The 70,482-nt window shown below is 47.9% G+C and overlaps 3 protein-coding genes across 4 annotated transcripts in view; all 3 read right to left on the bottom strand.

The window, feature by feature from the left end:
• Positions 1-399: 399 nt before the first annotated feature.
• SERPINE1 (serpin family E member 1) lies at positions 400-6,200 on the bottom strand. The gene is made up of 9 exons (XM_066382311.1): positions 6,083-6,200; positions 5,489-5,760; positions 4,626-4,859; positions 3,906-4,100; positions 2,909-3,107; positions 1,859-1,959; positions 1,667-1,753; positions 1,006-1,089; positions 400-723 (listed from the first exon to the last, which is right to left on the bottom strand). Exons 2-9 carry the CDS (start codon positions 5,757-5,759, stop codon positions 686-688), a joined length of 1,209 nt encoding a protein of 402 aa, XP_066238408.1. The 5' UTR covers position 5,760; positions 6,083-6,200; the 3' UTR covers positions 400-685.
• A 21,925-nt stretch (positions 6,201-28,125) lies between these two features.
• TRIM56 (tripartite motif containing 56) lies at positions 28,126-36,429 on the bottom strand. Of its 2 annotated transcripts, none has more exons than XM_066382309.1 (2): positions 36,304-36,429; positions 28,126-35,245 (listed from the first exon to the last, which is right to left on the bottom strand). In XM_066382309.1, exon 2 carries the CDS (start codon positions 35,242-35,244, stop codon positions 32,953-32,955), a length of 2,292 nt encoding a protein of 763 aa, XP_066238406.1. In that variant the 5' UTR covers position 35,245; positions 36,304-36,429; the 3' UTR covers positions 28,126-32,952. The 2 variants fall into 2 exon arrangements, with proteins under 2 accessions (XP_066238406.1, XP_066238407.1); XM_066382310.1 differs by having other exon boundaries at positions 36,319-36,409.
• Positions 36,430-65,519: 29,090 nt separating this feature from the next.
• MUC17 (mucin 17, cell surface associated) overlaps positions 65,520-70,482 on the bottom strand; it is a 14,481-nt gene continuing 9,518 nt past the window's right edge. The window contains exons 10-11 of the mRNA XM_066382308.1: positions 68,161-68,240; positions 65,520-66,003 (exon numbers count right to left, since the gene is read on the bottom strand). Coding sequence (XP_066238405.1) covers positions 65,962-66,003; positions 68,161-68,240 — 122 coding nt within the window. The 3' untranslated portion in view covers positions 65,520-65,961. The remainder of the gene's footprint in view (positions 66,004-68,160; positions 68,241-70,482) is intronic.

The following is a 70,482-nucleotide window of genomic DNA, read 5'->3' as shown; positions in this document are numbered from 1 at the left end:
CAAAATAAAGTTTGTGGGAAGCAGAAACCTGCTTCTATGAGTAAACAAGTCACCTACACTCTGAAATAATATATGCTCACTGCTCCTGGGGAAGGAGATGGCCAGGCCAGGGTGCTCTCCGCACTGGGTGGGCAGTTGCTCTGCCACTCCATGGCACCTCTGAGCTGGGAAGGACGGATCTTACAACGACAGGGTGTTTCCTCCGTTGGTCTTCTCCGGCCTGTCGCCAGCCTCAACAGCGGCAGACAGTGCGAGAGCGACGGCAACGTGACTGGAACACGAGTAGTTTCTACGAAGTACACGAAAGCCCCTGTGAGCCCTGCGGTGCCACTCTGCCAGGGCCTCAGTGGGATCCAGATCTGAACACCCGAACAGGTAGAGCAACGGGCAGGAACCGCTGTACAAGTGGCTCTGAGAGCTTTAGAGTCTGGTTTGAGAGCTTCAGGGAGCTGTGCTTCGGAGGCCCTCCCAGGGCCTCCACTGGCGAGTCTTACTGAAAGGGCCTCTTTTCCTCCTTGGAAGAGGCTGAGATCTAAAAGGCAGATTTACCATTTAAAAAAAAAAAAAAGAAAAGAAGTGTTTTCTCTTTCTCCAAAAAGAGTAATTAGAAGTTATTTTCTTTGTAGTTTCTTCTTCTCTGATCTATCTCCAGTTCTGTCCCAGATGAGGGCTTCTTTGTTCATGGTCAGGGTTCCATCACTTGGCCCATGAAAAGGACCGTCCCTGAGGATAGAAGAATCACAGAGATGAGAACTGGGAGGAATGGCACAGCCCGCCGACCCTGAAGGTCATGGACGCTCTAGGGTGTGAAAAGATGAGTGAGATGTTTGCGGTCACAGCTGCCGTAGTGGCTAAGCTAGGACTGGGGTCCTGACACAGCAGTCTGTCTATGACAGAGCCCTGTCTCTGGGGAGAAGAGGGACAGAGTTACGGATTCCTTGCCTAGAGTGTTGGGGTCAGACGCGTGTTTCCACCTGTCTGACCTGGTGCCCCAGACCGGCTCACCTGTGGGGTTGTGCCGCACCACGAAGAGGAAAGGTCTGTCCATGATGATCTCCTCGGGGGCCATTCGGGCGGAGGCGGTAATGGCTGGAAGAGAAAGGACAGTGTCTCAGAACAGAGGGACAGTGGCACTGCTTCTGGATTCATCACAAGTGATCCATTGACATCAGCCTTCTGTCTAGCAGCAATACTCAGAGGAGGAGTGATTTTTAGAAGACTCGTTCTGTTGGATATGAACCTTAAAAGTTGAGAGGTGCTCTCTGAGGCCTGGTTTTCTCCAGGAGTTTGGTAGAGATCTATCAGCTACTCTTTTACCAACAGACATTCATCTAAAACCCTTGGAGGGCATATTGATAAGCAAGTTCCTTAAGTTGACTAGCCACTGTGAGAACAACCCAGGCTTTCCTTTGGGAGGCCTTTCACATTCAAAGGACCTCAAGAGCCATTGGGTAAGGGGACAGGGTCACAGAGAAAGCAGACCCATTTTCTAGCCTGAGAAATTCTGGTGAGGAAAGGGCAATACTCCCCGCACAGGAAGAGCTGCTCTTTGAGGAGACCTGGTGGAGCAGGACAGAGGGGGATCGTCCCGGGTGTGGGTGCCGTAGCAGCCCCTCCTATAAGCCTTGGGCTGAGACTTGCCAGGCCTCCCCTGAGCCTGACTCACCTGTGGAAGAGGACGCCACCGTGCCTCTCTCATTCACCTTGATCTTCACTTTTTGCAGTGCCTGTGATACGTAAAGAGGCTCTTGATCTGAAACAGGTAGATACAAGAAAGATCAGCCATAGTTTTCAGGGAAAAGCTCCTTTGGGGCCGCACAGTCCACTAGGATGAGAAAGTGAAAGGAAAAAATTTTACCTGAAAAACTTGAGAAGTCCGCTTGGCTTGGACTGAACATGTTGGTCATCCCCAAGTTCTCCAAGGGCCTCCTGAGGTCAACTGCACTCTCCAGGGAGAACCTGTGACAGGATAGGAAACGGCTCAAGCTCGGGCTACCTCCCGCCACTCCTCCCAATCTTGCTGTCACCCTGGCAGCCATACAGGAGTGGGACCAATGTGAAAGTTAAAGAGGCAGGCCTGTTATTACAAATCGTTTTGCAAAGTCCATCTGCTTGCTAGAGGTTCTAATATCAGTAAACATTCTTCTGCAATCTTCTAAACCCCCTAAAACTTATGACTAATTGCTTTTCTCAAGTAAGGTAGTATTTTCTTCAGTCTGGCTGGGAGACCAGGGGCAAATTCTCCTGCAAGGCTATTTGAACAAAACTGTGGTCAGTAGATTGTGTTTCTGAGAGCTAACCCTGAGGAGGACTCAAGCAGTACATGAGTATGAGGGCTTACGGGTGCCCTCCGCTTTCCATCAGGGCCCAGCTAATTACCTCAATTCTGGAATTACCCAGCCTCACCCTTCTCTACCCTCTTTACTTCTGCAGAAGGACTTAAAAAAAAATCTGCTTTGTTGGAAGCCAGCTAGAAGCTGTGGTTCCAACAGCTCCATCTGCAGAAGTAATTCCTTCTGTCCCCTGTGTTTGGATATTGTCTTGAAGAGATGGGGGTGGGAGTAAGGGGCATTCATAAAAAGGTGAAGGCAGATTTAGCCTCCGACCTCTATCATTTCTCTGGCTCTTCCTTTGGTTGGCTTTCACTGGCTATTTTGAGGGGGTATATGCGAAGGCATAGTCTATAAAACTCCTTGCCCTCCAGTAGAAACGGAGGGAGGGATGACAAGAGGAATCTTAATTAAGCCCAGGCCAGAGTATTTCCCATCAGCCTCCCACACATGTCCCTGCCCTGCAAACATCCCATCTGGAAATTCAGCATGGGGGCAGTGCTTTCAGGAGGGCGGGGAAGTGGAAGACAGAGGAAATTAGGGCATTGGCAAGTGTGGCGAGAGCAAGGGTGGCTTACTTGGGCAGAACCAGGAGGCGGGGCAGACAGGTCATATTCCCTTTCCACTGGCTGATGAGCTGGGCATCCAGAATGTTGGTGAGGGCCGAGAGAGGCACCTCTTTTTCATAGGGAGCAGCAATGAACATGCTGAGAGTGTCCCCGTGGTAGGGCAATTCCAGGATGTCATAATAATGGCCATCAGGTGTGGAAAACTCAGCTGGGAAGACAGAAAGATGGCACACTGAAATTGGCTCCAGCTCTGCCTGGCCTGTGGTGCTGGATAGAGCCTCGACCTGGAGTGCTGAGGTTGCTGGTTCGAGGCCCTGGGCTTGCCTGGTCAAGGCACATACGATAAGCAATCAATGAACAACTGAAGTTCAGCAACTGAGTTGAGACTTCTCATTTCCCACCCACCCACCTTCACCTCTCTCTGTAAAATCAATAAATGACATCTTTAGAAAAAGAAAGAAAATAGCCCCAGCTCTTGTTGATTCTCACCCAGCACTGGGTTTTCAACTAGTTCTGCTGTCTCCTCCACTCTTTTTGGAAGCCTGCTTTCCATTCTGGCTTTTGAGGTTTCCACACCCACTGCTTCCCTATCCAGTGTTTTCGTTTCCATTTTCCTCCTAGTCTGCCAATTCAGGGTCTTCTGGTTTCTCTGTCTCTTTCTAGCTTTCTTTATATTCACTCCCCTCTCTCCCATACCCAGTCACTAATTCATTCCAATCTTTATCTCCTGAATCTCAACTTACACATAGCCCCTTCCCCAGCAGGATTTGTGAGCCCCAGGTAATCACATAGCAATACATGAGTATGAGGGACCACAGTCAAGTGGCAAAATGTGGGCCTGAGAGAATTGCTGGATATCAGCTACTTTCTGCTGCTCCAGTTATCCTAGTGTCTCCTATTTGGGCAGTCTTTTTTAAAGTTGGGCTGTATTCTAGGATTTCTCCTCCCTTAGAGGCAAACACCCAGGGATGAGGTCTAATAGGTGGGAAGGGAGTCTTGCACTTACTATAGTTGAATTTGTTGGTCTGAGCCATCATGGGCACTGAGACGGTACTGCCATCAGACTTGTGGAAGAGGCGGTGATGGGTGTGCGACTCTGGGAAGGGCGTCTTCCAGTGGCCATTGAAGTACAAAGCATTCACCAGCACCAGGCGTGTCAGCTGGTCCACGGCCCCTTCACCAAGTAAGTCACTAATCATGCCTATGGGAAAACCAGGTGGTCAGGAGCTAGGTATTTTTTAATCCTCTTAGATAGTTCCCTTCAGCTCCCAGGCCTAGTGGATGTGTGTCTGTTAAAGCAATCCATTCAGAAGATAGCCTGGGGATTTAGGTGAACCACTCTAGCTACTTTCAACCTGTTCTATCTTCTTAACAGTCTCAGAAAGCCTCCCAGCTCACCACACTTTCTTGGGCCTGGGATCCTATCCAGTATCAGAGCTGGAAACTTAAGTCTTCCCTTACTTCGCTCCCTTGTAGTCTTGAAGGGTTGTGTGTGCTCCTCATCGTGGTTATTGCCATTTTAATGAAATCTTACAGCACTTTTTAGGGATGCCTTTAGTGTTGGTTCATGAGAAGGCCTAATTATGAAAAGTATGACACTAATTCTTAAAGCACTTGCATACAAAGATGAGAACCGGAGAGGGAGAGTTTGGGATATTTGGGGTTGTTTCCAAACCCCCTTTCTCAGTAGGCCCTTGAGACCAGCCTCCTTCCTCTGCCTGCTCACCTTTCGTGTGTCTCTTCACCCAGTCATTGACGATGAACCTGGCTCTCTCCACCTCTGAGAAGTCCACTTGCTTGACTGTGGTCCGGAACAGCTTGAAGAAGTAAGGCATGAAGCCTGGGACCAGCTCCAGGTCCCGCTGGACAAAGATGGCATCGGCGATGCTGATCTCATCCTTGTTCCATGGCCCCATGAGTTCCTTGTATAGTTGGCGGAGGGCAGGGGCCATGCCCTTCTCTGTGCCAGAGGAAGGAAAGGACCCATCAGGCTCATGTTCAGCCAAAGGGCCCCATCTAGGCTGGGCCAACTTTCCCCATGAGAAACCTCACCCAGTCCGCATGGATGGGGCTCTTCTGCTCCCCTACGTGTCTCTGGAGGGATATTTTATTCCAAACCTAATCTCTTCTGCATCTCCTTCTTTTTCTCAAAAATCTCAGGTCCTAACCCTTTCTTTGGGTTAGAATATTTTCCTGTTTTTAAGTTACAAGCCCTAAATTTTTTCTCATAATAATAATAATAATAATAATAGCTGGACAAAGCATTTCATATGCACAATTCTACTTAATCCTTGCAGCAGCCCTCTGTGCTAGGTACTTTTATTATTCCTGTTTTGTGCCTCAGGGGGTTAAGGTTATGCAGCTAATACATTGTGATACAAGGTTGTTTTACACCAAATCCACAGGCCTGTAAACTCTGCAACTGGTCAAGGGCCAAGTGACAAAGGGTATGGTAGTCCCAGTGACATGGCAGTACAGGTGTTGGCTCAGCTGAGCTGGAGTCAGCCTTTCCTCCGCTTCTGGTTGGCTCCACCCCAGTTCTGTGATGGCTTTGTGAGTGCCTACCTCCTACTTGACCCCATCTCTCACCTTCAATCTCGAATTGCATTGCTGCTTGGATCTGCTGCCTGGTTTCCCCTCTCGTTGTCAGCTGCAGCATGGCCAGGACCGAGGTCACCCCATAGGGAGAAAAAACCACGTTGCGGTCCTTGGAAGCCTGTGCCACCTGCTGAAACACCTTTACTCCAAAGTCTGTGGCCAGTTGGGCGGCTTTTGACTGGCGATGATATGAGGCAGATCCTTCACCAAAGATGAGGCCCATGCCCAGAGCTAGGCAGGCAAAGACTGGAGACGTTCGCATCCTAGGGCAAGTGGGTAAGAATCTGATGAGGGAATAGTTCTAAAAGGATGGTGAATGGGGAGGGGAGACGGCCTCCCAGCCATGCCAGGCTTCCCATGTTTGGTGCTGACAGGCGGTAAATGAACATGAGGGCAAGGTTCACTCAGAAGCTATGACAGGTTCAGATTCTGCAGTCACTGCAATGGCAGGGCAACTCAAGGCTGCAGGTGTGGGGAGGGGATGAACAGAGGCGAAGTGGGAATCTTGGATGGAGAGGTTCTGTGGAGGGGCATTCTCTACCTTAACCTAAAGAAGGAGATGGAGAAAGTTTGTTTTTCTCTTACCTGAAGATATCAAAGTTTCTCGTGACTGGCAGTTTGTCCCGCTGCTGCTGCTGCTGCTGATGATTGTGGTGATTCTGCTGCTGACGAGTGGGTGTGTCTCTCTTGACAGTGCCCTTGGTCCTGCAGCCAGGCACAGCTGTGCTGTTAAGGAGACAACTGCCTCACTTTATACCAGAAGTGGGCAGGAAATAGATGAACTCATGGTTCAGCCCCACCCACTTTCTGGCTCTGGAAGACTTGCTGAGGCATGTGCGTGCGTGCTGCTGTGTGTGTGTGTACGTGTGTGAGAGGGGTCAGGAACGATTGAGCAAACCTCGACAGCCTTGGCCCAAGGGCCTCCCTTGATTTTGCTGCCCTCCTGTATCCCTCTCTCTCTGAATGTTCTGCCAGCCTGTCCCCTGGCCGTGCCAGAGAGCTCCACATGCCCAGTGTTTGAGATTACTTGCCCCAGTGCTCAGCTTGGGGGAAGACTGTTTGCATTTCCTCCTTTTCCTTTGGGGAAATGGGTCAGCACAGGGTTATCAAAGAAGCTAACGATCCTGTGGACTTCTGTCTGCCTGCATCGTCCACACCACACACCAGCCAACCATGGGAGAATGCTCCTCCCTCCTCTTGGCCACATCCCAGCAGCCACAAGGCACGGAGCGTGCCATGTGATTGTCTGGGTTTTGACTGTCTAAGACATGAGCCTGGCGGAGGACACCCTCCCGTCTTCCCCTCCTCCCTTTCAAGTGTCCGGTGATGCATGGCTGACTCTCCCACGTGTCCAGACTCTTGAGGTGCCCTGAGGGCTCTCTTTTGTGTTAACAGCCCTGTCTGGCGGGGGTTTGAGGTGTGCTGGGTGGGGTGGTAGAGGGACCAGGGATTACGAGGGCAAAGTCTTGCTAAGGAATTAGGAGCCCAACTTGTAAATTTTGTTTCTGTGATCTTCCTGCTGTGACTGGGGAGAAGTAAGCCTTATCCTCTTCCTCCAGATGCAGACACTTGGAGGGCTGGAGCAGCACAAGGAGGGAGGGACGCAAGGGCATCAATTCCTGGCTGGTTTGTGGGGTGTGCTCCTAGCCATTGAGTTAGAAGTGAAAGAGACCCAAGAATTCTATAGAGGGTGGAAATTAGCTAGGGACGATTGTGTGGGACTGGACTAGTGCATTTGGGGGTCTGGCAGGTTAGGTACACTTGGCTGTATGGCCTGCGTGTTGTGGGCACGAGGGCAGGGTGCCCCGGGGTCCTGAGGCATGGATATGGTGCACTTGACCTGGGGTCCACACAGTGTCATGATCTGTGTAGGTGGTAGGTTCGAGTGGGAGTATCCATGGAAACAACCGATAGCAGATTCACAGGAAGTGTAAGTGGGTGGAAGTGTGGGGATATTTGTTTTGGATCTTTTCAGTAAACAGATACCAAGGGCAACCACAGCTGGATGGCTTTCCCAAGTTTACTCTGACTCCGCCTTTGTTTTCTCCGTTGCCCCTGGGAGTCAGGTGCTGCTGTGGGATGGCGGGGGAAAGGGGCAACCTCGTCCCTTTGGAAAGTTACGATCACCAACCAGTTACACGACTGTTCCCATGTGGCTGCTGCTTGTTTATTCCTTTCCTTTTCTTAGTTATGGTTTGGAGTCCCTGAGAGAATGGTTAGCCACGAGGAGGAAGCAGTCACCTCTGACTTCTCTCAGGTGGAGAGGACAGAAGTCTAGCCCCCCACCCATCTGCTATCCCCAGAAATGTCCCCAGTGCCTTGCCCGCACCCTTGGGGGTCAGAGGGAGACAGGGACTTGGGAATCTGGGTTGGGTGTGCCAAGTCCCAAGCTGGAAAAGCAGTGGGTCGAGACTCGGCCAGAATTGCTGCCTCTTAGCGCCTCACTGCCTGGTCCCTCCAGCCTCACTGCCTGGCCCCTCCAGCCACTTCAGCTGAGCCTCTTAGCGCCTCACTGCCTGGGCCCTCCAGCCTCACTGCCTGGCCCCTCCAGCCACTTCAGCTGAGCCTCTTAGCGCCTCACTGCCTGGCCCCTCCAGCCACTTCAGCTGAGCCTCTTAGCGCCTCACTGCCTGGCCCCTCCAGCCACTTCAGCTGAGCCTCTTAGCGCCTCACTGCCTGGTCCCTCCAGCCTCACTGCCTGGCCCCTCCAGCCACTTCAGCTGAGCCTCTTAGCGCCTCACTGCCTGGCCCCTCCAGCCACTTCAGCTGAGCCTCTTAGCGCCTCACTGCCTGGCCCCTCCAGCCACTTCAGCTGAGCCTCTTAGCGCCTCACTGCCTGGGCCCTCCAGCCTCACTGCCTGGCCCCTCCAGCCTCACTGCCTGGCCCCTCCAGCCACTTCAGCTGAGCCTCCTTCCCTTGTTCCATTGTTATTCCGGCAGCCCTTTGTCCATTGCCTTGCCAGGCCTCAGCTGTGAAAGCCCCCACTATTTGCTATGGATGGCCTGGGCCCTGCGAGGGCTGTGATCACTTCTGTACCCACTCCTGGACCTGAGGGATGATCTTGATGCCACTCCAGAAAAGACACTCCGTTCTCAGGCACAGGAGCCCAGGAGCAGCTCTGTGTCCTGTTGTAGAGAAGGGGGTCACTATACATTAGACACAGAAAGGGCTGACATGCTAAGGGGTCTTTTCCTAAACTAAAAGGGACTTACAGGCATCTGGTGGGCGTGTATTAGAAAATGAGGCAAAACCTAGTGTAACCAAGTCCCATGCCAGAGTTTCTGATGAGCTAGGGCAGCGGTTCTCAACCTGTGGGTCGCGACCCCGGCAGGGTCGCCTAAAGCCATCAGAAAATACATAATGCATATCAGGTATTTACATTCCAAATCATAACTGTAGCAAAATTACAATTATGAAGTAGCCACCAAAATTATTTTGGTTTGGGGTCACCGCAACATGAGGAACTGTATTGCGGGGTCACGGCATTAGAAAGGTTGAGAACCACTGAGCTAGGGCCACTAGATGATCTAAACCCAGACTTGACCATGGTCCCTGCCGCTTCTGTCTGTGAAGTGGCCTAGCTTCCACCCTGTCTGTCCTCTGGAGACCTTCCATACATCATGGTGCTGCTCAACCACCACTGCCCCCCCCCCCCGAAGGCCTCCCTGACCCTGAGGAGATCTCCCTGCAATGCCTTTCTCAGAATCTAGCCTGACTCAAAGGGCCATCACTTTCTCTCCTTTTCCTAAATCCAAACTACAGCCTTAACCCAATCACCTCTTTCAAGCCTTGGCTTTTTTGTAAGGGGTCAAATGGACAGAAAGAGAAAAGTCCCTGCTGTTGAAATAGCTGGATCTCTGATTTTCAGAGTCAGAGATAAGAGAGTGAGTTACAGGGCTGTGGGATTTTGGGGGAAGTTCCAGTTCCAGCCAACCGGGAAAAGATGTTCCCATCTGTCCTTCAGCAGGTGGTTTGTGACTAGACCACAGTCACACTTTCCATGACTGACGCCCCCCCCACACACCCATGCCCCAGGAGCCCTGGTTCAGTGGGGCCTCAGGGCCGCTGGTGTCAACCTCCGATCCTTCACCTCTTGCCCTCCAGCTGCCCTCTGTGTGCGCTGGGCTCTTCCCCTTTGCTTTTCCGTTGCTCTCCCAACACCAGCCATCTGCCTCTTTTTCACTTTCCCTTTCTTGACCTCTTCTGTTCAGCCCTCCATCTATTCTACGGGGTTAGCGCCTATTTCTTCCCTAGCTCTTCAGGCCCCAGCCCTGTAGGCTCTCTCCCCATTTTCCCACTCTTTCCTTTCCACGCTGTATGACTCAACCCCTCTTTCCCTCTCCTCTCCTCTTCCAGAATCCCTTTTACAGTCAAATGCTCTGTCCCAAGCCTTCCTGTAAGGAGGAGAGTGCTGCCTTCTATCAGTTACACAGGCTCCCTGGAATGTCGCAGCAGGCCTCCTGATTCTTGGTGATTTCACTGGGAGATCCGGGGGTGGCAGAAGAACAGGGTCCGACTAATTCACAGCACTATTTCTGGCCTGGTCATTCTCCAAACAACACAGCACCAAAAATAGCCTGTGTTTGGGCTGGGCTACTCATTTGCCTCTCTGGTAGGAGTGAGCTGGGTGAGAGCAATATGTCTCAGCCCCTTAAGATCATGGCCTTGAGACAGCCTGACAGAAACAGGGACCCCTTGGCCTGTCCAGGGCTCTTCCTCACACTGCTGCCATGTCTGACTTCCCCCTCTTCTGCCTCCATAGCCCCTCCCCTTTCTGTGTTCTCCAGCCCCACCAGCCATGTCTCCTAAAACTTCTGTAAAGCTAAAACCTGTGTCTCCACAATGTAGCCCTTGCTTTCGGCGATTGCTTTTTTCTCCATGTATATCTAGAGTTCAGGGGCAGAGAGGACTCTAACAACCACTCAATCTAGTCTTTTGAATTTGCAGGTGAGGGCTCTGAGGTCCAGAGAGGCTGAGTGATGTGTTTGAGGCCAGACAGTGACATTCCACAAATGGTAGAACAGTGCTCACTGGAGCAGACAGACCCAGCCTGCTCAGAGGCCTGACACTTAGCTCATTATGTGTCTGTAGGCAAAACCTTGGTGGGACTTAGTTTCTTATTTGTGGATAGGTGTGTAAATAGGGATTTATAGATAGGTAGATAATGATTTCCATCCTTCGGGGCTGTTGTGAGGAGTGAATGAAATATTGTTTGTCAGTGTCCAGCACAGTCTAGACTCTCACCGAGTGGCAGCCACTCTTGGTTCGGGCAGAGCCAGGACGGGAACCTGGACAGGCTGAGCTGTTTTGTACAACACAAGCTCCTTATTTTAGACACTCTGTTTTACTTCCCCCGGCAATGAGCGGAGTAGATTAAATGCCTGTGAAGTGGATTGACTGGTTACCGAGAGAATGGCCGCCAGCCCCTCTTGTCCATTTCAGGCCGGAGCTTCCTGCTTCCGCCCTGGTGCTGACACACTCCCACGGGCCTCCTTTGCAGGTTTTAGATCCCGAGAAGATTTTCCTCTCTGGCTGCCGGGTCACAGGGGGATTCCCACTGACATTTGACACGTGTCCTGATCCCTTCAGGGTGCTAGAAAGTTGGGGGGCGCTTGTTTTACCAACAGGGGAAACTAGAGCTGAGCTTGGCCTGCTCTCTGGTCTCGGCCCTCTTGACCCACTCACTGCCACTGTCTGCTCTCTCTGGTTGGTTCCTCTATTACATCTCAACCGTTTAACCACTTTTATGCACACCGTCCTGTCTTACACTAATTTCTTGACTTGTTCTTAAACTTACCATGGCCATTGCCATGTCTCATTTATCTTTATTTCCAAGGTTATGGGGCAGTATCCTCTTGAGGGGCCTCTCATAATGTCAGTGTTTGATGAGCACTAGAGACCCACACACGGCCTTCCACCCCCTACCCCACCTCAGCAGAAATGAGCCTCCTTTCTTGGGGGAAAGAGAGAGAGGGAACACATGGGGCCCTGTAGAGCCACAGGGGGAAGTCTGGGGCAGGGAGGGTGGAGTGTGCGATGTATGGGTAGATATGACCACAGAGCCCGATGGTATCAGCCAGAATGAGGCAACGCAGGCTTCAGGGTCCCCCGCGCCACCCCCGCCTCATCAGATTCCGTCTGTCTCTCATTCCACTTCTCTTTACCTATGTGTCTGATTCCAACTCTGATTCACTTCTTTCCTCTTGACCAGAACTTGTTCCTCATTCTCTATATTTCTGAATCTCCCTTTTTAACTCTCTCCGGACACATCTTGTTTTATTTTACCCTGGCTATTGTATGAATCTTGGCTTCCCCAAAATGACCAAATATTTATTGGCAATCAACGCTCAGTGGTATGATTCAGAGAAATATAAACTTCTCCCTTTCTTGAGTGTATATTCTTACCAGGACAGAGATGACATACATGCAATAACTATATAAAGATGTAAAACTGTCTATATGCTACACTGTAAGACTTAGGCTTCAGGATGAAGACTTCTCAGAGGAAGAGGTCTGATGCTGGATTAGGAGGAAGAGGCAGAGTGGCCTCAGCAGGGAAGCAGAGGGCAATATGGCGGGGCGGATGGCAGAGCACAGAGCCCAGCAGGGGAAGGGAAGAAAATGTTCCTAGCCTCATTCCCCCTGTCTTCCTCTCTAGGGAGCAATCTTTGTCTTTCTGCCTGGGGCATCCGATCTTCATCTTGGTCTCTTTGTGGGCTTTTGTGTCAGAGGTCTCTTTTTGCGCCCTCCTCCCATCTTTTTGAAATAGGTTTTCTTATTCTCGTCTGGATCCTGGCTCTGGACACATCAGTGTACTGAGCTGGGCAGACGCCCAGAGAGATGATGACCCTGGGTCAGTGGGGAACCTGTGGGCGGCGGAGGTCCCAGGAATGAGGCAGCCCGGTGATGCTGCTCAGATGGAATTTGCCACTGGAGAGCCGGGGCCGTCCCTGACTCTTCCTCCTCTCTCCTTCCTCGCCATGTGGAAGCGGGCCCTTTCTCCACATCTCTTCATCTGAGTCACCCTGAGTTACCTCCGCTGGCTTGTCCAGCAGCAATGCAGTTGGGCTGCTAGCTTGTTTGCACCAACTTGGGCACAGAACCCTTCTCATGCCCCTGGTGGTTTGGGGCTGTAAGACCTGGGGAATTGCGTATAGGTGTGAAGGAGAGGGAACAGGAGGACCTAAGCCAGGTCAGGGAGGTCAGGGGTCAGCAGCCTTCCCCTGGTCTTCCAGCACAGCTGTCCTGGAGCAGCTCTGTGGATCTCTTCTGGTCCACATTTGATGTGACCTTCATAGATGTGAAGGTGGGCATGTCCTACCTTCAAGGAGCTTGCTCTGTCCTAAGCAGACCCTCTAGCCCAGGGGTCCCCAAACTTTTTACACAGGGGGCCAGTTCACTGTCCCTCAGACTGTTGGAGGGCCAGACTATAAAAAAAATATGAACAAATCCCTATGCACACTGCACATATCTTATTTTAAAGTAAAAAAACAAAACGGGAACAAATACAATATTTAAAATAAAGAACAAGTAAATTTAAATCAACAAACTGACCAGTATTTCAATGGGAACTATGCTCCTCTCACTGACCACCAATGAAAGAAGTGCTCCTTCTGGAAGTGCGGTGGGGGCCGGATAAATGGCCTCAGGGGGCCGCATGTGGCCGCTGGCCGTAGTTTGGGGACCCCTGCTCTAGCCCCAGGCAGGCTGGAGGCCTCATGAAAGGACCTTCCCACTCTTCCCACTCGCACTTTCTCGTCTCCTGTTTCTGTGCCCACCCCCTTCCCCTGAGCACCCAGATCCACTGCCCCCCACCCCTCTGTCCCTCTGCTGCCTCCTTCTCCTGACCGTATAGAGCTGCCCTGACTAGGAAAGGCCGCCCAAGGAGGGCCCCCACCACAGAAGATTGCCCTCCCCTTCCCGCCAAGTGTTCAATCCAACCTGCTTACTGAGCCGGATGGGTTTGCTCTCAACACAGGATTCTCTGGTGGTCATCCTTATGATCAGACCGTCCTGGCTCCAGTTACCAGGGTGACTGTGGGCAAGTCATTTTACCTTCCTAGAGCCTCAGTCTTCTCAGACAGATACCATGTGTTTGAATAAGAGTTTTTTCTGAAGAGAGAGGCAGATGTGGCCTGAGGACTAGGAGGAAACTCCGGGCAGCTTCCTTTATACCCAAGCCTTAATTTTCTCTTCTGCAACATGAGGAGAATGATGTCCTGCCTATAATACTGTAAGATTTTTAAAAATGGTGTGAATGAAATGATTAGCTACACGTATCCATAGAAAGAAAGTGATCAGCAAGTTTCAGTTGACTTTAAAAATTGTGTTGTGTGTGAGTGTGTGTGTGTCCTCTCTTGAGCCCGTGGTTTCCTGAGGGTAGAGACAGGGCCTTGCGTGCTAGAGAGGGGCGAACTAATCAGGTCCTCAGTAAGGGATCCCAGACAGCCATTAGGTGGCGCTAACAGGGCCCACCGAGGGCTCTGGCCCCTGTCTGGGGTGGGAAGAGGAGACCCGGTCCTGCAGGTGCCTGAGGAAGGCATATTACCGTGTTAAAACTTCTATCTAAAGCAGGTGCTCAAGGCTAGCAAGGCCTGCTGCTCCTCAATTCCCAGGACCCAGAATTATAACATGCCTTCCTCCTGAGACTGCTGCTTTTGAGGGGGGCTTGCTGTGCACCCACATCTGTGTCAGGAACTAACAGGACTGAGTGAGTAAAGGCTGATGCAGGCAGAATGAGTGTTATTCACAATGTAGCTCTGCCTTGGGGGGGACTGAGGGTAGGGGCCGATGGTTGGGGTGAAGGGAGCTGAGGTAGCATATGTGAGGCAGTTCAGGTCTGACAGGGGCTCCAGGGCTGGCAGGGCAGGCTGACCTGGGGGCATCTAACACCCCAGGAATCGGACGTGGGCTCTTACCTGGAGCTGGTGTGTAGGCTGGGGTCCAGGACAGGAAAGGGGAGGCACGAGCCCCACTCCTCCACACCTGCCTTTTCTGCCCACCTTGTGCAACCCTACAGGAAGCGCTATGGGCAGGGAAGTTGGCACAGATTGGACAGTCCTGCCCCCAGCCCCTGCCCTGTGACCACAATGGAGGTGGGCCTCAATCTTGGCCAGTCTGTCTGGGCTCCTTGCCTTTCCTGGTGCCAGGACAGTCTTGCACCAACTCTCGGGAGAAACCAATCAGGGAGTATGAAGTCCAAGGTTGTAGGGTGTGTCCCCATCTGAATGGGACCTCCTCATGTGTCCACCCTGAGCTCACACTGCCCCACTGTGCACACTGCAGGCCTCACAGAAGAGGCCCCGAGACTCTGACCACTTCCTGCTTCCACCCTTTTCTGTCCTCAGCCCCTGACTCCCCATGAATGGTCGAGGGCCTGGCTGGTCGCCAGTGCTGTCTGGACAGGAGGAAACCGGGAGATGAGGAATGGCGGCGGCGGCGGCGGCAGGAGTAACGCAGAACACTGAGTCCTCAAGGCAGAAATTCCACCGGAAAGAAAACAATGCACAGGGACAGAGTCACCGTCCAGGGAGCACACAGGCAAGGAGAGGGACAGGGCTTTCCTGCCCCAAGCAGATAAACAAGCTTGTCCTGGGGAAGCCCCGCCATGAACTGTCTTCCAAGTATGGATGCTGCAGTGGCGAGGTGGGGGGTCTGGGTCCCACGTGGAGTAACTGGGAGAAATGGTCCCCAGCACCCTGTCTGCCCTTCTAAGGAAAGGAAAGACGGGGTCCTAGGTAGGAAAAATGGGGTCCTCTGCTAAGGTCAGGAGTATTACAGGGAGGCTAAGGGCAGAATGAAAGATCATCTGGCAAAGAAAACTAGCTATGCTGAGGCTGGGATAGCCACAGCCCCCAGACGGCCAGCTGGCTGCCAGAAACCAAGTAAGACAACTCGAGGTTCCAGGGCAGGACTTTCAGAAGCTGGAAGCTGCAGGAGCTCTATCAGGGATGAAGGAGGTCAGGCCAAGTCCCAGTGGAAGCCTGCCCAGGGCTTCCACTGTGTATGGTGCCAGAGGGGGAAGTTTCTTCCCCTTTCAGGGCCCAGAAGAAGTCTACATTTGGAAGAGACAGAAAGAAACAACACCCCCACAGGGCTGCAGTGCCCCTGGGATCCCTTTCAGCCTCCTGGGCTGGTAATGCCTATGGAAGGATGGATGCTGAGGATCTGAAAATTTGTGCCAGGCAGACTGGATTTGTGGTTTGCCCTTGTTAATTTAATTTAATTTATTTAAGTGGTTTCTGTTCTGCAGATTCATTTATTTCTAAGGTGTTGTGGTCTACATGCCTTTTCTTGAGTTTTACGTAAAGCTCCCTTTTCCAAACTACAACAGTAATGATGGCTAAGACGGGCAAAGCAGCTGCCGTCTGCCGGGCCCTGTAAGACAGTACACATCTGATCTTAGTTCATTCTCATAAGGCTCGGAGACGGGGCATGGTGCTGTCCCCACTCTCTAGACAAGGAAACCGGCACCCAGATGAGTTGTGTCCCCTGCTCAGGGTCACTCAGCTAAGGACAGGAGCTGGCTCCAGTGTCCCCAGCTCTTAACCAGCCTCCACTCTGTTTTTGAGCACCTTGGCCGCTCCCCACCCCACCCCCATGTGCCTCACCTCCCTAACCCCCCAACACAGGAGAGGTCCAGGTCCCTCCCTCTGTCTGTCCCGCTGCTCCCCTTTCTGTCCTGGCTCCCTCCTTCAGAACTCTCTGATCAAAGTGTTGTCCTCTCCCTCCCCCCAAAATCTGCTGCTAAGCAAGAAATGGATTCCAACTCAGGCCTTAACAAGTTACTGTTTTAAGCCTCCCAAGTTACACTCGCTTTAGAATTGTGACATTCCGCCTTGGTCCTGTGGCTCCCAGCCCAAAAGCACACTAGGCTCACCCAAGAGCTTTTGAAAAGTCCTGAGGCCTAGGCCCACCTCAGATGATTTGAATCTAGATTCAAAATTCTGGGAGACTGGTTTTGTTCTGGTTTTACTAGCTCCTCAAGTACCCCCAGGGGTGAGACCACCTGAGCAAGTGAAGTGGACTTTCAGGCATCTGCTGCCTGGGGCGGCTGTGGAGGCAGGGGTTCTCTTATCACACTGGGAGCCACCTGGCTGGCTCAGGTTCTCGTCCCCGAGGCCTTGAAGCTGGGTCACCTGCGGAAAGGGAGCAGGTGAGGAGGGGAGGAGGACTTACCCAGCTGCCCTTTGACTCATTGGCTCAGTGAGCAGTGTTTGTGCCTTGTTCATGTCTGTGGGATGTTTTCCCGCTAACCTTGGGCTTCAGGCTCGCCTCTGAGATGGGTGGAGACGGCATGGAGGAACTGTTCACTTTCGGGGCCGGAGGAGCCAGAACACGCATTGACAGAGCTGCACGTAAAATGCTCAGGAAGCTCCGTGTGGGGAGCTGACCCGTGACAGAGACCTGGGAGACCTACTGAAAATGCTCCTCTGCCAGCATTCCTGGAGACTGTTCTCACGGTGTTCTCTGCCCGCGGGGCCTGTGGAGGTGCTGGGCTGGAGCTGATGGCCCCAGCCTGGAGGGACTCAGGGCCCCGTTCCAGAGAGCAGAGGTTCCGAACAATAGAGTTCCTAAGAAGGGTTGTACCGAATGCCTCCTGAGTGACACCTGAGATCAGATATCCAGCCAAGGGATGTCAGAGCCTTGGAGCAGATGGGGAGAAGTCCGGGGATGTGACTTTTATGATGGGACAGAGGTGTGCGTGCGTGTGTGTGTGTGTGTGTGTGCGTGTGTGTGTGTGTGTGTGTGTGTGTGTGTGTGGCACAGGGGTGGAGGAGTTGGGAAGACACGTCAACCTGGAGAAGTAGTCCTGTAGGGAGAAGCCGTGCGGGAGAAAGCCCTGCACAAGCAGCACACCACAGGGCAGGCCTGGGGATCTGCTCTGCGCGGGAGCCTGGCGGGGCCTCCCTGGGAGAAGACCTGCGGGAGAAAGCCCTGCACATGCAGCACACCACAGGGCAGGCCTGGGGATCTGCTCTGTGCGGGAGCCTGGCGGGGCCTCCCTGGGAGAAGCCATGCGGGAGAAAGCCCTGCACATGCAGCACACCACAGGGCAGGCCTGGGGATCTGCTCTGCGCGGGAGCCTGGCGGGGCCTCCCTGCTCATCCATCAGCCACCCACCCAGACGCGCTCTCTTAGTCAGCCCCTGTGCCTGCTGCTCCTGCCCCTGCAGCTCTGGGGTGGTGATGAGGCCCCCGTTATTCACAGCCAGGACCGACAGCTGGCTCCCTTGGGCACACTCCCTCTTTCCCAGGATGCAGCCTGGCCTGCCAGCTCACCACCCTGTGGGCTCACCTCAGACCCAGACAGCCTCCCCAGGGCCAGCGTTGTTGGCAGGAGCCTGGGGCCCCTGTGGGTAGAGACCTCTCCCTCCTTCTGAGTCTTGAGCCGCACACCAGCCAGCTCTCTCAAAGGATGGGGTGGTCTCAGGAAGCAGAGAGGCATTTGTCTTATTTCCCAGGTCTATCTCCTGTAGAGGGGCCAGCAGTGGCTTTAGACTATAGGAAATTCGGGGACCCCTTCTCATTCTGAGCTCTTGCTTTAGACTGGCGTTAATGGAAAGCATTCTTCTCTGGCTGTATCAAGTTTGGTCCCTGAACTCATCTCCCAAAATGGGCTCAGGGGACCTTTGTTCTCAAGTCCTCATCCTTTCAGGAACTGGCATGGCAAACTCCATATGGCTCTTGTTTACTGGTGGTGGTAGCTTACTCAGGGAGATGGGGGTGGAGGTGGGAGGCAGCAGCTGAGCCCAGATGGAAAGCCCCTGACTCAGGAACTCTTTTATCACTTCTGAGAATCTCGAGGGGCTTGGAAGTGAGGGGAAGAGGTGGTGTTGTGTCTGGCACACTTGGCTGGTTTCCGGGCTGAATCAGGCCCACGGTCAGCGCAGCAGGTGGAAGGGGCAGGGCCCTCCCTCCCTGAAAGGGCTTTCCTGCCTGGCAGACTGTTAGCTCTGCTACTGGACAGGAGTGTGTGTTTGGGTGCTTGGGCAGAGGAGGGAAGAGGTGCCAGGCTCCCTGAGTATCTTGGCAAGCCCAGGTCGCCTGTGGGAAGATCGGCAGGAGCCGTCTGGAGGAAAGAGTGAGCTGGGAGGGTGTTCCGACAGGGCTTGCCGGGCTCTTGATCTGCCACATCTGTCCCACTCCATCTACACGGTCTGGTTTCTATTTTTCCCACCATCTGCAGGCCCTGGAATGCACCACCTCCCCTGCTTTTCTTATGGAAATTAGCTGTCCATAGAGCCTCTCTGGGCGGCTTAGATTCCACTTTCCCCCAAAGCTCCCAGACTTCGGCCGGACCCTACACCATCTCTCGCTTGAACTTGAACACTCTCACAACCAGACCCACACAGGCAGACACACCATTGCATCACACGTGTTCATTTTGTTTTCCTTATGGGGTTGTAAACTAGGAGTAGGAGATGTTTGGATCTATACTTTGCTCCTGTTCTTTAATACTGCCCTGCATGGGTAGGACTCAGGGCCTGACAGCTATGTACCTTGAAGTTAACTTTGCCTTCTGAGAATTTAATTAGGAAGAAACTCAGTTTAGGAGAGAATATGAGCCCTCTGTAGAAATTACCTAGGAGACTGTCTGTGAATATCCCAAATCGAATTAAGGGGACCTGGGTGAAACCTCAGAGGATAAGATTGTGATTGCATTTTAGCAAAGTAACTGGATTGTCTGTTCCTCCTCATTGTAGGGGGAGACCCAGGGAGACCCAGCTTGGTGCTGGGCGGGAGAGTTGGTGCCCTGTCCTGCAAACATCAGGGACCAGGCCACGAAACAGTTATGTCCCAAGCTGTCACAGATGCCTCAGGCTGTCATCCAGCCATTAGATTATCCAAGGCCTTGTCCTTGTTCTGATTCCATGCTCAATAATTATAATACGTTTGGAGGTCCCCAGGAGTGCTGTGTCCCAGGGCCTGGGAACTGTGCCTCTTTGAATTACTAAGGCAGCATTCTCGCTTGCTACTGTTTGTGTGTCCACTTCATGTTAGTCCTGAGATCGGTTTGTCCGTGGTCTGCACACAGTTGAGAACCAGGTGCTGGGCTCTGACAAAGCACCGCAATAAAGCCACCTTATCTAGGTGACCAGCTTCCTTCCCCAGCTGGCCCTATCTTTCCCTGACATTTTTACACTTGCTGTTTACATTGGTTACTTAAAGGCAGGTCCCAATAAATACTTTCTGTGTGATAGACTGATGGATTGGTGCATAGGGTGGAGGGACACAGCCCAGGCCAGGTGTTTGGTCTCCAGAAGGCATGAGGAGAATCCCATGGTCTGCAGGGTGAGGAGAGGAATACTTAAGTGGATGGTGATTGAACACCCCTCTGGGCCAAGCACTGGCTGAATGCCTTTGTATGCTTTATCTCACTTATTCATCCTGAAGGCCCTGTGGTGTATCTCACTGCACCCATTTCACAGATGAGGAATGGAGAGGTTCAGAGAGGTTAAGTAATCCATGCAGAAGTCACCTGGAGAGTGAATGGCAGAGCTGGGTAAATGCAGCTCTCCTCACCCTGGGGGTGGGGTGGAGAGAAGGCCCACGAGGGAAGGCCCACCTGCAGTCTCCTGTGTTAGAAGAGGGGCTTCTGGGTGGAAAGTAGACGGGGCATGGAGGCCCTCCTGGAGGTCTGCTCCTCGCCCACGCCCAGTAAGTTGCCTATCAGGGACAGACTTGGCAGCCGTGGTCCTTGCTGAGGATTAAATGGTAGGAAATGAGCTTCAGGGAAATTCCAGTCTTGATTCTTCGATGAGGTGCAAGCTGGCACGATGCCCTGCCTGGGAACACCCTGGCAAGTCCCCTACCCCCGGGTGCTTACAGATCACAGATATAGCCCCTTCCCCTCATCTAAACACCAGCATAGATGCCCTGCCGCAGCCACAGGCAGAAACCCTGTGAGTGATGCGTGGCACTGCTTCCCCAACACCAGGGCAGAGTCTTCCCGACAAACCCCAATCCAGCTTCCACCTCCCCTGACAACCCACGTGTAGCTGTTGCTCAGACCTCTCAGTTCCATGCCCTTCCTCTCTCTCTGCCCCGAGCTTCTGGATGAAGACAATATGGCGTTGTATGTCCTGAGCATGGACATGTGTGGGCATCCAGGCTCTGCAGCCTTCTCCCTGCTCCTGATGTTCTTGGGTCTCCTTTCTTTTCTCCAGGGATTACCTAAGAGCAAGTAGCTGGACAGAGGACAATGTCTACTGTCTCTGCCTTCACCACTCCTTGGCAAGACACTGGATGTGAGGCCTTTCGGGGAAGCCAGACCCCACCACATCACTTTGTTGGCGAATACTTTCCTTTATCTCTCTTCCCACCAACTTCCCATATGACCTCCTTCCACCCCTAAAACATATCTCTGCCTGAAGTGCAGCTTCTCTTCAGCAGGAGAACCATGGAAGCCTGAGGCAGTGCAGGGGCTGAGTAGCCTGGCCTGGCTCTCTGCTCAGGCCACGCAGCGCCAGGCTGGGAAGGAGGCAGAGTCACGGAGCCCTGATGCTTTGGGGTGGGCAGGACATTCCCTGTGTTCTAGTTCAGTTCTAGGCAGCAGGAAACCCACAGAGAACTATCTAGGGAGTTCAGCCTTCCCCCAGTTTGGGCCTGGCAGCTTCCCCAGCAGTCTGTGGGGTGGCAGGGAAGGAGATATTAGAGAGTGGGCTACAGGAACAGTGCACCCCCCCCCCAACTGTGCAGGCCCAGGCAGGGAGAGCCAGACCCAGGGTCCCCAGTCCCCTTCTCTGCCCTCGGGCCTCCAAGATTCTCCCACCAGGAAATGTCTTTCTAGCTAAGAAGCGGCGCTTCAGGGCACAGATATCTTTTGGAGGTGTAATGAGGTCACATAGGAAGTAGGTGGGGAGAAAAATAAAAACGTCAATCAGCAAAGATAATGTAGGGTGTGAGCTTCCCCGGAGGGCGCACGGCAGCTCCTTGCCAGGGAGCAGTGAAGAGTTAGCCACAGGCCCGCACAAGTTGGTTCTGGCCCCTGTCCAGCCACTTACCCAGTTCCTGGTGATCTTGTTCATGGTATATAAACTCTCTAACCTCACCTTCCTCACTTTTAAACCAGGGATGAGAGCATTATCTGCCTCTTACACCTGCTGGGGGCACTAACTGAGACGATGCCTGTAAAGTGCACAGCAGGCAGCAGGGGCACGCTCAGAGTAAATGCTCACCGGATACCATTCGTTCACTGTCATTCACACACTCCCTTAGCACCTGCCTCATCCTGGGCACTGTTCTAAGAGCATAGGATATATCGGCGCACAAAACAGACCGAATATCCTGTCCTTCTGGGACTTGGTTCTAGCCAGGGTGGACACTGGGGGAGGAGACAAACAGCAAGCAAGAAGCAGGATAAATACCCTGACCTGTGGTGGCGCAGTGGATAAAACACCGACCTGGAAATGCTGAGGTTGCCGGTTCGAAACCCTGGGCTTGCCCGGTCAAGGCACATATGGGAGTTGAAGCTTCCTGCTCCTCCCCCCTTCTTTCTCTCTCTCTCTCTCTCTCTCTCTCTCTCCTCTAAAATGAATAAATAAAAAAACTGTTAAGAAGCAGGATAAATAATGAAATGAAATAGTATGTTACACGGGTTAGCATGCTGTGGAAAAAAAGTACAGACAAATGAGAATACTATCTTTTTTCCTGAATTTGGGTAACTTCACTTTTATTTTTGACTCGCTTCTAAGGAAAAGGATTAACTTCCTTTGCCTCAGGCCATGCCTGGCGGCAGAGTTGCCAACTCCTCCCAATACTGTATCTGACACAAATGAATGAAGGTGACTAGGTTTTAGCACAGATTCACTCATTTGTTCCTTGAACCAACAAATGGTTAGGGAATAGCTGGCTATGGAATGCTCAGCACTCTTGTCCAGCAGGTGAGGAAGGGTGTAGGGCCAGGAGCCGCCATCGTGGCCATTCACATGCAGGTTCCCATTGGATTCGGGCAGACGATAAAGAAATGGCGGAGTCAGAGGATGGTGGGCCATCCTATTTATTGGTGTCTCACCAAGACAGGCAAACCACAAAAGAAGACAAGGGAAAAGCAGAAAACCAGCTTTTCCCATGAAGGGCAAGGGATCAGGGAAGCCCCTGCAATTGTGATAGCAGGAACTGTGTGAGCCAGCTCCTGGTCTGTCCCACTTTATAGTGTAGAAAACCAAAAACTCCTAATCCAATATACAAACAAGGAAGTCTCTGATACAAAGCCACTTATCTGAGGCATAATTGGATTCCTCATGAGAGTGCGCCACCCAGATCATACAATCAGTCAAGGGTGTGGGGAAAAGCCCAGTCTTAAAACTAAACCCTAGGCTACAACGACCCTGCCTGCCCACAGTCCGTCCCCCACACCCAACACAAACCACAAGCGAGCAAACACATATATCATATTTACAAACTCATTTGACCAACATTCCACCCCTTTTGCTCGCTTTACAATCTAAACCACAGGTATCTTCCATGATGGTCACTGTGCAAGGAGTGGGATACATTGCATAAACAGAGATAGTACAAATACAGCAATAGGATTAACAGATCAAAAGCTATGGACGAAATGAGAGAGCTGTCAGTGGCACCAAGAGAGGCAAATCTTTTCCCTCTGGCAGAATACAGGCCAGAGTTTTGTCTGTAGACAGCACTGTAGCCCACATAGTTTTCTGTCCTGCATAGAGCAGGCGCCGGTGGAGCCACTGTGCCACATCACCTGCAGGTGCAGTCTCCAACCATCGCACCCTTGCCAACGTTATCTGCCTCATCATTCCCAGGATGGGCTAGAGGGGCATGCCCTGTGACATGATATACTGTCACCTGCTTCTGGTGTCCTATTTCCCATAAATCCTGCCACATGGCCTGACCCCATAGTGGACGGTGCATTACCATCCACTGGTTAATGTGCCAAGTAGCAATCCAAAGGGTCAGTCCACGATAGACAGCCCAACTGTCAGTACAGATCACCAGAGGTGAAGGTTCATTATGGGCAACTAGCCAAACAGCTCTTAATTCTGCCCATTGGCTGCTTTGGCCTGTACCCGTGTCCATCCAAATAGTCTCAGTGGCCGGATGGAAGGCGATAGCCATCCATTTGGCAGGTTGGCCCCTGCTGGAACCATCAGTATACCAGGCATCTTCAGGGATGGGCACCCGCCCCTCCTGGTAGGGACTGACCTCAGGTTCTGCCTCCTGAGCCCCAGTTGCACCTGACTCTAAGGTCGCATCAGTGACTGGACCCAAGACTTCCTGCAGTTCTGCGCTCAATGGGCTGGTGCTAAGAGCACAGCGTTGTTGCAGATAGGCACCCCACTTGGCCAGGGTAGACATTTGGGCCATACCACTACAAGGTTTAGTTGCCCAATCTCTCACCCATCCAGCTATAGGGTATGTTGTTTTGACTGTAACTGGTGTTGTGGTTGTAATACTCTCAGTTGCCAGGAGGGCAGCATACACAGCTGCCAGCTGCTTCTCTACTAATAAGTAACGAACTTCAGCACCTTTCCACAATTGGGACCAAAATCCAATAGGTTGCCGTAGGCGCTCTGTCCGCTGCCATAAGCCCCATCCAAACCCCTCCGAGGTTACATGAACATCCAGCTCACAGGGCCTGGCAGGATCAAACACATTCAAGGTCTGTGCCACCTTGACAGCTCTCTTAGCAGCTGCAAATGAACCTTGCGCCTGCTCAGTCCAATCCCAGCGAACCCCCTTTCGAATAAGGTTGTACAAGGGGCGTAGTAACTGAGCCAAATGCGGTATAAATGCTCGCCAATACCCCAACAAACCTAAGAATTCCTGTAACTGTTTTACCATAGTGGGCACGGGGTATGCTTGAATCTTATCTATAACTGTGTCAGGGATAACTTTTGTCTTACCCGACCAGACAACTCCCAAGAATTTAACAGATAACCCAGGTCCTTGTAATTTGTTCTCATTAACTGCCCAGCCACATGCTTTCAAATGGGATAGCAGGGTAGGGACTGCTTGCTCCAATTCTGAAAGAGAATCACTAGTTAGCATAATATCATCAATATAATGGTACATGCGGACTACCTCTGGCTGTTTCCATTTAGCCAGGTCAGCAGCCACCAGCCCATGGCACAAGGTGGGGCTATGCAAATAGCCCTGGGGTAACACTGTAAAGGTCCATTGTCTCCCTTCCCAACTGAAGGCAAATTGGTCTTGACTCTCTGCAGCTATATCAATAGAGAAAAAAGCATTGGCCAAGTCTGCCACAAAGTGGTATGTCCCCAACTCATGGCTTAGCCGATCCATCATGTTAGCTATCGAGGGAACAGCAGCGTGCAAAGGGGGAACAACTTTATTAAGTTCCCTGTAATCTACTGCCATTCTCCAGGTTCCATCTGCTTTGCGCACAGGCCATACTGGGGAGTTGTAAGGACTGTGTGCTGGCCGGATGATCCCCACCTTTTCTAGTTTGAGGATTGGCCCTGTGACTTCTTCATAACCACCTGGCAGGCGGTACTGCTTGGTGTTAGTCACACGCCGAGGGATGGGTAATTGCAAAGGGGAATGTGATGCGTGTCCCCACAATCCTGCCAACTACGCCAGTTGTAGGGCCAGGAGCCGCCATCGTGGCCATTCACATGCAGGTTCCCATTGGATTCGGGCAGACGATAAAGAAATGGCGGAGTCGGAGGATGGTGGGCCATCCTATTTATTGGTGTCTCACCAAGACAGGCAAACCACAAAAGAAGACAAAGGAAAAGCAGAAAACCAGCTTTTCCCATGAAGGGCAAGGGATCAGGGAAGCCCCTGCAATTGTGATAGCAGGAACTGTGTGAGCCAGCTCCTGGTCTGTCCCACTTTATAGTGTAGAAAACCAAAAACCCCTAATCCAATATACAAACAAGGAAGTCTCTGATACAAAGCCACTTATCCGAGGCATAATTGGATTCCTCATGAGAGTGCGCCACCCAGATCATACAATCAGTCAAGGGTGTGGGGAAAAGCCCAGTCTCAAAACTAAACCCTAGGCTACAACGACCCTGCCTGCCCACAGTCCGTCCCCCACACCCAACACAAACCACAAGCGAGCAAACACATATATCATATTTACAAACTCACTTGACCAACAAAGGGGCTGTGTGCAAGTCACCTAATGAGAAAGTGACCAGGCTTCGGAGAAGGGCTGGCAGGTGCTGGTGGAGAGAGGTGGGCAGTGTGTGCCCTACACGGTGTGTGCTGACCCACGCTGCCCGCCCCTCCCTGAACTTGGCTTGCTTTGGCCATTTTCTTCTGGTAAGTTTGACAGTCCCCAACTTAGCATGGAAGGGAGGGAAAATACACATTGTTATTTGTGAGGGGGGAGAGATATTTTCTAGGTTGGCCTTTGAGCAAAATAAAGACCTGAGATCCCTATCTCATCCCACCCCCACAGCAGGAGGGAAGTATTAGGTTAGACATGAGCCAGGACAGCCAAAGGGGGAGGAATGAATTGCTCCCATGCATCCCTGCACATCTGCAGGGTCTAGAAGAATCTTTAAGCCAGAACAGGCCTCACCACACCCAGACTGGTGATCTTGAGTTCCCTGATGCGGTATCAGCCCTAGCAGTACAATGAGGAAAGATAAATGAGAGGGGGGGCCTGACCTGTGGTGGCGCAGTGGATAGAATGTCAACCTGGAATGCTGAGGTCGCCGGTTCAAAACCCTAGACTTGCCTGGTCAAGGCACATATGGGAAGCAATCAATGAACGACTAAGCTAAGCAATTACTATCTTGCTCCCTTCTCTCTCTCTCCTTCTCTATCCAAAATAAATAAATAAAATTTTTTTTAAAAAGCCAGAGGGAGAAGCTGGAAAGGAAAAACAAACAAACAAATAAAACAGGAATAGGAAAGTCCAGGAAGTAGAAGCCCATAAACACCTAAATTCTGTAACTAATCGGGGCACTCATTCTCACGAGTGAGCGGCCCGCTCGGGCCTTCCTGAGTTTGTTCCTGCACAGCCAATAAACACTTGCTTTGCTTGCTGTACTTTGTCTCTTGATTGAATTCTTTCTCTTGAGCAAGACAAGGATTGAGGTGTCGTCAATGCACCGGTAACAGTAGGATGCTGTGACCATCTGTGCAGTTGTGTGCCTGGCCTATGACATGTCTCTGTCTCTCCACCCCTATATTCTGTCCTCTCTGGCCCTTATCTGAAGGCCAGCCTGGTTCTGGCAGAGCAGTGAAGGGGAGAGAGGCTGTATGGTCTGTGGCTGTGGCATCTTGCTGCAGATCCGAAGGCTCTGGGGCTGTGACTACTTAAATGCAAAGGAGGAGATACCCAAGTCTGAGGGAGGAGGCTTGGCCACATGGGTCGGAAACCGAGGCCGTGTGTGTGTCTGACCACAGAAGCAGATGCGCCGCCTTGGGGTTTGGAGCTGGGAACAGGCCGTTCTTCCCACAGTCACCACTCACATGGACCACAGTGATCTATTTCTCCTGCGCCCGGCCTCCTCAGCTGCTGAGTCATGCTCCCTGGGGTTTGCAGAGGCGCAGCTCCAAAGCCAGGCTGAGTCATCTGATGATGAATTGTGGAATTCTTATTCAGACTGTCACCACAGCAGCAGTGGGCCCTGATCCCCACCTCCTGCTCCCCCACCAAGCCTCTCAAAACATTCTCTCTTCACTTGTCATTCCTTCTTCATCTGGGGAGGGGGGGCTGAGAGGGAGCACGAGACAGCAGTACGATGCGTGAAGGTGTCTCTGGCTTCCCTTCTTGTGTCGGGATTCTGGACCTGTCATAGGGACAGGGATCTGCTCTGTCAGCTCAGGAAAGAACCGCAAATCTCATTTTATTTGACTCTCTCATCGACAAACAAGAAAGCAGAGGATTTAGAGTGGGTTGGAAGGGCAGCTGTGGAGTCGGGATCTAAATCTACTTACCACGAACAAGCCTTGCTAGGCTTCAGCGTCTCTGTCAAACAATGTTAACGTTTCTACTTTGTAAGGGCTGAGGCTGCCGGAAGTCATGGGTGAAAAGCACAGGGAGGTGGGTGCTCAACAGCTGCCGTTTCATCTGTGTTTGATGGGGAGCCAGCAGCTGCACGAATTAGAAATAAGGACCTGAGGTCTTTCCTCTTCCTGCCCAGACACTGTGTGTGTGTGTGGGGGGGGGGGGGGAGCAGGAGCTCCTGGAGGGGCTTGGGAGACAGATCAGAACGGGTGGGTAGGGCCAGCAGGCAGACACCCTACAGCCAGGTATTTCACAGCCCTGCAGGGGCCACTGTGAGCTTGCAAATGCAGCATGCTAGGTGTTTGTAGACGCTCATTTGGTCGTCGTTCCCCAAACAGAAAGCAAGCAGAAACTAGTGAGGCACTGGCACCCTGACCTGGGTTCCTCACCCACACAGTCACACCTGTCCTGAGCGTTCATGTGTGTAGTCCTGCTGGGCCAATCACCTGCTGGCTCCTACCAAGGGTTGGCCTTGCCCAAGGGCCCCTCTGTCTCCTACAGGCAGGAGTGGTCCAGGACAAGCGGACCACAGGTGGTGACTATGTCCCCCGAGTACTCTGTGTTGGCATCTTAGGAGCTACACCGTGGTGGCCATATCATTTTCCCTTTGCCACCTGGATCTGCGTATCGACAGTCCTCCAAACCCATGAACCATGTGAAGAAAGGCTCAAAAAATTTTAAAGGCTTTATTAAGAATAAAGTATACAATTAAAAGAATGAGTTTACAAGATTTTTCAGCCCATTGCAACTAAGACAAAATTTATTGGGCTGACACCATGGATACCAAGGCCCAAATTCCATTCCATTCCATTTTCAGCCCTGTCTCGCTTGGCTGCTAAGCCAACCAGTTCCAACTTTCTCCTGAGACAAGTCAGGTGCCTTCTAAAACCTCCTTCCTGATTGCCTCTTTATACAGGTCCTTCTCTGTTTGGTCCCAAAGATTCCTCACCTAGTGCTTCAGGTGAGGTCCACCCAACCAAAGGGGTCTGTGGTCCCTCGACGACCCTGTTTTGCTCTTGTCCTGATCCATTTAATTAAACTATATTCACGAACCAGTTGGGTAGGATGGCTCTACTACCTCTGGTCAAGTTACCAATCTTCCTCAGCCTGCATCGGAACTTAGTCTTTCTCTTGCTAGGAACGTTTTCTTGAGTGCTCTCTCTGGCAGCTCTCTGCCCCAGCTAGTGCAAGACTGCATTCTCCCCAAAATAGAACTCTGCGCCCCTGTCCAATCTCCCACTTAATTTACTGGATAACTCTAGTTCCCAGCTGACCCACCAAAGAAAGATGGTCAAGCACCTTGATCCTGACACCTACCTTTGACCCAGCTCAGATTACCAACCTCACCAATTTCCTTGGAGGATTTCTGACTTCTCTGTTGGACTTCTGCCCCTGTGGAATTTTATCTCCATAGATTTATTATATGGCCTGGCTTTATAGACACAGTAATAATAAGACTACAGTGAAAGGAGAGCTATTCTCTCCCAAATTACATTTTCTCTAAATTATCAAGAGATTTGGCCACTCTCACCATTTTGAACTTCTAAAAGTCTATGGTAATCAGTCCATCATTAGTACAGTCTGGTTCTCAGCTGCCTTTTAGGAATAGCATTGCGTCTTAGCAAGCTGCCCATTGGTCCCTTCTGTTCCTACAGTCATGGTTGTGTCATAGTATATGGCTTCTTCAAATAACTGCTGGAATGCAAAATAAAACAGTCTTCTCCAAAGGAGAAGCAGGTTACAGCTCTACCCAGATGTTCTTGAGCTTTTACCTTGTAATATGTACACATAACATCCCATTCAAGCTTACACTGACATAAAAGTATTAGGCTACTATAAGTCAGTTAAACATTTTTCCAACCAATACCTCGGAGTTCAGCTTTATGGCATACAAAATACAAAATACTTCTCTACTTCTCACCCAGTCCTCACAACAACCCTGTGAGGTGGGCATGGTGGATATCATTATCCCCATTTTACTGATGTAGAAACGAAGGTTCGGGGAGGTTAGGGAGCCAGACCAGGATAACACAGCTATTAAGTAGAAAAGCCAGCACTCAACCTATGTCTCTGCATGCTCATTTACCTTTTTAGGTGCAAAGACTATGAAAGAGGCTTTGTACTCCCTTTCTCCCTACCTGAACAAATGGCATTCTCCTTTCATCAGTATGTGCACAACCCAGAAAGTTCCAAACAGGAAAAGGAATGACTGATCAGGTTAACTGTAGTAGTCCAATATGGGGTGAGGGTGTATCTTTCACCATGTTCCTGATTTCTTAAGATCTGTAGTTTAACCAAGAACTCTTTGTCTTGGTGCTGAGTGGTGCTTTCTGTGGTTTTCATTAGAATTCCCAGTCATAGCTAAAATGCTTAAGACTTTACCTCTAAATTGGCTCAATGCCGTACTTCCCATCTGTTTCATAATCTGCCAGTGTTCTGTGCCTTCCTACCCCTACCCCTTAATGAGGAAAGTTTAGGATTTCTGTCAGTCTTCCATGCCTGGCTTCCCGGGAGGCTTACCGCTTCCAGGAAAGCCCCGCGGCTCCTGCATATCTGGAGCATCTGTGCTGTTATCCTCTGGCAGTCAGGTGACAGTTCCTTTCTAAAGGTCTCTATTCCTCCTTTGCCCGAGTGAGCCACTCGGCTGGAGTCGTTCCAGCAGCCAGGCCCTCGGCACATGGTTCCTGTACAGTTCTGCAGAGCTGTTGTTCCAACTCGAACGTATTTGACCCCCCAGGTCCCCCTCCACGCACATAAGCAGGACACCCCAATCTCTTTTGTGACTGAGAGCTGAGCTACTCTACGGGAAGCATATGGTGGACTGTGTCCACAGTGCTCCATGGCTAGAGATTTCCCGTAAGCCAAGGTTTTGGACAACTTGGTTGGATAGGGCTATAGCATTTAAGGTGGCAAACCTCTGGAGCCTTACCACTGTCCCATCCCTTTTTACAAATATTAGTTCTTTTCATACACCTTTAACTAAGCACCAACTACGAGCCATCATTTTAACTCTGCAGATAGAGCTGCAAAGGCAGACCCTCCCTACCAATGCAACTCACCCTATATATAATTGGTTCCTTAGAACTACCGCTTGGTTTCCAGTTGGTCTGAATTAGTTGGCAAACTCAGCAAGATGTTTCCCTGTCTTCTGAACACTCCACAACTATCCCATCACCTTCAGGAACCACGTGACCTCTGTAAACCTTCCCAGGGAGGGTTCCTTGGTGAGTCACCAGATAAAGCCCTGCTGTGACGGCTTCCTCCCTGCCATGCCTACCAGCTGCTCCTCTCCCTCTGCCTCCTGCAGTCTCTGACTAGTTCAGTCTCATTTGGGCAGAGACACATTTATTCACAAATCCAGTAGCTATTCTTGAATATCATTTATAGAGGTGTACTTTTTAAGTAAATATTCAAGCATATATGTTACCTAATGGACAATAATAAGCAGAAATGTGCATATATGAATAATAGCACAAAATAACTCAAAAAGAACCCAATTTCCCAAATCACTGACTATTTACACAGTTTTGGACCTATTCCCACTCAGTAACAATTCAGACATACTTTCACTTTGTTGCTATCATTATGTGATCAAATCCAAAATTTTTTCCTTATGATTGCATCATATAACATAATCTTATAAATAGTTTTCATAGTTATCATACATGATGAAGGCAGGCGCTCACTGTCGTAATAAACCACAATCTATTTAGCTATACCCCCTGAGCTGAGCAAATTCCAGTCAAGACTAATTTATAGGGTGGCCACAAATACCTCTGTGCAAATACACTTTTTCTTTTGAATTATTTTCCAGAATGTATTCCCCAAAGGGAGATAACTGAGTCGTATAGTCATTTTTTTCTCTTACTCTTGTCAAATACTGCCAGATTTCTCTCCAAGAAGCATCACTTCGTAGTGCCAGGAGCCTATTTCTCCATGACATATTTTTAAAAAATATTTTTGACACACGGAAATGGCTGACTTTTAAAAACCTTTTCACTCAGTAGTCCTGGCCTGTGTGCATTTCCTGCTGGGTGCACAGCCTGTTTGGCCCTTTGACCAAGTAAGATATCTTGGTCACTGCATATAGTGGAGGCTCAGCTCTTATGCTGATCAATTCTACATATGTAGTTTTCTCACTTTATTGGTTTATTAAATCTTCATTTTTCTTTGCTGTGTATACAATTTCAAATTTTTATATAATTGAATTTGTCCATCTGACATTGAAGACTTCCCCTATCACTTTAATAAACAAGTAATAACCTCCCCAGAAAAGGATTTTCTTTTCCCCACCTCCAATGCCCTGCGCTTTCCATCTGGACTTGCCCAAAATTCCTCTGGTTCCCATGAACACTCCATTGTCCGTGATCCCCACATTACGACTCTCTTAGGTCATCTCTCGACAGCCACCGGCAAAACCTGTCCGCCTCAGTTCCACCACTGCCATGGCCTCTGCAAAGGGCCCGTGGGCGTGGCTCACCTCCAACTAGGTCCTTCCCTCTGGTTTTCCCTCCTCCACCATCACTGGCCCACTGCCGACTTCTCAGGGTTTTCCAGCTGCTTCGTCTCCCCAGCCCCGTACTGGCCTCCAGGGTTAGGCCATTTTCCCAGCAGGAGCGGCCTACCGAAGGACACATTCCTTCACCCCTTAGTTCAGCCAAATGAAAGCCAAAATTTTTCAAATGGAATTTTGCTGGAAAACTAAAAGGAAACTAAAAACAGACTCCAGGAAATGTAAAGATATCAACAGAGAATAGATTTTACATCCTACATAGGTCTTGGCTCAGAAGTGACGGGCAGTCTGGGGGCACCCTTTCTCTTCGTAGACCTTGAGGTAAACACCTCATGGGCTCAGCTGGTGTCTGTCCTTGGTCCCCCTGGCCTACCCCTCACTGCACCGAGGGATGCCATTATCAGAGAAGCTCTACTTCCTGCCGCGGCTGGTGGAAGATGCCTTTAACTGCCATTTCGAAATCCCAGGCCTCTTCTGGCCTGGCGTGTCCCTGTTCTAATCTGAGGAGAACTGGTTCTCAGCTCTTCCAGAAGGCACGTGCCTGACATACCCTGAGCCCTTCTGGGCTCAGAGGACTTCTGCCCACCTCCCCAAGACTCGCTGGGCTCCTCCACCAGGAATGGTTTTGAAGAACACGGACAAGCTTACAAATCTCAGGAATTTAAACTATAACAACAGTAGCAGAGGGGTGGCAGCAATGGTGGGGCAGTCACCCACAAAAGCAGAAGGTGTGGTTAACTTCCAGCACCCTGCCAGCCCTCCTCCTCTGCTGCTGAGATCTACGGTCATGCCACAACCCTGGGTCCCTATCCCTGGACACCCAAACAGGGGTTGGCAGTGTGGCACATCACACTGAAAGGTTGCTAACACCTGCCCTCTGAGAAAGTGCCCTCGTCTACCACATCCCACAACAATCCTGCCTCCCTCCTCCTGCCCCGCTCCCACCCCAGTCCCACCCAGTTTCGCCCCAGTCCCAGCCCTTTAACTGTCAGGAGAGCGTACACGGAAGATGTGGATGGTCCCATTACTGAGGGACACGACCAGGTACCTGCCGTCCACCATGGTCGTCACCCGGGGCTTTTCCAGGCCATGATAAGCTGTCAGGAAATCACCTAGCAGTGACCCCTTTGGGTCCAGGATCACCACCTTGTTGACCTCGCGAAGAGTCAGAAAAATGTAGCCCTTCTTATCCACAGACACAGAGCCCGGCTGGCAGCCATGCAGACCCGGTCCTCCATACTCCCCAATCACCTGACCCAGCCCGTCACAGACCACCACGCTATTCTGCTGCCAATCTGACCCCACAAAATTGCCCTGGGGGCTGGTGGTCAGAAACACCAGTGCCCGAAGGCCCCGGCTGGCCTTGCCGCCAGGGATAAATCGGGTGGCCAGGCTGCCTTCCATGTTGTACACTTCCACGTGGCCCGACACGCTGACAGCCACCCGGTCCCCACTCGGCATTGCAGCCACGGCATGGCTGGCCTGGGAGAGGCTCAGGGCCCGGCGCCACTGCACCTCGCCGTCAGGGCTTATGAGGTAGAGCCGAGCCCCGGCTGAGAAAGCCACGGCACCCTGCAAGGCCGCCACGCTGCATGGAGAACAGCCCTCAGGGACAGGCACAGTGCCTTTGTAGTCACCATTAAGAGAGAAACGCTTAAGAGCCCTGTTCTGCTCATCTGCCACTAGGATCTCCCGGGGGCCAAAGGGACAGAGCCCAGTGATCCGGGGAGAGCGCTTGTCCCCAGGCATCCGCGTGGGAAAGCTGCAGGAAAAGATGGGCCTGGGGAGGAGGCCAGAGCCCTCCAGGTTTGGCCCGGGTGCTGGGCTGGGCTCCCGGGAAATGGACCTGAGTCTGCCTTTGAACTTCCTCTTCTTGTTGGATCTGCCGCCCCTTGAGGTCTGGGCTTCTCCATCTTCTTGGGGCATCTGGGATCTGCTTTCTTTCAGGGTCTGGGCTCTCTCTGTCTTTGGGGTCTGGGCTCCATCTTCCTGGGGTGTCTGGGGTCTGTCCTCCTTTGAGGTCTGGGCTCCATCCCTACTGTGGAGCTGAACTGCACTTTTTCTCTCTGTCTTGGCTCCATCCTCTCTGGGGCTCTGGGGCTCCTCACCTCCCTGGCTTCCAGCTCCATCTTTCTCACTGTCCTTGGGCTGCTCCTTCTCAAAGGAGAGCCATAGCAGGTGGCAGTTCTTGTCCAGGAGCCCAGGATGGAGCTCCAGCTGCGGCAGCAGAAAGGGGGCTGGTCCAGACATCCAGGGACAACCCTGCAGCTGCCGGAGCCGCTGGGCAATCGCCCCCTCCAGCGAGAGTATCTCGGCCTCACGACCCAGACTGAGCACCCGCCGGGCAAAGGCAGCTGCCGCCTTGGCCACCTGCTCTCGGCTCTCCAGCTCCCCCAGCCTCTCCCGAGCAGCCTCCTCAGCAGCCTCCACGTGGGCCCGTAGCTGCCCCAGCACCTCCTTTTTCTGAGCCAGGAGGGTCCGGAGGACCCCCTCAGCAGCCTCCTCCACCTGTGTCCCCACCCTGGCTGCCTGCTCCCGCAAGCGGGCCAAGGCTTCCTTTTCTACCAGCCGGGCAGCCTCTAGCTCGGCCAAGTTCTTGTCCACACCTGCCAGTAGCTCCTCAAGGCCTGGTCTCCGGGCACGCACAGCTTCCGCCAGGGGCAGGCAGGGGTGGTCCAGGTGGGGGTCCAGGCGACACTCGCGGCACAGTAGCTGGGAACAGGGCTGGCACAGGAAGCGCAGGGCCTCCCCTGGGTGCTGGGGACACTGGGCTGCCTGGCGCTCCCGGGCCTCCTCGTCATACCACCCTGCCCGGTAGCCCACCAGGTCCACCACTCGGTGGGTGTGAGTCTGCCGAGTGCAGCGGTGCCCATCAGCACAGGCCTGGCACAAATCATCAGCACAGTCGAGGCACCGGGCTGTCGCTGGCCCCCCGGCACTGGCACCGCCCCCCATCAGGGGGCACAGTGCACAGGCTGGCTTCCCCGCACGCAGGTCTCCACCAGCCCGGGCCCTCACCAAATCCAGGAGCCCGTTGACAAAGAAGTTGGTCTTGAAGGCGCTCACACCTGCTGGTGGCACGGGCACGGTCTCACGGCACTCCGGGCACCGCAGGCGGCCGCCCTCGGCCAGCTGGGCAAGGCAGTCCTGGCAGTAAGTATGCAGGCAGGGCAAGGTCTTGGGTGCCCGCAACTGCTCCAGGCAGATTTTACAGGCCAGGAAGTCGCTGCTCAGGGCCTCCAGAAGGGAGGGCGAGGATCCCTGGGACACCATGCTGCAAGCAAAGGGTGCGGGTTAGAGGACAGAGGGCACCCCCACAGGACCTCCAGCCTGCCCTCCTGCCTCTTCCCTACTCTCACGCCCCACCAGGTTGGAGGAATCACTTGAATGGCTAGGAATTTTCTTCTGGTCTTCCGGGTCCTCTGGCCACTTGAACTAGGGAGCTGCCCAGCGCCTTGCATACATTTAGCAAACGTGAAAAGGTCAGTGCTGCTTGCATGTGTGGCAAGAGAGGTAAGAAATGACAAAACCGAGAAGCCCCTGGCCTCTGAGAGCTAACAGTGTAATGATTACTATCTTCCACTGACAGGCCTCGCGGCAAGTGTGGTCCAAGCCCCCTGTGTGAATAGGTCCCGTGGATCCTGCTGGGGCTGAGGTGCTGGGCGGGGGCGGGGGGTGGGGGGGCACAGCAGAAAGTCCAGGTGGGCAGAGCTGTCTTGACTCCTGGCATTTGGGGCAACATAAGGGGCCCCAATTCCCCTGGTCCATACACCTGTCTTCTTCTAGACCTTGGGAGTGGCCTCGTGAGTAGTCGGCCCCACTTCCTGCCCTGACTTTCTGAGATGGGTTCTGGGGCAGGCAGCAGGGAGCTGAGAGGAAGAGGCTGCCCTGCCCTCTGCTTCCAGCCGCTGGACCTTAGGGTTACTGTAGCTTTTGCCTCAACTCCTAGAGCCTCTTCTTTCAGTCTTTCCTGCTGCGAGAGGCCCTCCTAGAAACCTCTGAAGGGTCCCAGTCGTGTGCGGTTCGTCTGTGAATCCTCCCAGCACAGTAGCTGTGAAATACTTGATGAAGGGACTTGGGAATTTTCTCCAAACTTCCGGGAGGTGGGGGCTGGGAAGAGAGCTCAGAGAGTGGGAGGGGATCCTTCCCCGGGAAGCCTCAGCCCTCTGGCGCTCTGGGGTGAAGTGGGGGCTGCTCCCGCCCAGTCTCCCCTCTCCTCCTGGCTTCCGGGTCCCTTCCAGCCCACCCCCCCCTCCCGTGCTCTCTCTCCCTTCCCCCTACTCCCTGCAGTCCAGCTCTTTCTTCAGCTGCCCTTCCCCTCCCTCTCCTTACCTGGCCTGAGCTGACCTTGGTCCAGGAGCAGGAGTGGGGGGCTGAGACCAGGATACCGCTGTTGCAGGGTGCCTGGAAGAGAAACAAAACTGAAACTAATTGTACTTGTGCAACTTCCGTCCCAGCCCCGGGACACCGACTTGCACAGCCTCAGGCTCCGCCTTCTTCCCCACCCCGCCAGGACTTCTTCCTGGGGGGGCCCCACCCCCATCAGGGCTCAGTCCCCTCCAGGAAACTCCGGGGTCTGCCCATCTGTTGGAGCCTCAGGACTTGCTTAGCCAGCTAAGTGTGTTTGTTGCAAGTGCAGGAAATCGCCTGAAGATGCGTCCTCTGAGGGAAAAAGGTAGAGCTCATGGTGATTCAGACCCCAGTCCTCAGGTCAGGTTTCCAGTGCTGCAGCTTATCTGCAAATCCAGTCCTAGGGGAGGCCATTGGTGCCATACCTTCTGCTGCGCTGTAGGAACCAAATAAGAGACCTCCATCTGAGGAGGTCAGCAAAGGCTTCCTGGAGGAGGCATCACTCGAGATGAGTTTGAAGAGTGAACAAGGGTTTGGGGGTCGCTGGAGAAGAATATCAGGAAAAATGCTCTGGGAATCAGGAATAGCAAGTACATGGACACAGAGGAATGAAATGTCACAACTTTCCTGGGTGGCTCTAATAATTTAGGGTGGTTTGCGGGAAGGGGACATGTGAGCTATGGCAGATGAGGTTATAGAAGGAGGCAACCTGGCCAGATCACAAAGGGCCTTATGAACTATGTGAAAGAGTCTTGAGTTTCATCCAAAAAAGCCAAAAGAAATCACTGAAGGATATTTTCCCCAACATCTTACGAAAATTTTGAAAAACAATGAAATGGAAAGAATTGCCACAAAAACCCATGTACCTGTGGGAGGCAGTTAGACAGACATGTGCAGAAGGACAAGGGGCCAGGTACAGAGGGGCACTTCGCAATGGGCACAACTGGGAAAACAAGGACTCTGCCCCCAGGGTCGCCTTTCCTTCCTTAGCATGTCTGTGGTCATGTGGGTTAGACCCCCTAAGATGGGGACAGCATAATAGCCCTTACCATTAAGCCCCCAGGACACGGAGGTTCTGACCTGCCTCAAATAGATCTAGGCCTCAGTTGTGTTTCAGCTCCAGGCCCAGAAAAGCAGCAAAATCAGATTGAACATTCTAATAAGATCCTCCCCTGGGACCTCCCCTTAGATCCCCCACTCTTAAAAGCCCTTGGGAGGGAAGATCCAGCACTCTCCCTCTTGGGGTGGCTTTTTCCTCCTCTTCTCCAAACCCCCGCAAGCACACTGTCTTTACCCTTCTCTCTTAAGCTCCCTCTCCTTTTGCCTCTGTAACTTGTTTTCTTAGCCCATTGCTTTTATCACTCACTTCTCCTACCTGTGACTTTCTAAATAAACTTCCTCTGATAGTTTGAGTCTTGGCTGTGAATTCTTTCTTAGCCAAAACTCAAGTACCGAGGTTCCTGAACTGAGGTCTAGTCTGACTCCACTGGTGCCATTTATACTGCTGCCAACATACCCACCACTTCAATCCTGTAATCAATATTTTACTGTTGTTAATTCATCATATCTACCCATTTACGCACGCCTTCATCCACAAGGACAGGAATTCAGCAGGAAACCAAACTGATGAGAGCTCACTCTGGCAGCAATTGAAAGAATAGAGGAGAGCCTGACTACAGGACGCAGGTGAAAAGTGTGTGTGTGCGGGAGTGTTCTGAGCTGACCTAGTGGGAAGAGGGACAGAGAGGAGGGTGGAAGATAGAAGCCGAACGTACAAATTATTGTTGAAGGTGAAAAAGCCGCGGGACTTGTGATCAGCCCTCGGAGGGAGCTGAAGGAAGGAGGGCAGGATGCCACTCAAGTTTTGCAGGGCTAGGCTGGCGATACCCAGGCTAGTGACTTTTCCAATGTGTATCTGTGGTGTTTTTTTTTTTGTTTTTTTTTTTTTGTATTTTTCTGAAGCTGGAAACGGGAGAGACAGACAGACTCCCGCATGCGCCCGACCGGGCCCGGCACGCCCACCAGGGGTGATGCTCTGCCCACCAGGGGGTGATGCTCTGCCCCTCTGGGGCGTCGCTCCGCCGCGACCAGAGCCACTCTAGCATCTGGGGCAGAGGCCAAGGAGCCATCCCCAGCGCCCGGGCCATCTTTGCTCCAATGGAGCCTTGGCTGTGGGAGGGGAAGAGAGAGACAGAGAGGAAGGAGAAGGGGAGGGGTGGAGAAGCAAATGGGCGCTTCTCCTATGTGCCCTGGCCAGGAATCGAACCTGGGTCCCCCGCGCGCCAGGCCGACGCTCTACCGCTGAGCCAACCAGCCAGGGCCTGTATCTGTGGTTTTGACAAGGTTGCTCAACAGTGTCCAAAGGGAGAAGAACAGGGCTGAGATGGTACTTATGGGGAACACAGAGGTTTAAGGGCAAGTAGAGGAACAGCTAGGGCTTGAAGGAGTCTGAGAAGTAGTTGCCAAAGGGGTAGGTAGAAGTCCAAGAGAAAGGTCACAGAAGTCATAGCCGGAGAATGATGCACTTCCAAAAGGAGGAGATGACCAGATGGTCGGCCAAGATGAGGACATAAATATGTATTGGTGCGTACTCCTACACATGCGTATGGCTGTGTGTGCTCGTTGTGCACATTCAGGAACGATTTGTTGAATGCCTACTGTGGTCAGACAGTGTGCCATGCACTGTGGAATATACAAAGATAAACAAGATATGTTCCCTGCCCACAGGAGTTTACAATCTAAAGGAGGGGTGGAATATGTACCTGGTGAAATATGATACAGTAAGACAAAATGTCATATTAAGGTATCAAAATAATCACCAAAATGGCTTCCTTTTTTATTGGGTATTTAGCCCGAACTTGACATGGGGTGTTATAAATATAACGTGATTTAATCCTCACAATAGCCTGGTGAGATAAGTATCATTATTGTCTTCATTTTACAGGTGAGGAAACCGAGTTGGAGAAAAAGTGATTCACGGGAGGCCACATAAAGTGCTATGACAACACAAAAGAATGAGAATTTGATTTCTCCTGGAATGATGGTGGTGGTGTGGAAATCAGAAGGCTTCCTGAAAGAGGAGGCATTACAATGGCTGTCCTACCCCACTTCCCTTAATATTGAACAATTGTTTAAGGTGGTTATTGTGTGGCCAAGCCCAGAATGATAGTTTCTCTAACCTGAGACTAGGCGCCTAAACCAAGTGATAACTCAACTCGAGCCGACTGGTAAGCGTAGCCATGGAGACACGTGCAGGGGTAGAGGCATGGGGTTTGGGGTGGTGATAGTTGTTGCCTGCTGAGGGTGCCTTACGATGACCCTTGGGGAAGGCAGTTGGTCTGATAGGACTGAAATGCAAGTGCGTGGAGGATAGTGGCAGGTAATGGAAGTTGAGCAGGCAGATCAAACTAAAACTTATTGTTTTTGTTTTTTTCCTGAAATTTCCTGTTTAGAATGCTATAAGGTAAAGAAAGTTTGGACTTTCTTTTGTAGGAACTTGGGGGGGGAGAGTATGAACAAAGATTTTTCATCTCAACTTATATAAATAATAAAAATAGTTTAAAATAAATTTTAAAACACATATCATCATTGTAACAAAGTATTTCTTCTGTATATATTTCCTTTGTTCACTGTCTTACAAAGCATATTTTACATGATTGTATTTATACTGTACATATACTTTTTGTCTACTTAATAACTTAATGTTATCAATATTTCCTATGTTTTAACAGAGTCTTCATAGTTATTGTTAATGGCTGCATAATTATGTACCATAATTTACTTAACTAGTTAGTAATATGCTGGTAAGCCACCTTCCCCCCTTACCAGTTTCCATGATAGAAGTAGGGTACAAATATTCCCACCAGGGCTGATTTTATGCTACCAGTGATTTAACAACCGGCTGCACAATTCCTTTAATTTAACAATGACCTGTCAGGAGCCAGTGTTTTGGGGAAGCTTTCAGAATCTTCTCTTCGTCCCCAAAGTTCTGAATTTCTCAGTGAGTACATCTAGCTGGGCATGTAGTGCACTCTTTCACTCTGGAAACAGCTTCCCTTTGACTCTGGGAAATTTTCCTATTTTGTTGATGATCTTTTCCCATTTTCTCTTCTTCCTCTTCTAACTTCCATCATTCTGATGTTGTATCTCTTAAATGAGTCCTCTAATTTTATGTGTTTTTTTTTCTTGTTATTTTCCATTTCTTTCTGTTTTTGTACTACTTTCAGGGAGATTTTTTTTTCAATTTAAACCTTCCAAACTTTTTTCTATTGTGTTTTTCACATCTGCTGTTATGGTTCTAATTCATTCATTCCTTTTTTGTACTCTTGTGTGTGTGTGTGTGTGTGTGTGTGTGTGTGTGTGTGTGTGTGTGTGACAGAGAGAGAGAGACAGAGAGACAGAGAGAGGGACAGATAAAAACAGACAGGAAAGGAGAGATGAGAAGTATCAATTAACCACAACCCTTTGTTGTGGCTTCTTAGTTGTTCATTGATTGCTTTCTCATAATGTGCCTTGACCGGGAGGTTACAGCAGAGCAAATGACTCCTTGCTCAAGCCAGTGACCTTGGGCTTCAAGCTAGCAACCTTTGGGCTCAAGCTAGGGACCCTGCACTCAAGCCAGTGAGCCTGCGCTCAAGCCGGTTGAGCCCATGCTCAAGCCAGTGACCTCGGGGTTTCAAACCTGGTTCCACTGTGTCCCAGTGTGATGCTCTATCCACTGCACCACCACCTGGTCAGGCTGTACCCTATTTTTACTGTGTGGAATGTATACTTCTCCTATCTCTCAGGATAAATGATACTATTGTGTGTGTGGTTTTAGTTTTCTTCACCTTGTACAGCTTCTGTTACCTACAAATTATTTTCCTGCCCTCTCTTTCCTCTTTTTAGGTGACTGTGGTATTTATTATTTTGCGTTTTAAAATTAGTTTTCTGAGGTGTAATTTACATATAATAAAAATCATTAATTTAAGTCTATAGTTGAATGAGCTTAGTAAATGTATATAGTTATCAACACAATCATATATAGGAATATAGTACAATATAAAGACAAGGAAATTGACATTGGAACAATATTATTAACTAGACTACAGCTCTTATTCATATTTCACCAGTTTTTGCGTGCATTCAAGTGTATATGTTCTACATAGTTTTATGCAATTTTATCGTAACTGTAGATGCATGTAATCACCATTAAAATCAAGATACCAATGTCTGACCAGGCGGTGGCACAGTGGATAGAGAGTCGGACTGAGATGGAAAGGACCCAGGTTCAAAACCCTGAGGTTGCCGGCTTGAGCGTGGGCTCATTCAGCTTGAGCGTGGGGTCGCTAGCTTGAGTGTGGGATCATAGACATGACCCAGGGTCACTGGCTTGAGCCTAAAGGTTGCTGGCTTGAAACCCAAGGTCATTGGCTTGAACCCACGGTCACTGGCTTGAGCAAGGGGTCACTCGCTCTGCTGTAGTCCCCTGGTCAAAGCACATTATGAGAAAGCAATCAATGAACAACTGAGGAGCTGCAACGAAGGACTGATGCTTCTCATCTCTCTCCCTTCTTGTCTATCTGTCCCTATCTGTTCCTTTCTCTGTCTCTGTCACACACAAAAAGAAAGATACCAAACTATCCCATCAACCCAAAGAGACGTCCTTCCTCCATCCCCAACCCCTTGTAGCCACCAATCTGTTTTCCATCTCAATAATTTTGTCATTTCAGGAAGGTGTAAATGGAATCATAAAGTATGAAACTTTTGGAGATTGATTTTTTTCATTTACTGTTTTTGAGATCCATCCAAGTTGTTGCATTTACATCAATAATTCGTTGTTGTTTTTTACTGCTGAGTAATATTCCATTAAGTATATATACTACAGTTTATTTGTTCTCCCATTGGTAGACATTCAGATTGTATACAATTTTTGGTTATTACAAACATAACTACTATGAACATTTGTATATGGGTCTTAGTGTAAACATAAGTTCTCAAGTCTCTGGGATAATGCTAAGAAGCATGATTGCTTGGTTGTGTGATTAGTGTATGTTTAGTTTTACAAGAAACTGCCAAAATATTTCCCACAGTGGCTGTCCCATTTTACCTTCCACTAGGAATGTATGAGGGGGCCATTTTCTCCACATCATCATCAACATTTTCATTGTCAGGTTTTTAAATTTAAGTTGTTCTAATAGGTGTGATATCTCATCATGGTTTTAGTTCACATTTTCCTAGTGACTAATGATGTTGAACATATTTTCACATGCTGATCTCCAATCCACATATCTGGTGAAGTGTCTGTTCTTTTGTCAGTTTGTTAATTGAATTTTTAAAATTACTCTTGAGTTTCAAGAGTTCTTTATATAGTCTCAATAAGTCATATGTCAGATTTGCAAATATTTTCTCCCAGTCTGTACCTTCCATTTTCATCCTATTATCAATGCTTTTGGCAGAGCAAACATTTTAAATTTTGATAAATACAATTTATCAATTTATTCTTTTATGGTTTATGTTTTGGTAACATGTCTAAGAAATCTTTGCCCAACGTAAGGTCACAGTGGTTTTTCTCCTATGTTTTCTTCTTGAAGTTTAATAGCTTTACCACTGACATTTAGGTCTTTGATCCATTTTGAGTTACTTTTCATATGTATTTTGAGGTAATGTTTGTTTCCATATAGGTGTCTTGTTCCAACCACTATTTAAAAAGAAACAAAACACTTTTCTTCTTTGAGGTTTTTTTTTTTTTTTTTTTTTAGGGAGGAAAAGAGAGCAAACGAGAGAGAGAAACATCAACTTGTTGCTTCACTTAGTTTTTCCATTTAGTTGTGCACTCATTGATTGCTTCTCATATGTGCCCTGACTGGGGATGGAACCCGTGACCTTGGTGCTCTGGGACAATACTTTTTTCTTTTTTTGTATTTTTCTGAACTGAGAGCGGGGGTAGGGTGGGGAGAGGCACACAGACAGACTCCCTCATGCACGTGACCAGGATCCACCTTGCATGCCCACCAGGGGGCGGTGCTCGGCCCCTCTGGGGCATTACTCCACTGCAATTGGAGCCATTCTAGCACCAGAGGTAGAGTCCATGGAACCATCCTCAGTGCCTGGGCCAACTTTGCTCCAATGGAGCCTTGGCTGCTGGAGGGGAAGAGAGAGATAGCAAGGAAGGAGGGGGGGAAGGGTGGAAAAGCAGATGGGCACTTCTTCTGTGTGGTCGGGAATTAAACCCAGGACTTCCACACACTGGGCCGATGCTCCACCACTAAGCCAACCAGCCAGGGCCTCTGGGACAATACTTTCACCACTGAGCAACCTGCCCAGGGTATTGAATTATTTTATTTTATTTTGTTTTATTTATTTATTTATTTATTTAATTTATTTATTTATTTATTTATTTATTTATTTATTTATATTAGCATCTTTGTCAAAAAGCAGTTGTCCATAGCCCAGCCCATAGTGACTCAATGGATAGAGCATCAGGTCAAGGCACATAAGACAAGCAGTCAATGAACTACTAAAGTGAAGCAACTATGAGTTGATACTTCTCTCCCCCACTTCTGTAAAATCAATAAATAAAATGTTTTTTAAAAGCAAATGAGTCCTGGCCAGCTGGCTCAGTGGTAGAGCGTCGACCTCGTGTGTGGAAGTCCCAGGTTCAATTTCCAGCCAGGGCACACAGGAGAAGCACCCATCTGCTTCTCCACCCTTCCCCCCTCCCCTCTCTCTGTCTCTCTCTTCTCCTCCCGCAGCCAAGGCTCCATTGGAGCAAAGTTGGCCCTGGCACTGAGGACGGCCCCATGGCCTCTGCCTCAGGCGCTAGAATGGCTCCAGCTGCAATGGAGCAATGCTCCAGAGGGGCCAAGCATTGCCCCCTGGTGAGCATGCAGGGTGGATCCCTGTCAGGCACATGCGGGAGTCTGTCTCTTTGCCTCCACTCTTCTCACTTCAGAAAAATACAAAAAAAAAAAAGCAAATAACCATAAATACATTTATTTCTGAATTTCCTATTCTATTCCGTTGCACTACATGTCTATGCAAATGTCAGGGTCATGCTGTCATGATTACTGTAGCTTCACAGAAAAAGGAAGTCAGGTAAAGTCCTCAACCTTTCTTTTTTTCAAAACTATTTTGGCTATTCTGTGTCCTTTGCATTTCCAAATAAAGTTCAGAATCAGTAGGTCATTATTAAAAAATCTTTTTGGGATTTTCAGAGATTTCATCAAATCTATAGATCAATTTAGAAATAATTACAATCTTAATACTATTGAGTCTTTAATTTATGAACACAGTATATATCTCTCCATTTACAGGGTGGGGCAAAAGTAGGTTTACAGTTGTGATAATATGAAGCAGAGTTTATTCTTGTCTTATTATTTATTATTGTATTATTTTCCATATGAACAACTGTAAACCTACTTTTGCCCCACTCTGTATTTAGCTCTTCTTTAACTCTCTTGGCAATATTTTACATTATTTTTATTTATTTATTTATTTATTTATTTGAGAGAGAGAGAGACAGAGAGAAGGAGAGAGACAAGAAGGGAGAGAGATGAAAAGCATCAACTTATAGTTGCGTCACTTTTGTTGTTAATTGATTCCCTCTCATGTGCCTTGACTAGGTGGCCCAAGATGAGCCAATAATCCCTTGCTCAATCCAGGACCTTGGGCTCAAGCAGTGATCATGGAATCATTTTGATAATCCTACACTCAAGCCGGCAATCCAATGCTCTATCTGGTGAGCCTGCGCTCAAGCTGGTGACCTCAGAGTTTTGAACCTGGCTCCTTAGCATCTCAGGTCAGGTCGATGCTCTATCCACTGTACTACTACTGATCAGGGTCCTAGCAATATTTTTTTAGTTTTCAGTGTATAGATCTTATACTTCTTTTGCTAAATTTGTTCCTAAATATTTTATTTTTGGATGCTTTTGTGAATGGAATTTTTAAATCTCATTTTTTTTGTATTTTTTTATTTTTGAAGTGAGAAACAGGGAGGCAGAGAAACAGACTCCCACCTGCGCTTGACCAGGATCCACCCAGCATGGCCACTAGGGGGTGATGCTCTGCCCATCTGGGGCATTGCTCCATTGCAACCGGAGCCATTCTAGTACCTTAGGTGGAGGCCATGGAGCCATCCTCAGCACCCAGGCCAACTTTGCTCCAATGGAGTCTTGGCTGCAGGAGGGGAAGAGAGAGATAGAAAGAAAGGAGACAGGGAGGGGTGGAGAAAAGATGGGCACTTCTCCTGTGTGCCCTGGCCAGGAATCAAACATGGGACTTCCACACACTGAGCCAATGCTCTATCACTGAGCCAACTGGCCAGGGCTAATTTCATTTTTTGATTGTTTATTTTTATTTCTAATTTATAGAGATACAATTGGTTTTTATGTTTTGGTTTAATAGCACATAATCTTGCTAAAGTCACTTATTAGCTGTAGGTGGGGTTTTTTTCTTTTCTTTTTGTAGATTCTTTTGGATTTTTTATATACAAGGCCAGGTCATCTATGAATAAAGACATTTTTATTTCTTCCTTTCCCATCTGTATGTTTTTCACTTTTTTTTGCCTTTTTGTACTGGCTAGAATGTTCAGTAAAATGTCAAATAAAAGTGCTGAGAGCAGATATTCTTGTCTTGTTCTTGGCCATGGGGGAAAGCAGTCAGTCTTTCATCTTTAAAGTATGATGGTAGGCCCTGGCCGGTTGGCTCAGCGGTAGAGCGTCGGCCTGGCTTGCAGGGGACCCAGGTTCGATTCCCGGCCAGGGCACATAGGAGAAGCGCCCATTTGCTTCTCCACCCCCTCCCCCTCCTTCCTCTCTGTCTCTCTCTTCCCCTCCCGCAGCCGAGGCTCCATTGGAGCAAAGATGGCCCGGGCGCTGGGGATGGCTCCTTGGCCTCTGCCCCAGGCGCTAGAGTGGCTCTGGTCATGGCAGAGCGACACCCCGGAGGGGCAGAGCATCACCCCGTGGTGGGCAGAGCGTCGCCCCTGGTGGGCGTGCTGGGTGGATCCCGGTTGGGCGCATGCGGGAGTCTGTCTGACTGTCCCTCCCTGTTTCCAGCTTCAGAAAAATACAAAAAAAATAAAAAATAAAAAAAATAAAGTATGATGGTAGCTCTAGGGTTTTTGGAGATGTCCTTTATCAGGATGAGGAAATCCCTTCTATTTCTGGTTTGTTGAAAATTTTTCTTTCTTTGTTTCTTTTTTTTTGAGAGTTTTTATTTTGAATGGGTATTGAATTTTGTAAAAATTTTTGCATCAATTGAGAAAAATTTTTTGCTTTATTAATGTAGTATATTACATTAATTTATTTTTAGAGTTAAATCAATGGTACATTTTGAGAAAAAAATACATTAGTTATAGTGTACAATCTTGTTTATATGTTGCTGGATACAATTTGAAAATATTTTGTTAAGAATTTTTGTGTCTGTTTTTGTGTGATGTCTTTGTCTCTCTTTGATATCAAAGTAATATTAATCTCATAAAATAAGTTGGAAAGTGTTCAGTTCTCTGTTTCCTGAAAGAGTTTGTATAGAATTGATATTATATCTTTCTTAAATGCTTGATAGATTTCTCAGTGAAGCCATCTGGGCCTGGCCTTTTCTTTGGGAAAAGGTTTTAAAATCACTAATTTTTTTTTTTAATCAAGGTACTGATCAATTCAGACTTTCTTAATAGAGGTAGTTATGGTAATTTGTGTGTAAATAGGAATTTTTATCTCATCTAAGTTGTCTAAATTGTTAACATAAAACTCTTCATAACAATTTATATAATCCTTCTGATTATTTAGGGTCTGTAATAATTTCCACTCTATCATCAATGATTTTGGTGATCTTTTTTTTTTCTCTTTTTTTCTTAGTCAATCTTGCTAAAGACATCCAATTTCATTGGTCTTTCTAAAGAACAAATTTTGTTTTTACTAATTTTTCTTTATTGCTTTTCCATTTTCTACTTTATTGATTTCCATTCTGATTTTTATTATTTTTTTTCTGCTTAATTTGAGTTTGATATTCTCTTCTTTTCTAGTTTCTTTTTTTTTTTTTTTTTTTTTTTTGTTTACAGGGACAGAGAGAGAATCAGAGAGAGGGATAGACAGGGACAGACAGACAGGAACGAAGAGAAATGAGAAGCATCAGTCATCAGTTTTTCATTGCGACACCTTAGTTGTTCATTGATTGCTTTCTCATATGTGCCTTGACCGCGGGCCTTCAGCAGACCAAGCAACCCCTTTTGTTTGAGCCCGCGACCTTGGGTACAAGCTGGTGAACTTTTTACTCAAGCCAGATGAACCTGCGCTTAAGCTGGTGACCTCGGGGTCTCGAACCTGGATCCTCCACATCCCAGTCCGACGCTCTATCCACTGCACCACCACCTGGTCAGGCTCTAATGCATTTTTCATTTCAGTTAATTTACTTTTCAACTGTAGAATTTTCATTTGGTTCTTTTTTATTTAAATTTGATTGATTGATTGATTGATTGATTTTAGAAAATGGAAGGGAGAGAGAGAGAGACATTGATTTATTGTTCCACTTATTTATGCATTTATTGGTTGATTCTTTTATGTGCCCTGACCAAAGAAGGGAACCCACAACCTTGGTGTATCAAGATGATGTTCTAACCAACTGAACTACCCTGCTGGGCCACATTTGCTTTTTTTTTTTTAAGCAAGCAAGAGAGAGAAGGGCGCAAGATAAGAAGCATCAACTCATAATTACAGTACTTTAGTTGTCCATTGATTGCTTCTGATACGTGCCTTGACCTGGGTGTGTGTGGGGGGGAGGGCTCCAGCCTAGCCAGTGACCCCTTGCTCAAGCCAGCGACCTTGGACTTCAAGCCAGCGACCTTTGGGCTCAAGTCAGCAACCATGAGATCCTGTCAATAATTCTACGATCAAGATGGCAACCCTGTGCTCAAGCTGGCGAGCCTGAGCTCAAACCAGCAGCCTTGGGGTTTCCAACACTCTATCTACTGTGCCACCACTGGTCAAGTTCATTTTTTTTTTTATTGTTTCTGTTTCTCTGCTGAGATTTCTTATTTTTTGATTCACTGTCATCATATTTCCCTTTAATTCTTTGCAAATATTCAAAGCAGCTTTTTCGAAGAGTCTATCTGCTAAGTATAACATCTGGCCCACTCAGAATCAGTTTCTGTTGCCTACGCAACAAAAAAGAAGAAATTCTCCTACAAACTTAACCCTTTACAAGAGATATCATAGCCAGCCTCTTATCTTTATGAGCCCAGTTCAAGGGGCTTACAGGCTTTTCTGTGGAACTCACACCCTCTGTCTCATTTCCAAAAAAAAATTACTAAATAAAGTCACCGCAGTGAAGACCAATGGCTGCGGGTTGACAAAGTCACCGCAGAGGAAAGGCACAACGATACTTCCCCCTTTGACCTTTTGAATTAATCTGGCCTTATATCCCCCCTTTTTTCTGGGTGTGTGCTATCATTTATGGCACAGGGATAATAGCTCATTTAGTTACTAAATAGTTTTATTTAGTAATTTCTTTGGAAATGAGTTTTCTGTGGAACTCACACCCCCTTTTTTCTGGATGTGTGCTATCATTTATGGCACAGGGATAATAGCACTGGGCTTTCTATAGAACAAATACTATATTTGTTCTCTTGATTGTGGGTCACACTTTTCCTGTGTCTTTGAACATCTTAGAGTATTTGGTACTGAGTATTGTTGCTGATGTACCTGTTGTTTAACAATTCGACTGGACTTAAACTGTGGATTTTGTTTCTACAGTGGTGTGTGGTTACTGACATTTCTACTTACTTTTTCTGTTTTATATTTCAATCTGATTTTGGGATCTCCTGTGGATCTGCATAGCTTAGTTGTCAGGCAATAGTTTTGGCAGAAGTTGCCGGGGTCCAGCCCCGGGGGGAATCCAGGGGTCCCACAGGAAGAGACAGCGTCGGCACAAATCGAGTGAGAGAGCCGAGTTCTTTTCTTTCTCTTTATTCTCTCGTTAGCATTTACTATGAGACATCTCTGCCAATGGCTGGTCTAACTTTACTTTTATACACACACACTAAGTTACAATCACATGATATTCTGAATACATTGATTAATCATTGTTTTTGTTTCACTATGGTTACATATTTCTAGGCAACAATTAATTCATTTCTATAAGCTATAAATCAGATGGTAAGTCATTTAAAGTACAGTTATACAATAACTTGAATAGCAATAACAATATTGGTACAAACTTCTAAAAGGTCAGTACTGATTAATAACTCTACCTTACCTAAGATTCTATTGTCTAGTCAAATTTTATTTATTTACTATATTCATACACTAGTTAAGTTCTAACTTTATTTTTCTCAGAGTGTTCCACCACCTGCAGGTCAGGTATGCAAGAAGAAAGGAAAGTTTCTCTACTCAATCACATGAAAAGGCTAGGGAGGTAAAGTGATGAATTAAGTGAAGGCTGAAAGGTGCTCTGTGTATAGTTACTGTTTCCTACCTATTCATAAGTCACAATCTATTTTTTCTAACATGATTAATAAGAAGAAATTCTCCTACAAACTTAACCCTTTACGAGGGATATCATAGCCAGCCTCTTATGTTTATGAGCCCAGTTCAAGGGGCTTACAGGCTTTTCTGTGGAACTCACACCCTCTGTCTCATTTCCAAAGAAATTATCAATACTACGAATCTACAGGGAAAGCCTGGTGCTATTATCCCTGTGCCATAAATGATAGCACACACCCAGAAAAAAGGGGGGATATAAGGCCAGATTGATTCAAAAGGTCAAAGGGGGAAGTATCGTTGTGCCTTTCCTCTGCGGTGACTTTGTCAACCCGCAGCCATTGGTCTTCACTGAGGTGACTTTATCAACCAGCAGCCATTGGTCTTCTCTGCTGTGACTTTGTCAACCAGCAGTTTTGGATCTTCTTCTGCTGTGACCTTGTCAGCCAGCAGTTGTGGATCTTCTCTGCTGTGACCTTGTCAGCCAGCAGTTGTGGGTCTTCTCTGCTGTGACCTTGTCAGCCAGCAGTTGTGGATCGGCTTCCGACAAGAAGTTGTGTTGAACTACCTGGAGTCCTTCAGGCTTCCACCTTCAGCCAAGTGGCTGGTTTTGGGGCTGAAGGAGCACATTTGGAGTTCAGCTATTCTCAACTGTCCCTCTAGTTTCCCCAAGGACACCTGCAGGCAAGTCTAACAGGATGCTTAGGAATATTTACATCCCAGACAAGTGTCATTAAAAAGAACCATTATATTCTAAAGATAATGTTAAACAAAGAAGAGGTTTAGTCTGTGGTAAAGGACAATACCAAAGAAAAATTTTTTTATGTAAGCGAAAGGATTGCAATCCAAGAGATGCAGATTCAGGTAACGCCCCCAATTGTGCTCTGAAGAGAATAAAAAAAGGTAAGGTTTTGTAGAGGCAAAAATCTACAAGTGTAGTTCCCATTTGGGTCTTCATGCAAACGAAAGAGTAACAGGGATCGGATACATCCAAAGTGCAAACAAGGGAGGCAAAAAGCACAAGGAGAGGCAAAGTCCATGTGTCCAGGTAGCAGTTGTTCCAGGCTGTATATGGCTCAGCCTCACGCTGGGTTTAACAACAAGTTAGCAACTTAATAGCAAGCAGCCCTGAGAACTGGGGCACAAATGTGTGCAAAGGCCCCACTTCCCCAGTGACTTTCCTACTCTATTTTTAAGCAATTCTCTTAGCAATACTTATTCCATCTATTTTTTCCTTTATCAGTAGCTATGAGACAAGTATTTTAAAATAAAGTTACTGTCTGCTAGTCGTATATATGTAAAATTATAGTGCTCGACCCAGTCTGTAGCACTGCCATTGGTGCTTCTGTCGTCCAGCGCAGCGAACATGTGGGTTGGATGTCTGCTTGGGTGCATGTATATCCTAAACACATCAGGCTGCAGGTGTTCGCACTCATGGAGAAGCATGACCGATATGTATCTCATGCTCCAAAGAACTCATTCTGATGTCCAGCTGTCCAGGGGAGACTGGCAGCAGTTCCCAGGTTCCTGCTCACCTTCTGGGTAACAGCTTTCAAACTCAGTCCCATTATTCTTGTTGACATGAAGCTGGAATTCAATCACCCTTATAGCAACCAAAATTGCTTTGAGTCACTCAAAATTCTTCTGGCCCCTGGCCAGCACCAAAGGCCCCAAGATCATATTCCTAGTGACAGCAAATCCTGCATTGCGCCCAGGTTAACGGTAGTCTCTTTTTTCCTTTTACCCTACTAAACCTCTCTGACATTTTATTAATTTTTTTTTAAGTCCTAGCCTCACAGTGGCAAGGAAGCTCATTTTCTGGTAGTTGGAACCTCATTAACTACTAGATGGAAATTTTCTAAAGGAATTTTGGCTTGGATTTTTAAAAGCCTTTGTCGTTTGCTCTTCTATCCTGAGATGAGGACCAAGGCTAAGAAACTCCTTTCACAAAATGTTATCTGCAGTGCCTGTCAGTTGGAGTGACATCCTATCTCGTAGGTATTCCCATTTTATAAGGTTGCAAAATACTTGAAGAGGTTTACGTGTGTTAATTTACACCTCTTGCTGCACCATGTAAATTAATCAGGCCAGAGGTAAATGAGGCCTCTCTGGCATATGAAACTGTTGCTCACTCCTTTTTCAAAACTTGTTCCTCTCTAGGCCTACGACCTTCCACCTCGGTTTCCCTTTAGCTACTCCGCAAGCAGCCCAACTGGCAGCACCAACCGCTCTGAGTTGTCTTTGCCATCCAGACCCACCAGAGGGAGCTCTCATCCAGCTGTAGCTGACTGCACTGCAAGACATGGACAACAACCAAGCCTAACTAGCCACTTATCCTTGTTTCTGGGTTCTAGAGGGTGCCTGCCAGCCTGGGGATTGCTCTTGCCAATCATCAGAGGCCCTAGCCCCTTCTATTGTGATACATCCCCAGTTCCCCCTCCATCTCCTTCTTATACTAGTATATCTCCTACAAAGATTCCCCTTCATAGGACATTAGGTGCAAATTATAAAGGGGCACCAAGAAAACTCATTAATCAACCTAAATCTTTTAATACAATATTTTTAAAAAATAAAAAGTAATGCAAAACATCTACAATGAACTAAACTTCAAAATTGTAAGTAAAAAAAAAAAATGTATATATATATCATATATATGCAAGAAAGAGACAGACAGGGACAGACAGACAGGAAGGGAGAGAGATGAGAAGCATCAACTTGTAGTTGCAGCACTCCAGTTGTTGATTGATTGCTTCTTTGTATATGCTTTGCCCACAGGCCAACAAGCTGAGTCAGTGACCCCTTACTCAAGCCAGCAACCTTGGGCTCCAGCCAGTGACCTTGGGGTCATGTCTATGATCCCACACTCAAGCCGCCAACCCTGCACTCAAGCCAGCAACCTCGGTGTTTCAAATCTGGCTCCTTAGTGTCCCAGGTCAACTTTCTGTTCATTGTGCCACCACCTGGCCAGGCAAGACAGGATAAATATTACTGGTTTTTCCTTTTGCCTAGGCCTCAGTCTCTACCTTACATCTCTGCTCCACACTGCTGGGTTTCACCACCTGTCACTAACTCAAGGACTTCTTTCTGTACTTGCCTCTCTTCTACAACATTACCTTTCCTCTCTCCCGGATCCTTCTTTAGCATATCCTTCGTTTTAAAACTGTGAAGGAAAAAGGGACCTCACAAGCTCAGGGCAGGCCTGCACGTCAAGCTTTACAAATTCAGAGACCTAAAGTAACCATGTAGGATGGTCTGAAATGAACACTTCCTGACTAACAGTGAGTTTTGGTGAGTAGACGTGGCGAAGGCCAGTATCTTCCTTGACAAAGGTCAATCTTTATCTTAATTGAGCCTGTGTATTGTCTTTATGTATCTATGTTTGGAATATTAGAGTTATCTCTTTTTTCCCAGACTTCTCAGGGCACAATCACCGCACCAATGCAGGAGACCACAGAACCCCTCATTGCTATTGTTATCGTGTTAATTGTTAACTGTTAACTATCCTATACCCACCTATATAAAAGAAGTATGTGTCTATGTTACTTTTTATTTAATTCCAGGAATTTCTCCCACTTTGCTTTTTCCCTCCTCACCTCCCTAATCTACCACCAATAGATTTTATATAACTCCTCTTATGTCTTCTCCGTTGATTCTGATGTATACTTCCTCTTTAATCCTGAAATATAAAATAAGTGGTAAGTCTGTCATTCTCTGGAACATCTTCTCAATCCATTGAGATTTTTGCTTTCCACAATTGTCATCAATTTGCCTCAAATAAACATAAATTTTCTTAGAGTTTTGGACATTTCTTATGTCAACAGTATCTGAAGTGAAGGGCTTAAATTTAGTAGGATTTATTTTTCACATTTAGGTCTGGATCTATTGGGAGTTTATCTCTGTATATAGTGAGTTAAGGATTTATATCCATTTCCCATTGCTGTTGTAACAAATTACCAGAAACTCAGTGACTCAAAATGATACCAATGTGTTATTTCACAATTCTGGAGATCAAAAGTCCAAAATGATTGTCATGGGGCTGAAATCAAGGTGTCAGCAAGGCTTTTCTTTTCTGGAGGACTGGGCATTTTCCAGCTTCTAGAGGCTGCTCACATTCCTTGGCCTGTGGCCCCTTCCTCCATTTTTAAAGAACTTGTGGGATTGAACCTTTAACCTGAGGAATCTGAGTCTACCTCCTATCTCGGATCGATAGTGTCAGAATTGAGTTGAAGTGTAGGAATCCAGCTGTTGTCAGAGAATTGCCTGTTGGTGTAGGGAAAAACCCACACACACACACATTGTAGACTAATGATCAAAACTGTCACTTCCTTACAGGAAAAAAAAAAAATTAAACTCCCTTGAAGGACTTTGAAGAGGAGCTGGAAAAAAGGAGAAATATAGTACTTTCATAGATAAGATGACAGCACTACAAAGATGACAATTCTCTCCAAGTTAATCTATTAAAGTCAACTCTCAATTTGTATGGCAGATTTAAAGTCCTACATATATAAGAAAGTGTTGAAAAGGAAGAGTGAAGGAGGACTCACCCCACCAGTTTTAAAATATTTTAAAAAGCCATGGTAATAAAAAATAAAATAAAACACCAAAATCACACTGATACTTGCACTGAGACAGAAAAATAGGGCAAGAGAGAGCTCAGAATCAGATCTGTGTGAGCACAACTACTTGGCATACGTATGGAAGGAAGAAGTGATATCACAGGTCAGTGGGGGGAAAGGCCTGTTGGTACATAGCTGGGAAAACTGTTTCTTTTTTTTAAATTATTTTTATTTATTTATTCATTTTAGAGGAGAGAGAGAGAGAGAGAGAGAGAGAGAAGGGGGGAGGAGCAGGAAGCTTCAACTCCCATATGTGCCTTGACCGGGCAAGCCCAGGGTGTTTTTTGTTTGTTTGTTTGTTTGTTTGTTTACAGAGAGAGAGTCAGAGAGAGGGATAGACAGGGACAGACAGACAGGAACAGAAAGATGAGAAGCATCAATCATTAGTTTTTCATTGCGCGTTACAACACCTTAATTGTTCATTGATTGCTCTCTCATACGTGCCTTGACCGCGGGTCTTCAGCAGACTGAGTAACACCTTGCTCGGGGGCAGCAACCTTGGGCTCAAGCTGGTGAGCCCTTGCTCAAACCAAATGAACCCGCGCTCAAGCTGGTGACCTCGGGATCTCGAACCTGGGTCCTCCGCATCCCAGTCCGACGCTCTATCCACTGCGCCACCACCGGTCAGGCAAGCCCAGGGTTTTAGACCGGCAACCTCAGCATTTCAGGTTGACGCTTTATCCACTGCGCCACCACAGGTCAGGCCATGGGAAAATTGTTTCACCGTATGGAGCAAATAACCAAGCTAGGTGCCGTGGGAGGCTGAATTATGGCCCCTCAAAGATGTCCATGTCCTAAAAAAAAACCTGTGAACATGTCACTTTACATGACAAATGGGACTTTATTGATGAGTTTAATTCAGGGACTGTGAGATGGGGAAATTCTCCTTGAATATCCAGGAAGAACCAAACTAATCACATGAATTCTTCGAGTGAAGAAACTTGCCTGTGGTTGAAGAGAAAGTTATGGGGTGATGGAAGCAGAGCTTGGGGGGATGTTCTTTAAAAGCGGAGGAAGGGGCCACAGGCCAGGGAATGTGAGCAGCCTCTAGAAGCTGGAAAATGCTTAGTCCCCCAGAAAAGAACAGCCTTGCTGACACCTTGATTTCAGCCCCATGACAATCATTTTGGACTTCTGATCTCCAGAATTGTGAAATGACACATTGGTATTGTTCTGAGTCACTAAGTTCCTGGTACTTTGTTACAACAGTAATGGAAAATGGACATGAATTCTTAACTCACTATATACAGAGATAAACTCCCAATAGATAACAGACCGAAATGTGGAAAATAAAAATACAAAACTCACAGAGGTTGATGTAGGAGAACGTCTTTGAGATTGTGTACAGGGAAAGACTTTCTGAACTGGATCTGCAAAACACAAACCATAAATGGGAAATTTTTCTTTTCTGTTCAACAAAGGGCACTGCAGAGACAATTAAGAAATGGCTCTCTAGCTGGAAGAAGACACTTGCAATGCCTGAAATTGGTAAGGAATTAATACCTAATAAACTCTTATAAATCAATTTTTAAAAAACAAGCAACTCAAAGAAAAACAGGCAAAGATTATGAAAGCAAAATGGCTAGCAAGCATTTTAGAAAATGCTCACTAGTGATTGGCAATTTTGCACCCATTCAATGGCATGACCATAGCGACATGGGAAGTGGTGGGACGAAGACAGGCAGACATTCTGCAGAGCCAGCTGGCAAGGAGCGAAACTATGTGGAAACCTGAAGCCCCGGCAATGCAACTCCTAGAGAAACTCTCACATGGAAAGGTCTTAAAAACCTAAAAGAAGAGAAACAGAAAAGAAAATGGAATCCACAGAGAATATTCATATACTTACATAGATAAAAACAATATAACTTTCAAGGCTACGTCAATATATTAAGGTATAATTAATATCCATTTAGCATATCGGAGTGGGCACTAATGGAGGAGGGAAGAGCAGGCACAGAAACAGAGGGACAAATCTGATGGTAGCTGAGCCTTGGCTGGACTTTTTTTTTTTTTTTTTTTACAGAGGCAGACAGGGACAGACAGACAGGAACGGAGAGAGATGAGAAGCATCAATCATCAGTTTCTCGTTGCGCGTTGCAAATTCTTAGTTGTTCATCGATTGCTTTCTCACATGTGCCTTGACCGTGAGCCTTCAGTAGACCGAGTAACCCCCTGCTGGAGCCAGCGACCTTGGGTCCAAGCTGGTGAACTCTTTGCTCAAGCCAGATGAGCCCGCGCTCAAGCTGGCGACCTCGGGGGCTCAAACCTGGGTCAGTCCGACGCTCTATCCACTGCGCCACCACCTGGTCAGGCTTGGTTGGACTATTGACTGTAGGGTGATCTGAGCTACGTGGTAGATGTAATGAGTTGAGATGAGGTTACACTGGAGCCACAGTGGGTCCCTAATCCAGTATGACTGGCATCCTTATTAAAAAGGGAAATATGGACACTGACATGCACACAGGGAGAAGACCACGTGAAGAGGAAGGCAAAGCTAGGGGTGACATGTCTAAAGGCAAGGAACACCAAAAGTTGCTCACAAACCACCAGAAAGGAAGGGTGGGGGCATGGAATTTTTTTTTTTTTTCATGGCTCTCAGAAGAAACCAGCTCTGCTGACACCTTGATCTTGGATGTCTGACCTCCAGAACAGTTAAGGAATATATTTCTGTTGTTTAAGCCACCTTGTTTGGGGCACTATACTACGGCAGCCCTAGGAAACCATTACAGGGCCCTCCTTGGGGTGTGTTGGAGGGCTTGATTTGCTGCCTGGGGGGTGAGTCTTGTGAGGTCAGCCTGGCCTGTGCGCTGTCCTTGAGAAGAACTCATCATCAGGGTTGCCAGCTCCGTCCACGCTGCAGGTGTAAGACTGAAGCTTCAGCAAACTCTCTGAATTTCTTGCACCAAATCCCAGGCCTGAGTATTCTCCATATGGGTCTCTGCAGTGCAGACAGCTCCATTTTGGTGAGGGGAAGAAGATGAGGAGAAAAGAGTCATACCTTGAGTCCCATCCCTCACCCCCAGGAAGTTTTCCTCATCTCAGAGTGGAAGTGCTCAGGAGTATCTTCCTTTTTGTTTCCATCTGGTGTCCCTTGTGGCATAAAGATAGGCACCTCCAACCCTGTTAAAGAGGTCCCCACCCTACCCAGGCAGACAAGCTCCGTCCTCGTAGACGGGTTAGGAGAGAGTTAGAAATTGTGAGCTATCGAGGTTGGACCTGGTGTTAGAGAGGGAGCAGTCTGCGTTCCTTAAGGCTTGTTCACGATGACATGGGCTTGCTAACTGAGCGTGCCCAGTGCAAACCTATGCCCTCCTCCTCACTGGGTGACCATAGGCAAGCCCTTCAACTCCGCAGTTTCCTCATCTGTAAAAAAAGGAAATGAGGTACTTCCTCGTGGGGTGTTGTGAGGATTCAATAAAATAAAGGGGTGCTTTCAAGTCTTTTTTACCTGGCACAAGGGAAGATGATTGCGTTGGTCAGCAGGAGACCATAAGTGACCTGTGACAGAGGGAGGTGGGTGTTGGAGGGCTAAGGGCTTGCACTCTCCACAGACTTTTTTTTTTCTTTTTTCTTTTTTTTTAAAAATAATTTTATTTTTAATGGGGTGACATCAATAAATCAGGATACATATATTCAAAGATAACAAGGCCAGGTTATCTTGTCGTTCACTTATGTTGCATACCCATCACCCAAAGTCAGATTGTCCTCTGTCACCTTCTATCTAGTTTTCTTTGTGCCCCTCCCCCTCCCCCTTTCCCCCCTCCCCCCCTAACCACCACACTCTTATCAATGTCTCTTAGTTTCACTTTTATGTCCCACCTACGTATGGAATAATGCAGTTCCTGGTTTTTTCTGATTTACTTATTTCACTTCGTATAATGTTATCAAGATCCCACCATTTTGCTGTAAATGATCCGATGTCATCATTTCTTATGGCTGAGTAGTATTCCATAGTGTATATGTGCCACATCTTCTTTATCCAGTCATCTATTGACGGGCTTTTTGGTTGTTTCCATGTCCTGGCCACTGTGAACAATGCTGCAATGAACATGGGGCTGCATGTGTCTTTACGTATCAATGTTTCTGAGTTTTGGGGGTATATACCCAGTAGAGGGATTGCTGGGTCATAAGGTAATTCTATTTTCAGTTTTTTGAGGAACCACCATACTTTCTTCCATAATGGTTGTATTACTTTACATTCACACCAACAGTGTATGATCTCCACAGACTTTTAACCCTTTTAGGGCACACTGGGTTGAAGTGCCCAGGTTAGGCAGCTATGAATTAATGCAAGTGCATGTTTGGTACCAAGCCTGGCATTTACCACAGGCTCACAAATTGTTGAACTGTGACTGTTATCTGGACAATTTTGGAAGTCTGGAGAAGCCACCTGGCAGGGGCCCAACAATGGCCGGTAACAGTTGTGGAGAACAAAATCACTCAATCCTCACTAGGCATATGGGGCCCTCTTTTGCCAGTGATTAAAAATGTTAGTCCTGCCTGACCAGTGGATAAAGTGTTGACCTGGAACATTGAGGTCGCCAGTTTGAAACCCTGGGCTTGCCTGGTCAAGGCACATATGGGAATTGATGCTTCCTGCTCCTTCCCCTTCTCCCTCTCTCTCTCTCTCTCTCTCTCACTCACTTTCTCTCTCTCTCCTCTCTCTCTCTAAAATGAATAAATAAAATCTAAAAAGAGAAGTTAGTCCTATAGAAATGGGGGTGAGGAAGAGCAGAAACAGCAGGTCGCATCTCTATCCCACAAGCCAGAGCTCCAGGGTTTCCTGCAGCTCCCCTGCAAGAACCTGTGGCCCACGACCAAGATCAGCGTCAGTGAGCTCTGCTCGTGTCCAGCACACACAGCAGAGGAAGGGTCTGAGGGGACTGAGAGGGGCTGCTGCTGGCGGATCTTGAGTTTTAAACCTGCGCAGTGCCTGCCCTTCAGCTAACACCCAGTGCGGAGGAGCTGTGAGCACCCCGCTCTGTCCACCATCCTTCCCCTCACTCCTGGCTTCTCCACCACCCATGCCTGTGTTCCCCCCTCTCCCAGACTTTAGTCTGTTTGCTCTTACCTATCCTAACTCCCATGATTGGGTGACTGGGTATGGGACTTGTTTTCTCTGGATCTGCTTCTCTATTCACATCTTGGGGTCCTAATCATTCTTGACCTTAGCCAGCCCTGGCCCCAGAGGCTCCACCTTGATGCTGGCTGACCTGTCCTCCCACCCTACACAGCCTCCCAACCTTGGCTCTCTCCAGGAGACACTGAGCTAATCAGGCTGATTATCGCCCAGGTCCAATTTCACTTTCCCTGGCTATAACACGCAGTAAATTTCCTTAGCTGCCTGGCTCCCTGTGAGCCCTGTCTCTTGTCAGGCAGCCTGCCCTCGGAAGTCAGTACCTCCCTCCTCCCTCCCCCCTCCCTCAGCCCGCCTGCTGTATCATCACAGATGAATCAAGCCTGTCTGACCCCAGGGGTGTCATCTAAACATCATCTCCAAAGTCACACCAGCCTCAGCAGCAAAACACAATTGTCACATCTTCCCAGGTCTAGTAAAATCTCTGGGGTTCTGAAGGCCAAGATCCCCTACTGTTTTTCAAGAGACTATGCTCTAATCTGTCTGTGAGAGAGCTGAATTTTAGAGCATACTTTGGAAAATTATTTCTCTCATCTCTACACATTCTGAGGGCTGGTGGCATTAGTCTTAGTTCATCATCAGGGAATGGTCCTTGAACTTCCAGCCTCATATCATACTTGTCCTATCTTCAGGGTCTCTGGGTGACTGAAAAAAACTGAAAAGACCCAGAGAAGAAAAGGGAGGAAGACCAGGACGCTGTACTTATTCCCAAACCCAGGGCCCCCTGTCTTGATCTTGCCGAGAAAGAGTGAGATTTGACTGTGGGAAGAAAAGAGGAAAAAAGAAATCAGAATGTGTAAGTGCCCTTGGCATGGATGACCTGTCCTAGATTCTGTGGCCTGGAATACGGTGTTTTCCATAGAATCAGAAACAAGCACATTTGAAGCAATTAGAGAGAACAAGTAAGAATTTGATTATGTTGTTTTGACTCAGGCCAGAGAAAGATGGGATGAACGCAACAGAAGATACTTTAAAAAACTTTGTGGAGGTGAATCTTGATTAAATTAAATTTATTAACCATTAGTGGCATCTTCTATGCATAAGGCATTGCGTTAGATGCTGTGGGGTGCCGAGGGGAAACAAAGCCTCATGCGTCTCCTGTGGGGATAGATATGTAGGGATGATTATGAATGTGGCATTATATATATATATAACAGTGTTAAGGAGTGTTCTGGCCTAAACGTTTGTGTCCCCCAAAGCCCTAACTCCCAATGTAATGTCATTTAAAGATGGAGCCTCTGGCCCTGGCCAGTTGGCTCAGCGGTAGAGCGTCGGCCTGGCATGTGGGGGACCCGGGTTTGATTCCCGGCCAGGGCACATAGGAGAGGCGCCCATTTGCTTCTCCACCCCCCCCCCTTCCTTCCTCTCTGTCTCTCTCTTCCCCTCCCGCAGCCAAGGCTCCACTGGAGCAAAGATGGCCCGGGCACTGGGGATGGCTCCTTGGCCTCTGCCCCAGGCGCTAGAGTGGCTCTGGTCGCGGCAGAGCGACGCCCCGGAGGGGCAGAGCATCGCCCCCTGGTGGGCAGAGCGTCGCCCCTGGTGGGCATGCCGGGTGGATCCCGGTCGGGCGCATGCGGGAGTCTGTCTGACTGTCTCTCCCCGTTTCCAGCTTCAGAAAAATACAAAAAAAAAAAAAAAAAAAAAAAAGATGGAGCCTCGGCCTTGGCCTGTTAGCTCACTGGTAGAGCATCAGCCTGGCATGTGGATGTCCCGGGTTTGATTCCTGGCCCGGGTACACAGGAAAAGAGTCTATCTGCTCCTCCACCCTTCCCTCTCTCCTTCCTCTCTGTCCCTCTCTCTCTCTTCTCCTCTCCTCCTGCAGCAGCCCTGGTTCAATGGGCCTGAGTTGGCCCCTAGGAATTAAGGATGGCTCCATGGCCTCTGCCTCAGGTGCTAAAAAATGGCTTGGGTTGCAAGGGGAGCAAGGGCCCCAGATGGGCAGAGCACCGCCCTCTAGTGGGCTTGCTGGGTGGATCCCGGTCTGGGCACATGCAAGAGTCTATCTCGCCCTGGCCGGTTGGCTCAGCGGTAGAGCGTCGGCCTGGCGTGCGGGGGACCCAGGTTCGATTCCTGGCCAGGGCACATAGGAGAAGCGCCCATTTGCTTCTCCACCCCCACCCCCTCCTTCCTCTCTGTCTCTCTCTTCCCCTCCCGCAGCCAAGGCTCCATTGGAGCAAAGATGGCCCGGGCGCTGGGGATGGCTCCTTGGCCTCTGCCCCAGGCGCTAGAGCGGCTCTGGTCGCGGCAGTGCGACGCCCCGGAGGGGCAGAACATCGCCCCCTGGTGGGCAGAGCGTCGCCCCTGGTGGGCGTGCCGGGTGGATCCCGGTCGGGCACATGCGGGAGTCTGTCTGACTGTCTCTCCCCATTTCCAGCTTCAGAAAAATACAAAAAAAAAAAAAAAAAAAGAGTCTATCTCTGCCTCCCCCACTCTCACTAAAATAAATAAATAAATAACTAAATAAATAATGATTAATTCTTTTAAAAAATTGATTATTTAAAAAATAAATAAATAAGTAAAGATGAGGCCTTTGGGAGCTGGATGAAGTCATGAAGGTGGAGTCCTGGTCTGATGGAATTAGTGCCCTTATAAAAAGAGACACTGGAGAGTTTGCTGCTTTCCCTCTCCCCTGTGTGTGCGTGCACAAAAGCTAAAAGGCAGTCATGTGATTACACAGCGAGAATGTGGCCATCTACAAGCCAGGAAGAAATCCCTTACCAGAGCAGGAGCTGGCTGGCACCCTAATCTTGGATTTCTAGCTTCCAGAACTGCAAGAAAATTAAAGTCTGTTGTTTAAACCACCCAGTGTATGATGTTTTGTTATGGCAGCCTGAGCTAAGACAGAGGGACATAGATGAGAGAGATTTATTGTGAAGAGTTGTACGAGAGAGGACTTCCTGGAGGAAGTGGAATTGTAGTTACAGGATGAATCAGGTTCCAGAGAGGAAGGTGTGGAAAGGGCATTTCGGGCTGAAGAAGCACCTGAGAGGAGAGGGTGGCATTTCGCAGAACACGCGGCGGAGAGACGGAGAGATGGCACCATGCGGGAAGGTGGGCCCCAATTCCAGGGGCATTGAAGACTTCTCTGAAGAGCGTGGACCTTGCTTTAATAGAGGTGGAGGCGTCAGTGTTTTTAAGCAGGTGAACAGCATAAACTGGAAGGAACCATTGGCTGTGGCAGAAAGGAGATTGGCAAGAGGGCAGGCCACAGGGAGACAGCCCTGAGACAGACAAAACAATATGCTGGGCCAGAGGCGGTGGCCCTAAACAGACTGTGGTCCAGCCAAGAGCAGCACCAAAAGGGAAGCCCCAGCACAAGGAACTGTTATGTGCCTGTGGTAGTGAGTGCAGTGGATAGTGTTGACCTGGGACATTGAGGTCACAGTGAACTCTGAGACTGGGGGGTGATGCAGGTGGCCAGAGGTGAGCCTGGAGGGGTGGTTCAACTCAAACTCTTTTTTCCTTTTAAGCCCCTCACCAGACCCTCTCTTCTCTGTGCCTTGATATGTCCACCTCCAGCCTTCTTTTGTGCATCTCTGTGCGTTTAGATTTCGCTGTTTCTGCAAAGTGGCAGGGCCTTCCTTTCATCTTTTTTAATAAAGGTTTTTAACGTTTATTTATTGATTTTAGTGAGAGAAAGGGAGAAAGAGAGAGAGAGAGACAGGAACATCAGTCTGTTCCTGTATGTGCCCTGACCAGGGATCGAACTGGTAATCTCTGTGCTTCGGGATGATGCTCTAACCAATCGAGCTATCTGGCCAGCGTGCCCCCAGTCAAACCCATTGCTCTTCTAAGGTTGGAAGAAGAGAGGAAGAAGAGACTTAACAGAGAAGGGCCATAGAGAGAATTGTGAGGGAGAAAGCAGATGTAACAACAGCTAATGTTTTCTTTCTTTCTAGAACTTTCCATGAACCAGGTTTTGTTCCAAGGACTTTGCATGTATTAAGCCAGTGAATCCTAAGAGCAGCCCCACAGGGAGGGCACATAGACACGACTGCTTTATAATCCCAGTTTACACCCATTGACTGCAGGACCTTGGGCAAGTTACTGGATGTCTCTTTGCCTCAGTTCCCTGTGTAACAGGGATGATCACAGTCCTCACTCCACAGGGTTGTGAGGAATAAACGAGTTAAAATATACACCACTTAGAATGGCGCTTGGCACAAGGTGAATGGTCACTTGGTTTTTACAGCTGAGAGGGCTGGGGTCCAGAGAGAAGTTACTTTCCCAAGCTCCCCCAGGTAGCTGGGTAGCTGCCCTTGGGTCAGCTATGTGGTTAGCTACTCTAGTTTGCCTCTTCATGGAGCAGATGTGAGAAGAGAGCAGGAAGAGGCTGAGGTGGGTCACGTGGTTTTAAGCTGGATGTGGGGTCTATAGACCTTTTAAATGTTCCCTCGCCTGGCCACTGATACCTGGGCCTGGGGGAGGCAGGAGATGGTTCTGGCAGTAAGACGCCTGAATTCAGTCCATGCTACAGACTAAATGTGTGTTTCCCCAACCAAAATCATGTTGAGACCTAATTCCCAGTGTGATGATATTAGGAGTTGGGGTCTTTTGGGAGGTGATTAGGTCATGAGGGCGGAGCCCTCCTGAATGAGATTAGTGTCCTTATAATAAAGGCCCAGAGAGCTCCCTCATGCTTTCCACCATGTGAGGATACAGAAAAAGGACAGGTGTCTGCGAACCAGGAAGCTGGTGCTCACCAGTCAGACCTGCCCATACTGTGATCTTAGATTTCTCAGCTTCCAGAACTGTGAGAAATCAATGCTTGTTGTTTATAAGCCACCTAGTCTATGGTATTCTGCAACAGAAGGCCGAAAGGCCTAAGATGGCTCAGTTTTAGGAGCTGGGGATTTGATGGCAAATATGGGAATGAACCAAATGAAGCCTGAAGATCTCTAATGGGGGAGGAGGCCAGGAGGGAATAGCAGGAAGCTGCTGAATGGTATCTGCAGATGTTCTAAGCGTCCATGAGGGGGCAGCAGAGCCCAGGCTCTTTCTTAAATTAATGGTTTAAGTGGGGGTGGCTTGTGGAAAAGACCTTCCAGCACAAAATGAATCCTGAGCTGCATGGCAGGAATAGTAATAAAGCATTCTTAAAATGTTGACAATAGCAATGATGAGGGGGACTTTAAAAAAGAACTTAGTCCTTATTCAACAGAAGGCAGGTCAGACTGAATCTAAATGGTCAAGTACGATTTCCCCAAATTTAACCAAGGGAGTTAATGAGAAAGCTCGAGATAGAACCCAAGACCTCATCTTTTCAGACCTATGGAAAGAGCCCGTTTCCAGAAGGAGAACTTGGTCTCTCTCAGTAGGAAGTGAGTCCCTGTGTCATGTGAGTGAATGTGTGTGGGGTCCATGTGGCATCTTCAGTGGCCAGCAAGTGATGCCAGGGGAGGTTAGAAGATGGCAATATTCCTGGCAGCATATTTCCCCTCTGTCATCTTGAGGCCAGATTCATCAGACCCTACATCCTGGAGAGAAGGGGAGGAGGAGAGCCTGGCAGGTGAGAGACAGGAGCTTGTGTATGGCATTGACTGGAGAATGGTATGGCAATCATAGGAATTTTTTTTTTTACAGAGAAAGAGAGTCAGAGAGAGGGATAGATAGGAACAGACAGAAACGGAGAGAGATGAGAAGCATCAATCATCAGTTTTTCGTAGCGACACCTTAGTTGTTCATTGATTGCTTTCTCATATATGCCTTGACCGTGGAGCTACAGCAGACTGAGTGACCCCTTGCTTGAGCCAGTGACCTTGGGTCCAAGCTGGTGAGCTTTGCTCAAACCAGATGAACCTGTGCTCAAGTTGGTGACCTTGGGGTCTCGAACCTGGGTCCTCCGCATCCCAGTCCAACACTCTATCCACTGCACCACCGCCTGGTCAGACACAATCATAGGAAATTTAATAAAATTTCTTGTGTTGTTTTTAGTTGTTTAAAATATGTACGACTATATTAACTAACAAAAAAACCCAAACAGAATCTGTAGATAAAAAGAACTTTAAAAATACTTATAATATTATACACTAAAAAACAATATGTATTTTAAAAAAAGTGCCCTTCATGAAGCGGGAATACAATAAATCGTACAAGGTCATTCTGTATAACGGGAAGTGCAGTCCAGTGTTTGAAACCGATACCATTGTAAACCCATTGAAGTGAATGCTGTCCTTGGTGCTGAAGTTGGGCTCGGTGAAGGAAGAGCCTCCCAGAACGAGGAGAAGGGACCCGCTTGAGGTCATGACAAGCCCATTGGAGCTCCAACGGTGTTTCTATTTGAGAGATTCTTAGAATTGTGGTTTCTCTCTTCTTCCACCTTATTTCTTATCATGTTCCAATGCTCTCAGTAAGAAAATGTTCCACCAAACTTGGCTGAACCGAGGTCTCCTCATGTCTAGACCCCAGAATTTCATGTGAAATTGCCTTTGCTTTAAAGGGATGTCATCACCGTCTGAGGCCTCCGAATTTTGATCTGGAAAGAGAGAACAACGTGAGAGCTGGGCCCACGAGAAACCTGGAATTTGGAAGCATAAGAGTCTTGGGACAAGGGAAGCACTCAATTTAGAAGTTACTCTATTACCAGGAGTCTAGTACAAATCAACTGTATCTCTGTACTCTATCCAAACCCCAAATAAAGTAGGTTTAAAAGTATCCTGGCTATGGAGTTCATCACTACAATGAGGTTGTCTCTAGGGATGAGAACTAGTGCCTGAAGCCAATCACTCTTCTGAGCTGTGAATAATTTGAGTGTATTTCTTCCACCCTCAAATATCCATCAGTTAAAATAAAAGTAAAAATCAAGGAGTTGTCACCCCTTACTCAAGGGGTGACTTGGCCTCAATCATAGTGAGACAATCTGACATTATGTACCTCTTAAAGTGATGCAATATCATTACCTATGATGTATGCTTAACAAAAATGGTTAAGCTGAGTTTAATAACCCTGTAGACCAAAATTTCAGTTTATAGGAAATACAGAGGTTTCAGGGACAAGTTAAATAATACCATAAGGAAATAGACACATCCAGAATGTAGGACATTCCTTAAGACATCTTAGACTCTTACAAAAACCAATGTTTGTATGGAAAATAATGCAATAATAAGTAAATAATAATACAAGAATAAACTGTTTTATGTACTCACAACTGTAAACTTACTTTTGCCCACTCCTGTATATTAAAAAAAAATAGATAAGGCCCTGGCTGGTTGGCTCAGCGGTAGAGCGTCGGCCTGGCGTGCGGGGGACCTGGGTTTGATTCCTGGCTAGGGCACATAAGAGAAGCGCCCATTTGCTTCTCCACCCCCCCTCCTTCCTCTCTGTCTCTCTCTTCCCCTCCCGCAGCCAAGGCTCCATTGGAGCAAAGATGGCCCGGGCGCTGGGGATGGCTCCTTGGCTTCTGCCCCAGGCGCTAGAGTGGCTCTGGTCATGGCAGAGCGACGCCCCAGAGGGGCAGAGCATCGCCCTCTGGTTGGCAGAGCGTAGCCCCTGGTGGGCGTGCCGGGTGGATCCCGGTCGGGCGCATGCGGGAGTCTGTCTGACTGTCTCTCCCCGTTTCCAGCTTCAGAAAAATACAAAAAAAAAAAAAATAGATAAGAGCCAATTGTAAGTTAAAAGATCAAAGAGACACAACAGAAGTCAGTGAGTGAAATTTTAGTATTCACATTTGAAAAAACTGGTAATAACAAATGTTCTTGGGTTAGTTGGAAAAATGGATATTGGATGATAGTCTAGAACAGGGATCGGGAGCCTATGGCTCGTGAGCCAGATGTGGCTCTTTTGATGGCTGCATCTGGCTCACAGACAAATCTTTAATAAAAAAAATAGTAACGTTAAAAATATAAAACATTCTCATGTATTACAATCCATTCATTTCCTACCGCTCATGTTCATGGTTGCAGGTGGCTGGAGCCAATCACAGCTGTCCTCTGGGACAACACCAAATTTTTATTGGATAACGCATAATGTACACGGGTCGTTGTATGGCTCTCATGGAATTACATTTTAAAATATGTGGCGCTAATGCAGCCGGTTAGCTCAGTTGGTTAGAGCGTGGTGCTAATAAAATATGTGGCATTCATGGCTCTCTCAGCCAAAAAGGTTCCCGACCCCTGGTCTAGAATTATTATCAACTTATTGGTATTGATAACAGTATTTGAGATGTGTTCTAATGTGTTTAGCAATTCAAGTATCAAAATGCTTGCAAATTCCAAATGGTTCAGAAAAAGTTGATATGAATATATATAAATATAGCAACATGTTAAATATTATTGATGTAGATGAGATATATAAGTATTTACTGCACTATTATTTTGACTTTAATGTATATTTGAAAAGTAAAATAACTAAATAAATTGACCATCAAAGACATACTTAAAGTGCAGAAGGAAAACTCTGAGCCTGAAACCTTAGTGGCTTAAAAAAAGGTAGCTCCCACCTTGCTGCTTAGATCTCCTCCCCACCTGCTGCCATCCTGAATTATGTCCATTTCCTAGCATTGCAGGCCTGGATGTTTATCTGGACTAACACATCATAAACATGACTTTGCTTTCCTGAGGATCTTACCATAGTAGAAGGGGAGATAGGGTCTCAGAACAGGGGGAGGTGAGCATCTCCTGTAGACCCTTCTTACCTTTCTTTTAGAATCTATGTTGTCCAGGGAGGGCTCGAAGTTACTATAGACGGAGTCCAGGTCGATGGAGTTCCTTGGCCCTAGACCGGAAGAAAGCCCATGGAAGTAGATGGTTAGGAAGACAAGCTCTCATCTCTCCCTCTAATCCTGCCCACTGCAAGGTGAAGGCTGCATCCCCACTTCCCAGAAACCTGAAAACTATTGCAAACATGAGAGGCTACTTTAGCAAATAGTTTGATTGATTCTTGAAAGATGTAATAAAAAAATCACATTTAAAAATTTAACATGAAAAGAACAACCATAAGCCCTTTCTTTGCAAGCAGCTTCTCTTTTTCTTAATTGTTTTTATTTATTGATTTTAGAGAGAGGAGAGAGAGAGAGAGAAAGGGGGGGAGAGGAGGAGCAAAAAGCAGTTGCTTCTTGTATGTGCCTTGGCGGGGCAAGCCTTGAGTTTCAAACTGGTGACCTCAGCATTGTAGGTTGGTGTTTTATCCACTGCACCACCACAAGTCAGGACAAGCAGCTTCTCAAGTTCATGAAATCCATTAGGATTTGGCCCCGCTTGGGGTGCTATTTGATAGCTTTAGAATATTGACTGTCCCAATTCATAACTATGTGGCTTTTCTTTCATGTAAGGTATCTTCAATGTTTTTAAATAAAATTTTATCATTTTCCACTAAAAGTCTTAAATGTGCTTTGTTAAACATATTTATAGGTACTGTATACAGAGTATTTGTTATATTATATCATTTGTTGTTGATGCATAGACATGCAATTCACCTTACAAAAATTGATTTTATATCTGGCAACTTTGTTAAATTCTATTAATTTCAATGATTTAATATTCTTTTGGGGTTTTATTTTTTACTTTTACTTATTTTTTTAGCAAGAGAGAAAGAGAAAAAGAGAGGGAGAGGGAGAGAGAGAAAGAGATACAGCGACAGACAAGAAGGGAGAGAGATAAGAAGCATCAATTCTTCGTTGTGGCACCTTAGTTGTTCATTGATTGCCTTCTCATATATGCCTTGACTGGGGGCTATAGCAGAGTGAGTGATCCCTTGCTCAAGCCAGTGACCTTGGGCTTCAAGCCAGTGACCTTTGGGCTCAAATCAGAGACCATGGGGTTATGTCTAGGATCCCACACTCAAACTGGCGACCTTGGGGTCTCAAACCTGGGTCCTCAGCATCCCAGGCTGATGCTCTATCCATTGTGACACTGCTGGTCAGGCTTTTTTGGGTTTTATGTAAGACAATCATATCAACAAATGATAGATTTATATTTTTATAAGTTTTTAATTGATTGATTTTACAGAGAGGAAGGGAGAGAGAATGAGAGAAATATCAATTTGTTGTTCCACTTATTTATGCATTCACTGGCTGATTCTTGTATGAACCCTAATCAGTGATGGAACCCAACCTTAGTGTATTGAGATAAACCAACTGAGCAACATGGACAAGGCCTAGATTTATATTTTTCTTTTCAATCTTTAAATTTTTTATTCTTCTTTTTTATTATACTGATTAGGACACCCAGGAAAATAGTTAATAGAATTGGTGATAGAGGATGTCTGTGATTTGCTCCTGGTTCAATATAGGGGTTGACAAAGTATCCCTTTGTGAGCCAAATCTAGCCTGCCCACAAGCTAAGAATATTTCTTAATTTTTAAGTGGTGGATAAAGTTTTATTAGAACACAACCATACTCATTCATTCATTTATATAGTGTTTATGTCTATGTTCATGCTACATCAGCAGAGTAGCTATGACTGAGAACATACAGCCCACAAAGCCCAAAATATACTTTTACAGGAAAAGTTTGCCAATGCCTGGTTAAGTTGAATGACTTTTAATGTTTTATCATTGAGAGTGATTTTTGTGTGTTTGTGTGGATACCTTTATCAGGAAATAAATGTTCTGTTCTTAATTGGATGAGTTTTTATGATGAGCAATATGGATATTGATTAAATGTTTTATTTTGCATCCATTGAGGTTATCATATTTTTATTCTTATTCTGGTAATGTGGTGAATTTGTAAATAAATTTTCTAATCTTGAGCAAATTCTGTTTGTTGAAATATACTCAACTAGTTGTGTTTGTTTGTTTCATATTATATATATATGCCTGCTAGATTTGGGGTGCTAATTTTTTGTTTAGCATTTTTGTATCTATTTGCACAACTGAGTTTGGTCTTTATTTTTTCATTATTTTTTATTTCTTATTTTTATTTTTTCAGTGAAAGCATGGGGTAGGGCAGACAGGGACAGACAGGAAAGGAGAGTGATGAGAAGCATCAATTCATAGTTGCGGCACCTTAGATGTTCAT

The sequence above is a fragment of the Saccopteryx leptura genome, chromosome 4, assembly GCF_036850995.1.
Source record: "Saccopteryx leptura isolate mSacLep1 chromosome 4, mSacLep1_pri_phased_curated, whole genome shotgun sequence".
In the NCBI taxonomy this organism is placed as follows: Eukaryota; Metazoa; Chordata; class Mammalia; order Chiroptera; family Emballonuridae; genus Saccopteryx; species Saccopteryx leptura.
Note: the sequence above shows the minus strand (reverse complement) of the source record. Positions and strands in the feature narration are given on the sequence as shown.

Coding starts and splice junctions, on each gene's coding strand:
- SERPINE1 (XM_066382311.1), bottom strand. CDS start 5,759: ATGCGAACGTCTCCAGTCTTTGCCTGCCTAGCTCTGGGCATGGGCCTC. Junction 4,860..5,488: donor AATGCAATTCGAGATTGAAG/GTGAGAGATGGG, acceptor CCTCTGGCACAG/AGAAGGGCATGGCCCCTGCC. Junction 724..1,005: donor GGTGCGGCACAACCCCACAG/GTGAGCCGGTCT, acceptor TTCTATCCTCAG/GGACGGTCCTTTTCATGGGC.
- TRIM56 (XM_066382309.1), bottom strand. CDS start 35,244: ATGGTGTCCCAGGGATCCTCGCCCTCCCTTCTGGAGGCCCTGAGCAGC.